This window comes from Cryptomeria japonica, chromosome 6 (genome assembly GCF_030272615.1).
Source record: "Cryptomeria japonica chromosome 6, Sugi_1.0, whole genome shotgun sequence".
NCBI classification, from domain to species: Eukaryota; Viridiplantae; Streptophyta; class Pinopsida; order Cupressales; family Cupressaceae; genus Cryptomeria; species Cryptomeria japonica.
The window spans coordinates 304,312,512-304,384,600 of NC_081410.1; the positions used below are offsets into that span (position 1 = coordinate 304,312,512).

At 37.2% G+C, this 72,089-nt stretch overlaps 2 protein-coding genes across 3 annotated transcripts; one reads left to right on the forward strand and one right to left on the reverse strand.

Annotated features, from left to right (window-relative positions):
• Positions 1–9,894: 9,894 nt before the first annotated feature.
• LOC131044346 (replication protein A 70 kDa DNA-binding subunit A-like) lies at positions 9,895–10,983 on the reverse strand. Its single transcript, XM_057977664.1, has one exon. It carries the CDS (start codon positions 10,981–10,983, stop codon positions 9,895–9,897), a length of 1,089 nt encoding a protein of 362 aa, XP_057833647.1.
• A 6,898-nt stretch (positions 10,984–17,881) lies between these two features.
• LOC131043732 (uncharacterized) lies at positions 17,882–53,325 on the forward strand. 2 transcript variants are annotated; one of them, XM_057976970.2, is made up of 4 exons: positions 17,882–18,072; positions 28,887–29,015; positions 52,696–52,785; positions 52,997–53,325. In XM_057976970.2, the coding sequence occupies exons 1-4, from the start codon at positions 18,004–18,006 to the stop codon at positions 53,042–53,044; spliced, it is 336 nt and encodes a 111-aa protein (XP_057832953.2). In that variant the 5' UTR covers positions 17,882–18,003; the 3' UTR covers positions 53,045–53,325. The 2 variants fall into 2 exon arrangements, with proteins under 2 accessions (XP_057832953.2, XP_057832949.1); XM_057976966.2 differs by lacking the exons at positions 52,696–52,785; positions 52,997–53,325 and adding an exon at positions 29,109–29,679.
• The last annotated feature ends 18,764 nt before the right edge of the window (positions 53,326–72,089 follow it).

Consider the following 72,089-nt stretch of genomic DNA (forward strand, 5'->3'; position numbering starts at 1 on the left):
TGGCAGTGCAGATCCACTTGGGAACAATGTTGGGAAAGCCATAGCAAACAAGCCTTCAATGTTGTATTCATTAATGGGTTAGCAACTTATTTTAGGCCAAGCTGCAACATTTTGATCATCCTTATCTAGGTGTAATATCTTTTTACTAGCATCTAGTTCAGAGGTTGAACATGGCAACTTTGGGATGAATGATGATGTGGTCTGTAATTCAACTTCATCATCATTATAGAGTGGCTCTTGTGTTGGCAAAGGAGGCTATAGATCAAAGGAATTTGGAAGGGTATGTAAAAATTTAGATATATTGGTAGATGTTTGTGGCAATAAATCGGCAGCTGCAGCATCAATGATAACATCACTGTAGTACTGGTCATGTTGAATTTTGTAATTCAATGCATCCATAACATGGAACTTGTTTACATAACAGTCATATTGTTTCCCTTTGAAATTTGTCCTTCGAATAATCACAATCTCCAAAGTAGTTGCTATTTCTGAAATGTCTTATGGGAAATTAATGGTGTGCCCTATATATTTGTATTGACCACCCCTGGCATGGCTAACTTGCAAAACAAGAGAAATCCTTTCTATAAGCATTTCTTCTACTTGTGAAAGTCATTTTAAAACCATGGGTTGTTTGCCAGGGTCCATATTGTTTGCAATAGAGAATCGGTGAACACCCTTTTCGTTATAGCATCTTGAGCAAATGACATCAGGTCGAGTTAATTTGACATGCATACCAACATACTTTTCTTTGTAGATTGTACATATGTGTAAATGCAACAAGCCGTCTATTCTTGTCCGGAAAGAAGCCAATGCATGTGTAAATGCTGAAGATCTGAAATGTTTTGAGGTTGGTGTCGCTATAGCAATAGAAGTTGTATTTGTCTACTAATCAACTGGCAAAGGTTGCTTGTAGGGTTGTTCATATTATGCGACTGACTGGGTGAGCATAGTTGAATGTGGCTGGAGCATAGCTGAAGGTTGGGTTTTAGATGAGCTTGACGATATGTGAGGTATGGGAATACCTGTAGAGTGGGTTGCACCCAGATTTGGCAATGGCTACAAATAATTGGAATCCATGTTTTGATTATGATGTTTGTATCACCGCTTTATAGAAATTTCTTCTTTATGTTTTGCATAGTAGAGCCTATTTTGTTCTTTCTTTCTAGCTTTTTTCAAATCAGATATTTGTGGAGCAGGCTCTTTGGAGATCTGAGAGAAATACAAGAATGGTGGTGTGTTAGAATGAGAAGCAATAAAGGGGAAAGAACAGGTGGAGGGCTATTGAGTGTGTGACACATATGGTTGGAAACATATGTAGGAATCTGAAATGCAGTGGAGTCTTCAATCAGTATAACCCCAATTCCCTTCCAATGGTTCTCCACCCTCCTCTGTCGATTGAAGATGAAGGGAATTCTATTGTATGGATAGCCTAATGGGAAGGGGCGCAGTGCGGTGAAGAGTGTTTGTGGAAGGGTGTATATGGGTGTGGCTGCACATTGACATGAATAGAAATGGTATACAAGGGTACACGTAAATGGTGTAGTGCATTTATGAAAGGGCAGATATAAATGGGGTTGTTTAGATAAGTGGAAGGACATATGGACATACTTTTTTGTGTATATACATATATATGCAGTGAAAAATAGTATATAGTTACATGTGTGCATATGTAAATACATAGATAGGGGAGCATATATATGTATATGCACATACACACATGCATATATATATATATATATATATATATATATAGGTAAATAGTCACATATATGTAGTTTAGGACATTATATACTTACATATGTGTTAGAGTATTCAGGTATTTACTTGATTAATTAAACATTCTTTGTTTAATTATTTAAGTTCCCTTTATCTCTTTTACACTTAAGCTAACTTTAGGTGCATATAATTAATTGTTTTAATTAATTATTATGTGCAAACCTAGGTTTTCCCTTTTTAGGGTTTCTTGACCTATTAAAGGTTGAGTTCTTTCTTTTCATTGTAAGAATCACATTACATATTTTTGTGAATATTGAGCTCTCTCTTTTTGAGCATATTCTCTGTGTTTTGTATGTTCTTCAGATTTTACTTCATTGCTTCTCCTTGTAACAGGTTATTCGGCTTTTCTCAACTCCTATATGGTATCAAAGCATCAAATCTGCAACTACCTGTTCTTGTTTTGAGATTTTTGGTTTTGGAAGCAGATCTGGGGTTTCAGGAATTTTTTATGTACCTAGGGTTTGAGATTTTTTTCTGAGCACTTTGGGCCTAAACGAACCTCACCATCGTGCTCATAAGGCCCGAAAACCCCTATGGTCATATAAAATTCGACCTATTTTGGTTCCTGAGCCTCTAGGAGCAATTTTTTTCTCAGATCTAGGGCGTACGACCCTGGCACGTAGATCGAGAAAAAAATTTCAAAAAAATAAAAAATTTGCCTTTTTACGACATGCAGGCCGAAATTTGTTTTTTTTAAAAAAAAATCTTTCAAAAAAAGACGAAAAAAAAAAAGAGGTTTTTGTTTCTTTTTAAGAAAAAAATAAATTTTTTGGGCAAAAAGTTTTTTTGGGGAGGGGGTCCCCATGGTACGCAGGGTATCATGGGGCCCCTGCCTTGTTGCAGGCTCTACGCGTGTCAATATGTCCTTGCCACTGGTTGCCATTGAGCCTCGCGCCACCTTCTTCGGACTTCGACCCCCTGCGCCCACGGTTTCCGGCCCCCGCAGATGCTCCTGCCGGTAGCCCTGCCGTCTCCGGTACCTGCTGCCGGCGTCTCCTCCTCGCCGCTCAGCACCCTCTGGTGGCCCTGCTACTCCCGTCTACCACGATACTTCATTAAATGAATATTTGTTGCAACAACAAGGTTAGAGAAATGAAGAATATGTCTGTGTGTTTCAAAGTCCTTGAACAACCAAACATCAAAATTCTTGATAGGGTATCTCCAAAGCCATGTTCCTATCATGACAACAGACCCTATTGGGTACTCAATACCCTCTCCGTCAATGATTGTGGTTGTCAATTTTCTTTTAGGCTCAACACAATGACACAAATAGTAATCTGTTCCTTCTTCATTATTCTCTTCTGCAACAACTGCATACACATGACCTGCATTTTATAAAGTGTTAATTAATACCAAAAATAAAGTATGATGTACAACAAAATGAACCAAAAAGAATACTTGCAAAAAAATTAACTCAAAAAATCACCTAAATCCACTAGGTCGGATACATGGTCAAAATCCACTGATGTCTCCATCTGACTCAATTGTAGTGCTTTGGGAATTTGATATGAATCAATGGGAACCAATGGTCTACAAGACCATTTGTCAACCCACTCTTCTGATTCACATTCTTCCCACAAACAATACATGCATGAAGAGAAAAAATATACCATCTGTCTCATATAAATTACCAGTGAACTTGAATTTGAACTCATAAATGAGTGCATGTCACTCGATCCTGCAACTGTAAAACAATCTAGATAGTTTTCAATGTTAGATTCAATAATCAACCAAAAATATCTATGAACCAATGACGTACTTGGATTACCTGGACCCATCGTAGACTTACACCATCGCACAATTGTTTCTGCATCTACCAACTCAGCACCACCTTCATACTTCAATTCTTCCCTGGCTAGGGCTCTTTTCAAACATGCTCCTGCACCATCGTGCTCTCCCTTACCATGTCCAGCCTCAGTGAAATTCCAAAAATGTTGTACACCACTTGTCACATGCATCCTTGTCAGCCAATAAAACATCCTTGCATTCTTGAATTGTGCAGTGCAATTATCTGACCATATTAAGTGTCTGTTGTATCGTATGTTCCTTTCCCTTAAACTATCATAGAAAACTTTAAATCATCCTTGTACAAACTCTGATGAATGAGTACGATCATCACTTATGTAGAAGTGATACTCTCTTACAACCTTTCTATCCTCCTCTGTGCTATCATCTGCATGCATGAATGCTATGTGTACAAAAATAGAAACTTGTGTAGAGTGATAATACATGGATTGCACTTCATTTTGAGGTTGTAGAGTATAGTTTTCAGCGAAATCAACGATAGAGACAATGGTGCCAAGAGGAAATGTGTCCTTACACAACTTGAATTGCTCATCTAACCATCGAGCTCTATGTGTATGCATTATGTACTCATAAACTAGTTTCTCTTGAAACATTTTCATAAATTGAGCTACACATATATCATTTTTCACTAGCTCACATCTCTTCAAATCTTTTCCATCTTTAACTCCATATGTGACTATCTTGTATTTTCCAAAAGAAACTAGTTTTGTACCAATTTCATGTGTGCTCTCCAAATGTATGCATCTTGGTAAACATTGCAAACCACCACATATAGCACAAGAACCTTCTAAACAAGGCATCTTATAATAAATGCAACCATCATGTCTATTACATAACACACTTGAAATAAATTCTCTTGCTGACTTAGGAGGTGCTTGTATATTACATTCCTGCAAAACATCGTTAGTGTGCAAAGTAGAACAAATATGATGAAAAAAATCATAATGCATGGAAAATTCAATATGCATCCTACAACAACACGTGGTGCGTACATGATTAATATTAATATAAAAAGGTTTTGCCATTTCAAAAAATCTTTGAGAAATTTTTATTTGAGGAAACTTTTGAAGGAATCTTTCATAAAATTTAGTTTGAGTCATATCCAAATAGTGTTTCGCATGTGGCTCATGATTTTTAGACCCAATTCGCCTTCTAACAACATCTCTTTGGTTGGGTGATACTCTTGTGTTGGCATGCCAAAAAATTTCAATTAATGTTTTTAGTGCATCTACAACAACCTTGTCTTTGCGTGGTAGTCTACCCGAGAATGCCCAAAGAGAATTATTGTTAGGTTCCTCTATTTGTTCTCACCTCTTTAATGCTTTACTTAATGTTGTTCTACTAACGTTCAATGACTTACTTGTTTTGCTTATCAAACGATCTTTTTTTATTTTCTTGCTCATTATGGTTGATGTAATGACACGTTGAGTAGCATTAGAATCTTTACTACGTGATTTTGAACCAATAGATTGATATGCATCAAATAGATTTCTGACAATAGTTCTTTCACTGTTACTTTCAGATGATCTTAGGCCTAGAATTTTCATTGTCTCTCTAAAATTCAAATTTTTAATCATTTGAACAATTAATTGACATCTTGTAGTTTGATTTAAGTTTTTAAAATTGTTTTGCCATATTCTTTTAACCATTCTCCTACAAGTTCATTCATTCATTTTATTGGGCATTGACTTCAATATATTCTCATCAATGTCAATTAGATACTTTGGTTTCCTACGAATGATTCTAGGAGGTGTTAACATCGGTACATTATGTACATTCAATTCATCAAGTAGAGAAGGTGTAATATGTTCATCATTTAATTGATTATTCAATGCGGTATCTTCTTCAATTGCATTAGGTTCAAATGATAGATTATCAAATGTTTCTTCTTCAATTGCATTAGGTTCAAACAGTAAATTATCAAATATTTCTTCTTCAATTGCATTAGGTGCATTATATTCGTTTGGTAAATCGAATTGAGATGTTGAGGTTTACATACCTTCTTCTCCCATTGTTCTTATGTCATGCAATTTCTTCATACGTTGCCTTTGTCTTTCCTTTTGAGCCTCTTGTTGTTCCATCGTTCCTCGCTTGTTCTTTCCCATGGTTGAGATCGGTTGACCTAAATAGAATCATTTTACATATATATGTAAAGAAAAGTTCAAAAATAAATAAATAACCATAAGTATGCATCTTATCACTATTTTTTGGAATCAAACTATTAAACAATCACAATTTAATCATTTGAAACCATGCAAAAACAAAAAACTAATAAAAACAACAATTCAATAATTTGAAATCATGTAAAACACAAAAAATTCACTTACTTTTATGTATACAACAGTGATAGAAGTGCAGACACAGTTTCAGTGGGGCCTTCAACAACCTCAAAAACTTCTTTTGAGGCCGTTGAGGCTCTTGGGCAACTAAAACTATGTCTATAAACCGCGTACGCACTGCTAGGCCATAAAATGTTGGCAAGCCCAACTGTATTCTTGGCTTATGAGTAATAAGTACCACGTACGCGCTTATGAGTAAAAAGTATCGTGTATGCACTAATAAGCCTTTAAAAAGTTATGGAATGGGTATGGAGGAAGGGAGAGGGAGAGAGGGAAGGAAGAGGGAGAGAGAGGGAGAGAGGGAGAGAGGGAGAGGAGAGGGGAGAGGGAGAGGAGAGAGGAGAGGGGGAAGGGAGAGGTAGAGGGAGGGAGAGAGGGAGAGAAGAGGGGGGAGGGAAGGGAGAGAGAGAGAGAGAGAGAGAGAGAGAGAGAGAGAAAGAGAGAGGGAGAGGGAGAGGGAGAGAGAGAGAGAGAGAGAGAGAGAGAGAGAGAGGGAGAGAGGGAGAGAGAGAGAGAGGGAGAGAGGGAGAGGAGAGGGAAGAGAGAGAGAGGGAAGGAGGGAGAGGGAGAGAGAGAGAGAGAAGAGGGGGGTGGGAGAGAGAGAGAGGGAGAGGAGAGGGGAGAGGGAGAGAGAGGGAGAGGGGGAGAGAAGAGGGGGGAGGGAAGGGAGAGAGGGAGAGAGAGAGAGAGAGAGAGAGAGAGAGAGGAGGAGGAGGGAGGTGGAGGGAGAGGAAGAGGGGGTGGAAGAGGGGAGAGGGAGGAGGGAGAGGGAGAGGGAGAGAGAGAGATAAAGAGGGAAGGAGACAGAGACAGAGACAGAGACAGAGACAGAGAAGGAGACAGAGACAGAGATAGAGAGAGAGTGAGAGACAAAGAGACAGAGAGACAGAGAGATAGAGAGAGAGAAGAGGGGGGTGGGAGAGGGAGAGAGAGGGAGAGAGGGAGAGATCATGGGGGGAAGGGAGAGGTAGAGGGAGGGAGAGAGGGAGAGAAGAGGGGGGAGGGAAGGGAGAGAGGGAGAGGGAGAGGGAGAGAGAGAGAGAGAGAGAGAGAGAGAGAGAGAGAGAGAGAGAGAGAGAAGAGGGGGGTGGGAGAGGGGAGAGAGAGAGGAGGAGGGAGGTGGAGGGAGAGGAAGAGGGGGGTGGGAGAGCGGAGAGGGAGGAGGGAGAGAGAGAGAGAGAGAGAGAGAGAGAGAGAGAGAGAGAGAGAGAGAGAGAGAGAGAGAGAGAGAGAACATGGGGGGAAGGGAGAGGTAGAGGGAGGGAGGGAGAGAGGGAGAGAAGAGGGGGAGGGAAGGTAGAGAGAGAGAAAGAGAGAGAGAGAGAGGGGGGTGGGAGAGGGAGAGAGAGGGAGGGGAGAGGGGAGAGGGAGAGGAGAGGGGAGAGGGAGAGAGGGAGAGAACATGGGGGGAAGGGAGAGGTAGAGAGAGGGAGAGAATACATGATAAAAATCAAAGAGGAAGTTGCAGATAAGAAATAAATTCACTTACTTCTATAGAAGTGTAGACACAGTTGCAGTGGGGTATGGAGGGAGAGAAGAAGAGAAAGAGGGATGGGGTATGGAAGAAGGGAGAAGGGGAGAGAGTGAGAGTGAGAGAGAGAGAGACCTTGTATGCGTTTGAGAGGGAGAGACAATACACTTATATGTGTATATATATGTTTAATATATTATATGTATATAAACATATTATACACATTATATATTACATATATTATATGAATATACACATATTATACATAGAATATCATATTATACAATAGCACGTACGTGTTGTTTATAGTAAAGATAGCACGTACATGTTGTTTAATGGGAAACATGCGCATACGCGCTTCTTACACTATAAATACCCCGTACGCGCTTTTTAAACCATACGTACCCCGTACGCGCTTTTGACTTTTTAGGCTTGGAAATAGGCCTGGATGACAAAGCTACGGATTGGAAGTTTGATTTCCCTCCATTTCTCTCATTTTTTATGTGTTTTATTTTATCAACTTGGTTTATCGACTTTGTCATCATTAGGTTTACACTTCATAAAGTGGGTATTTCTAAAATTGCCACCATATTTTCACCCATCTTCTGAGCTTTCTAACCATATAATTTTTTTTCAATTTGAACAACAATAACATATTATTATTGAATTTCTTTTACTAGTGTCTCCATAGTTCTCACAGACATAGGTGCACCATTTTTTGAATAACTTTTGATATACGTATCCAAATTTTAAAAACTTTATATATTATTGTAGTGCACTTGATTCTTTACAATTTTTAAAAAAAAAAATTGTATTTTCAATTTGTTTAGTGCAACTTATGCTTCGCGCATGAATAGGTACTGAATTTTCAGGATGTGCTCGATTGGAAAAATCATTAAAAAAAAATACTCAACAAAAAATTACAAAAAAATACACATCTTATAGTGCTCACTCTTAACTATCTTTTTGCCAAAGCATTTGTCAAAATACTAAATCTAACTATGACTTTTTTGATGCGCACGTCAGACACTATGTTATGTTTTTCAGAAAAAAAAAACAAGGTCAGTTTTTCGTGCGTGAAGGATTTGACCCCCTTAATTTTATCCAATTTTGAAAAAGTTTAGTAGTTTGGAAACTAGATTCAGAGTACTACAATATTTGTTCTTTTATTATCTTCATATCTTGAGTGGATGACTTTCAAATTTTGCCTCTAAGTTCAGGTTCACCTGATTTCAGAAAAAAAGTGTCCACTTATACCCCCCTTTTTTACCACCATCCTTGTGCACTTACCCTTGTGTTTAGGCAAACAGATTAATGCAAACGTATAAAGATTAATTCAAAGAAGTTAGCATAGTCATGGTTTGAATTTTAATTTTGTTATGTAAATTTGGAAGAGGTGGTAACAAAACATACATAGAATTGTAGTTTGAACATAAAAGAAAATCCATAGACATGCACATTGCAATTAAAACTGTGGAGATGTGTTTATGTATAGAAATGCTGAAATATAAAGGCATCATATGTTTGTAGTGCATTTTGAGTCAAATTTTAAACAAGGGATATGAATGAACCATAATTGGAAAGAACAATGTTTATTTAGATATGATAGTGGACTACAACACACATGTATATGAAGAGAAGTAAAAGTTAGCTCTTGGAAAATGAGATTAAGTGTTTTTTTTTTCTATCATCTTCAAAGAAAACTGGTAAATGGTTTTTTTTTGCAAGGAGAAAGTGAAGAGGTTGTAGGGTGGGTACTTTAAAATGGTGGGGCTTTATATATATACACACAGATACATCCATAAATATATATGTATACACATATAAAGCATGCATAGAAAAAGAGGTTGTGAATAAAAGCAGACACAGCAATTGGCAACCTTCATTGGTAGAAAAACATATCAGTTAAAGGATTGAGCAAGCCATCTCAAAATGCAAAACAACACAATAGTAATATGTGGTTATATGTAGCAATTCAATGTTTGAAATAACTGCAAGCAAGTGTGGCGAAACAAAATATTGTCAAATTGTTTGTAAATGCAAAAATATGAGCTTCATATAGTGTACGCAGACAAAGAGAAATCCTTTTTTTTTTTTGCCCCAACATTATATAGTCATGTGGTTGCACCCATTTTGGCAATCTCTCCAAGCAGATAGGTGGACTCAGCTTCAAAATCAAGTCTCTGCACTTTGTTGATTGTTACTTTTATTCTGCGCTCAAAGTTGTATGTGTCATTAGACACCAAAACTGTAAAGCTATAGTGCTTGAACATAACTTTATTAAGTATGTTGTGAGGTGTTTTTTCTATTGTTAAGTCATATTGTAGTATGTATAGTTCCTTTACAGACAGAGCCAAGAGTTTTGTGCCAACCTCATCAAATGCATTAGCCCAAACACTACCTCTATGATCTTGTAGTTTCATCTGCAGAAGGTATTTGTAATTACATTTAGGGAATTGTGTTTGACACCTAGGGCAGAGCCACAAATTCTCAGCTAATTTGTTACATTTCTTTTTTACATTCTTTACCGTTGAACAGTGATGGACAAGTTTTATAGTAAAACTGGTATTCCTTTATGAAGCGCAAGATAGCTGTAATAGTAGTCTCAGTGGTTTCCAACACAATACTAAGACGTTGTAGGATGGATGCAATTGACATTCTTTGATACTGGTTATTTTTGGTATGGACAGCCAAAGAGTGTAGATCAAGGTGTTGTTGTACAACGCCTCTTAAACAGAGTGGGTCTGCTTCAGGAATAGAAGGGTTAATTTCAAAAGTTGTAAATGCTGAAATATTAATGACTTTTCCATTGAAATAACCAACCCGTGCATTTTGAACAACAAGGATGACAAATGTTCCAGATGCATGCATATTCTTCAAGTCGTTGCCTAGTTGTTCTGATGGCAGGCCCCAAAGGTTAACATCTATTGTCAAAGTTGACATATCATTTATTTTTACTATTCTCTTGTTTACAGTAGAGCCATCCTTTCTACAAATTACAGAAATCTCTTCGACATTGACAACAACACCAATAACATCAACCAAAGTATTGTTGGTGGTGGTGAGAACTTCATTAATAGGGGTGAAGCAAGTTTTTTTTTCAATCTCAACAGCATCGAGGGTAGATTGCTTCAAAATTGAAGTTTCAGTCAAGATAATCTCAAGGTGGTTGTTAAGCTTATTGTATATTGTGTTTGCATCTTTTACAGTACCTTTGGAAACAACATATAAAGCTCCTTTTTCAACTCGGTGATAGTGCAATTCTGCTATCTCATCAAAGGAAGTGATTCTAATTTCACAACCCTCTTCGTCTATAATATCGAAACTAAAAACTTGGCCATTGCGCTTTGGCGTGTTATATTGATGCATCTTCCTCTTATTTGTTACCCGGCCTTTTATGGTCCAATTGTTTTGGTAAGGGTTCAAGCTTTTAATAGGGCTGATATTTTTAGAGGGAGCATTTTGTGGGGAAGGCAAATCTACACCGAATTTAAGAGCACGTTTAGTGGAGGGTGGGGTTTCTCGGCCCAACATTGGCTCTTCCTGTTCTTTAAAGAGGTATCTAGGTTTTCCAACCAAATGACAATCCATTTTTTTCACATCAAGAGTGAATTTAATGATGGTCCTATAAAAGCGAGGAGGTATGCTCAATTGCAGGAAATATGTTTGTAAACATCATATAAACAAGTTCACATAAATGAGGGAAAACACATTATAGAAGCTACCTTGTGTTCCAAACATATCGACAAGCATAGTTTGTCAACAAAATAACAGAACCTATCTTCAATGTCTCTGCATGCAATAAGTCAGCATACTTGGGTGGCAAAATGGCTAACTGCATATGCGTACCATCTGACAGGACTATTTTGTATCTATCATTGTCATTTGGATCACCACCCATTTTTTCAAACAACAAAAGCTGCAGCAATGGTGAAGGGATATCATCTCTAGCATTCATAGATCGGATTGCATATGGGGTAAGCTTGAGGTGATCGCTAAGTCCCTACAAGGAGAGGACAACAAGATTGAATTTATAGAGGGAAGTTTCATAGCAGCAATGCAGACACGATAAAAGAAAACTATGTTTGGTGATATATATATATATATATATATATATATATATATATATATATATATATATATATATATATATATATATATATATATATATATATATATATATTCAATTTGGTGCCATTCTATATATCTATTCATGCAACAAGATAATAGAATGCCAGTCGTATTACAAGGTGGTGAAGCAGTTTTGAATAAAAGGATGTCTCATTGTATATTTCTATAAGTTAATGTGTTTGTGAGTTTTTTTTTTTGTCAATGGATGGATAGAATATATGCACAGACTATGAAACATGGGAATGGTGACAACTATGTGGATGCAGCGAAACATGTATACAAGAGATGTTTTTGTGTTGCTGAAACACCCAAAAGAATGCTCATATCTTTAAATTTGCGACAACATAAAATGGATTATCTTACCGAAGTATCTGGGGGAGGCTGCTGTGATGGACCAGGAGAGCTAGTAGAAGATGACATACTGCATAATGCTCTTCACAATTGGAGGAAGTGATCTTTTGTGAGAGCAAACAATGCCTATAGGAAAATAAGCAGCATAAAGAAAGGTTGAATAGCATATTCAAATAAAACCTCCAAAGGAAAGTGCAACATAAGAAACAAACATTCATAAATATTGAGATTAATATATATGCAAATTATACATGCACACTTTGACAACCCAACAAATTCAATGATTTGTTTCCTATTTTTCCAAGGCAACAAAATACAAAATTATAGACAGCCAGGAAAAGAGGTAACATACACAAAATTATCAACCAAGCTAGTTTTTTAATGTTAAAGTCTTCCTAGTTGACCAAAAAAGAGGTGAAAAATAGAAATCTATCAGCTAAGTTGCTTCTTAGTTTTTTAACTCCGCCTAGTCAACCCAAACAAGCTTGGCAGTAAATACAAAACTTTTAGTTGAGCCAGGTCTTCAGTTTTAAAGCTTGCCTACAAGTCCCAAGAGAAGGGGTCATAATTGGAAAAAGGGTAAAGATAGCTGGAGGCAAGAGACAAAAAATTATGAGTTAAGTTGATACTTCAATAACCTTTTTGAAAAATGACTCACACCTTTGACGTATTCTAATTGGTGTGAAGCAGTCAAGATTTTATCTTACATTGAAAAATCAATTTGAAACCCACAATACCAAAGGAATACATTCTACTTGTGAAAGATGAACAGAGCAACGAGCAAAGCTGAAGTGCAGGCAGGGCAAATCATATCAATGTTCAAGCATAACCCATCAATGTTCAAGCCAACTCAAGAACAATGTCAAATTTATTTTGCTGGAAATTCACATAGAATGCACTGCGTACAACTCGACACAATTCAACAAATCGGTGAAACCAAATGATGGCTTTCTTGCAGGAGGAGGCCATAGAGAGAAAAATCAAATGACCATGAAAAGCTGGGCTACATTAATTAGAGCATGGGAATTCGCTTTTGCAAGTATTTGAAGGTGTAGCCAAACCTAGCAGGAGTTCGTGAATTGAAGGAATTTTTTGGCAACACATTTTGTCGTGCATCCATTGCATTAAGAACAATGCATTTATCACTCATGAACCTTGTAAGTTGCATTCCCATAAGGTCACCACTAACAAATTATGTTATTCCTCATCTCAAAAAAAAAACATTGGGACAATGACAATTTTCCGGGGATAAATGCCTCCACTAAAGCTGGTAGATATAGGTATATTTACATATATATAAAGCTATATATCTACATGCACAGACATAGAAATCCATATGCATGTGTATGCAGAAACATAAATATGTATGTATATATATTCATATACATATAGATAGATATGTATGTATGTACATGGATATATAGATGCAGAAGCATGTATGTATATATGGCTACATGCATAAGCATAAAGCTATATATTTGCATGCACAGACATAGAAATCCATATGCAGCTGTATGTAGAAACACAAATATGTATGTATATATATACATATACATAGATATGTATGTATGCAGATGGATATATAGATGCACAAAACCGTGATCATTCTTTCCATATTCTGTTAGTCAGAAAAGCAAATAACAAGCACAAGAGTATAAGGCAAGATGGATGTTTAGTTCAAAAAACTGCCTACATGGCGAAAAGGAAGACGTAACAAATACGAAATATTCAACCAACATGCAGCTACTTTGAGCTGATTGCAAGGAATGACAATTTCAATGCATCTTGCTTGAATTTTGATGGGCAAAATTGCCCCCTAAACCTCAAATTTAGTCATTTTTTGCTGCATTTGTTTGACATGAGAAAGGGGAGGAGACTTTGTAATTTTTGACAACAAAAGAGCGCTGTAACAAGGTTCACAGTGGCGAGAGTAAGCAGAACCATATATTTCGTCGAATGCTGTAGATATTTTCACTCTATGAGCAGTCTTGTAGCCAACATATTTTTTTTATTGTGAGCTATCATGGATTTCTCTTTGTTTAATCATTGCATTTCTAAAAAATCCATTAAGTGGGCCATTCTTCAATGATAGTGCATATTCTGAAAACCCTATGAGTCTCCTTTGTAATAACTGCATATTTCTAAAACCTCTAGAACTTGATCTACTTAATTTCAACATAAGTTAAATAAAAGTTGAAAGAATATGAAATTTTTTTTTGTCAAGGGTGTGGCAATGGAGTTGAAGGAGAAACCTATACAAGTGTTAACATGAAAACAACCATTGATTCCTCTTTTTTCTAAACCGCAAATTCTAAAATCTATGAAGTGGATCTGCCCTATTGACTCTATAAAATCCATAAAGTGGGTCATTTTCAATGATAGTGCATATTTTGAAAATCCTATGAGTGAGTCTCCTTTGTAATAACTCCATATTTTGAAAACCTTTATAACTTGATCTATTTAACTTCAACATAAGATACAATAAAAGTTGAAAGAACATCAAAGAAAGAAATCGCCAAGGCAGTGGCAAGCAAGTTGAAGGAGAAACATATAGAAGTGTTAACATGAAAACAACCATAGATTCCTCTTTTTTTCTAAACTACAAATTCTAAAATCTATGAAGTGGGTCTGCCCTATTGACTCTATTAACTACATCTTTCAACTTCCTTACCACTGCCTTGATGATTTTTTACTTTGATATTCTTTCAACTTTTATTGTATCTTATGTTGAAATTAAGTAGATCAAGTTGTAGAGGTTTTTGAAAGATAGGTAATTCCACATTCATAGACAACTCTCCAAAGATAGGTAATTCTACGTTGACACCACATATTTGCAAGAGTTGAGTATAGACTCCATGTTTGCAGATACAATAAAAGTTGAAAGAACATCAAAGAAAGAAATCGTCAAGGTAGTAGCGAGGAAGTTGAAGGAGAAACTTATAGAAGTGTTAACATGAAAACAACCATAGATTCCTCTTTTTTTTCTAAACTGCAAATTCTAAAATCTATGAAGTGGGCTGCCCTATTCACTTTATTAACTGCATCTTTCAACTTCCTTACCACCGCCTTGACGATTTTTTTCTTTGATACTCTTTCAACTTTTATTGTATCTTATGTTGAAATTAAGTAGATCAAGTTGTAGAGGTTTTTGAAAGATAGGTAATTGTACATTGATAGGCAGCTCTCCAAAGATAGGTAATTCTACATTGACACCGCATATTTGCAAGAGTTGAGTATAGACTCCATGTTTGTAGATGATCAAATGTTTTTGAGCAGAATGTAAATTAATGAAAGATGTTTTGTTTTGCTTAAAAAAATCCCATGATTGAGTTCACATGTCAATGTTACTATGTTATGTACACTGTGCTTCCTTATCCTTATAATGTTTCCATGAATGTTTATATGGCCGTCTTAAAAATATATCCAACCAAATGTTACAATTAGTTTAATGCTTAGAAAAAATAGTAAGATCTATCAGCCAATGTTAATGAAGGGTAGTATGAAAAATGATTGTTTTTGTAGATTACATTTATTGAGGCTAATTAATGTTAATTCCATTCTAAAATGGTGTGGACAGTTAAGAAAACAAATACGGTCAAATGTGCATGAATAGGCAAGGGAGAATGTCGATGCATTAAAACTCATTAATGATATTAGTCATCAAACAAGTCACTGTATCTAGTGTACAGACGCCAAATTACATATTATAATATCTGGAAATAACTTTATTTACAATGTGATTTCTGTGAGAGCGGGTCTGTTTGAATTGTTGCAGGTGGGGGTAGGCTTCAATCTACTATCTAGAATCTCTAGCATTAGCAAAGCGGCCATGGGACATACATTCATTCAATGAAAGACCTTTGTCAACCAAGGTCTGAGGAATGGGAAATCCCTTAGTTTTAATGCTCAAGTAGTGATCCATTACCGAGAGCATTCATTGAATATTTCAGAATGTGACCTCTTTGAATGGAAGATAACTCTGAAGAAGACGTCAATAAGAGCTATCTTTGAACCAGTAAATTGACCATAACAACAAAATCTGGTAACCCTTGAAACCGCGAAGCTTTTGTTTAAACTGGCAAAGCCCTAATACTGAAGGGTGAATGTCGATGCATTAAAACTCATTAATGATATTAGTCATCAAACAAGTCGTTGTATCTAGTGCACAAATGCCAAATTACATATTATAATATCTGGAAATAGCTTTATTTACAATGTGATTTCTGCGAGAGCGGGTCTGTTTGAATTGTTGCAGGTGGTGGTAGACTTCAATCTACTATCTAGAATCTCTAGCATTAGCAAAGTGGCTAGGGGACATACATTCATTCAACGAAAGACCTTTGTCAACAAAGGTCTGAGGAATGGGAAATCCCTTAGTTTTAATGCTCAAGTAGTGATCCATTACCGAGAGCATTCATTGAATATTTCAGAATGTACCCTCTTTGAATGGAAGATAACTCTGAAGAAGACGTCAATAAGAGCTATCTTTGAACCAGTAAACTGACCATAACAACAAAATCTGGTAACCCTTGAAACCGCGAAGCTTTTGTTTAAACTGGCAAAGCCCTAATACTGAAGGGTGAATGTCGATGCATTATAACTCATTAATGATATTAGTCATCAAACAAGTCATTGTATCTAGTACACACACGCCAAATTACATATTATAATATCTGGAAATAACTTTATTTACAATGTGATTTCTGCAAGAGCGGGTCTGTTTGAATTGTTGCAGGTGGTGGTAGGCTTCAATCTACCATCTAGAATCTCTAGCATTAGCAAAGCGACCAGGGGACATACATTCATTCAACAAAGGACCTCTGTCAACCAAGGTTTGAGGAATGGGAAATCCCTTAGTTTTAATGCTCAAGTAGTGATCCATTACCGAGAGCATTCATTGAATATTTCAGAATGTACCCTCTTTGAATGGAAGATAACTCTGAAGAAGACGTCAATAAGAGCTATCTTTGAACCCGTAAACTGACCATAACAACAAAATCTAGTAACCCTTGAAACCACAAAGCTTTTGTTTAAATTGGTAAAGCCCTAATAGTGAACGGTGAGAAGCTCATTATTAAAATGAATAATGGTAAACCCAGGGCGAAGATAACGTTAAAAGTTTGTTAATAATCATCCTTTTCAAAATATATATCCAAACTTGTCTCCCAACAAAGAACCTTGTAGTAATGACATCAGTAAAACAATGGAACACACATTTTTCCATAAAACCCTTAGAAAAATGGAAGCAGGGGCTTTCTGAGGGCCCATATACTTTTCAAAATATATATCCAAACTTGTTTCCCAACAAAGGTCCTTGCAGTAATAACAACAGTAAAAAAATGAAAAAGACATTTTTCCTTACAACCCTTAAAAAATTGAAACATGCACTTTTTTTGAAGGTCCTTATCCGCATAATAAACAAAGAGTAAAACTCACAATAGATTGCAAGCATTCATAAAGTCTATGCAAAAAAGCAAATAGCGCATAAACCTTGCCACAAAACAACTAATCTACTCCTTGTCGTGACTGCTTCGCTCCAAACAACACCCACCTCCAAAACAAATTCGACCTCTGCGAATGGCTCCGACGGAAAACAGAGGTATTAATGTCTGCTTTGTTAATACACCAATGTTCAATGCACATGAATTAACTTCGGTCATAAACACTTCGAAGACGTGCTGCATACATCTCACGCAAAACATAATACTCCGCTGACATGAACGGTGGCCAACGCGAATGAATTAACTCCGCCGATAAATACTTGGAAGACGTGAGGTACTTTTCCCGATGGGCTGCTGGAATGCCATCGACCGGAAGCGAGTTTTTCCGATGGGCTGCCAGAACGCTGACAATTTTCCGGACATAAATGCCCCCACTAAAAGCCTATCAGCTTAATTATCATTTAATAATATTAAATTCATTATATAAAATATTCACGCCAATAATCATTAATAATTTATCCAACCTAGATATGATTATAAGCATTGGCTGAAGATAAAATCGCAAAGGCAATTAATCAGTCAAACGCTGATGAAAGGGTGTGAATGAATCAACATATCACCCAGTTCAAACGGTGGCAGCCTTAAATCGTCTACTTCCACAGATATATCATGTGGGGGAGGGATTTGAATGAGGGGGGAGGGATTTGAATACGTGGATAATAACAGCAGCATTCACGTGGACTGGCATCTGAAATCCGTATGTATTCTGAACGTTATTCTTGCTAGGTTCATTAGTAATTTGGCATGAGACTATTATAGATTATACAACTATGAATATTATTTAGAAATATCAAATACAATGACAGTAGATATTAAATTAAGAATGAATTTACAGTCGCTGTGTACCTAACAACAATTACGCGATAAATATATTAACAAATGTATGAATATGTATAGATTTAAAAGAATAAGATTATGGGAATGAATGTACAGTTAATGAACATAAAGAAATCTGAACGAATTCACCATTATCAATGAATCAATCTAAACTTCCAATAAATAAAGCTCAAATACTTACCAATAATTACATATTGAATTTAACCAATAAGTATCAAGTTTATTAACAAAATTCTGAATTCCATCCAATCGTCAGCCGAATCCGTATTTCTCCATATCCTCAAGGGAGATGGATGCTGCTAGGGAGAGGCAGAGTAAATCCAGTCAAGAGGTGCCCTAAGGGTAAAAAACTCCTCCTAAATCTGGGTTGCGTCCTCTGAGGATGAGAGGACTGAGTCGAGTAATCTGGGACCTGAGAGAGAACTGGTGTCAAGTGCCCTAGACGAGCAAGAGCCTCTTCTGGGAAAGAGTTGCTACAAAAATAAGATTGAATTTGGTTTAATAAGGAGCATAACATAGATATTATTTTGATAATGAACAGAGCATAAATAGGGGACATAACAATTAGAATGGGATTTATCCAACCTTCCATGGAGTTCCTATATTGAAAAAGTTAAAAAGTCAAAAAGTCACAAATTTGAATCACTTTATCCCTCTAAGACCCCATGATTTCTTCACTTTAATCTTGTAGTCTGCATCAAATTTCCAAACGATTTAGCTATGCAATATGCACATCCAAGACAGTTGAAGAAATTAAACCAATTCACATTGTAAAGGAAGTCTATGCATCTATTTGTAAAGGGAGAAAACGCTGCCAGGACTTACTTTCAGGTGGCCATAAATGCAATTACGCTCAGCATCAACACACAAAAGCCCACTATTTTCATTATGGTCATTAGGGCTAGAGGACGTCTCACAAGCAAGGAAATTTGTGACTAGCATGAATCATGCAAAGCTTCATATTTGCATTCATGAGAAAGCCTTATGCCATTTAATGAGGACACACACCAACATTGTCAACATTCTCCATACCATAGATTTGATGATACTTACTCTACAAGATCACTCTAGGGTTTATGTTCATTTGATAATAGCACCAACTCTTCATCCAATCATAACAACAATATGTTTCCATAATAAGCTATTATGATTCATCATAGGCCAAGGTTAAAACACTTCGTTGGTGAAACGGCCACCAGGGTTCAAACCCCTGTTGGGCCATTGTGTTCGCAGGCCTTGTGTCTCCGTTGGGTCGTTGTGCTCACGGGTTTGAACAAGTGAAGTGTAGGGATGAGGTCCCCCGATTGTGGCCTCATTGATTCATAGCTCCGGGTCAAAAGCATTTCACGTCATCAACGTTGAAGCACAATGAGATATACCTTCTTCAATGTCAAATAGACAGACAATACAATATATTAACATAAAATTACAATTTTACTCATATTGAATGGGTCAGTCATGGAATCTACCCAAATAGCCATTTTACATGGTCAAAAGATAGATATGGACCACAAGAAGATTGTTGTTTTGTGACAATGATGCAGTTAGGACACTAAGCACAAGTGAAATATGTGCCAAAGGAGGTTGCCGCATCCCATATCAATAAACTCTAGCAAGAAATGATAACTGCACCAAAATTTGCAATTTAGATGAGGAAAACTGCACACTACATGAGAAGAACTTGAAAGTATTCTTATGTATTAAAATGCATTTATGATAGAATGCGAGTTATTTTCTTGTTTAAGATATTTATGCTAGCTCCAATTGAAATGCACACTTATATCCTCTTATGGATATTGTTTTATGGGTATTTTAATTAGAGCATGACATTTTATTGAGCCCCAAGATTGTTTATGGACTTCTTACACCTTGTAAGGAGATCTATCCCTATAAAGTGGCTATCACTTGCCAAAGTTGAGCTATGCATAGTTTCAAACATCAGGTTTCCTCACTGCACCAATTCAGCAACTTGTTATTCTTTTAACATAATTATTTTCTTCCATTTGGTATACACATTGTCTGTGATGATGCAAGATTACCTTCTAGTGTTGAAGGTTTCCAATTGGCCTCCCTTTGAAGTCAGATACTCTCTAATTTCTAGATTTATTTATTTCTTCACTCTCATGAATGATACTTAGAGGTGAATGGTAATCTAATTTACTCTTTTACACGTCTACATAACTTGACAGGTTGTAGTATCTGACGAGTAATTTTTTCAAAAAAAAAAATATCAAAGCACTAGAGGCATTTTAACATGAAGTCTTAAAGATGTAACCATGAATTATAAGCAACTACATTAACCTTCTAGATTATTGTTACTGATCTGCAAAGCCTTAGGGATAGTCTAACGTTGAGTTCACTTTAAATAAAGTATCATTCAAGTTTCGTTTCATTTTTACTTTATCACCTGCACTGCAGTAACAAGGGGTTCCATGTTGCCATTCATACAGTTGGGTACTTCATGGACTCTTTCTACACTCATTTTACATTCTCAATTTGAATGGAATATTTTGTAAAATTTAATACTTTTGTTTTGCCCAAAAAATTGGCTGTGTAGTAGCATCATGCTGATTGCATGTGGCCTTTTCTTATTCCTTTGAGTTTTTTTGCTTGGATTTTGGAGAGGTGGCTTGTTCCCTTTTCCAATTGGATACCTCTAGTCTTTGTTACCGTTTGGACAACAATTCAAGTTTGTATAATTGATTCCTTTTTTTTCCACCTAATGAAAACTCTATACAATTTAGTGTTAGTATTGGCTCCAAAAATGAAATCATTTGGTTTTAGTAGCATTTGAATGCACAAATAGCTAATCAAAGGTCAAAATTTAAGTGCTGTAGAATAAAGCCACTGATCATTAACATTGCCAAAATTACTGATTTTTGATTTCATCTACGAAAAGAACATGAGGAAACAAGATGTGTAATCGATGGACAAAAAATACAATTTGTAAAGAGGCACCCATATGTCCAAATTCCCTGGGTTTTAATGATCTAGAATTTCTACTGCATATGTATTATATCTCTTTTTAACACATGTACAGGAAAGATTGATTTTGACAGACAATATCTCTGAAAATAACATGTCTATATTTGCCCTCAGTCAAGAAAATTATTTTAAAGCAATTAATATATCATAAACGCTTGGAAGTTTGAAGCCAAACTCTTGAAATTGACTTAAAGAACTGGCTGTATATATACTGGAACAAGAGCCCAATGAACGAGACCAAATCAACCCAGGGATTATCTTTTTTTAACAAATTACAAGAACTTTCTTGCAACTATTATCACTTGATCAGGTGAATGCATTAGGGGAAGAAATCACAGAAACCAATATTTTGTCGCCTAGTTATGAAAATTATATTACATTGTGTTGTTCACTTAAATGGGTTTTCTTTCACTCGGTGGACACGATAGAAGAAAAAAGAAAAAAAAAAACAATTTGAATTTTGAAGAAAGAACTCAATTTGGTGGCAGTTTATTTTAAGTTAATAAACGTTAGGAGGAGTTTTTAACAGATTCGTGGGCAACTTAAAGCATAACTTTTAATTCTCACATCTTTAAATATACCATGATTATTAGTGCAAAGTGGCCTTGGTTCATGCTCGGCCATCCGAAGAGCCAGGTTCAGGTTTGACTTTTGATGGTGATGCTTCATCTTTAGATTGTTTCATGATTTGGTATCAAGACTTTGCAAACCTGCTTTGGCATGGTGAGTAATGCAACAGAACAATTGAGGCATCTAGGAAAATTATTAATGGTTACTTGTTAAAGAAACAACACACTCAATAACTTAAATGTTTGATATATTGTGGTTTGGATTCCCTTGGCACGTTGCATTTCAACCATGTATAGTTGTTGCTGGGTTCTATGGCCATGTTTGCTGTTGCACTATAATCATGACTGATTTTTGCTTGCACTCTGTCATCCAATTGTGAGCTAGTAAATAATGGGAGACTCTGGGCTCATAGAGGATCACAGTACACATGGTAGGCAGAGAGTGCGCTTGGAATAAAGAATAGTTTTGATTGTTTGTGGCTCAAGGAGGGTGGGAAGAATTGATCTCGTTAACCAAATTTTATCAGTCTTTGTTTATATTATGTATGTGCAGCCAATTATTTTTGAGATAGCAGTAGAGTGTCAAAGATATTAGATATTTCAGCCACTATGTAAATTCCATGCCATAGATCAGTTTGTGGATAAAGCTCATGCTAGCTTCAAATCATTGAAAGGAGACATGTCCTGTAACAGTGGATCCTTATGGCAGATTTAATTTCTACTGTTCTTCGTTATATGGTGTAATATATCTCGTCTTTATGTTATAGCCTTATAGGTTGTGTATTTAAATGTGAATATGCCTGTAATGGATGTGTTATTTGTTTTGTTTTTAACCAAAATAGGTTGACAACTAAATCTTATGGTCATGTGAAAAATTTAGGGGATTTAAGATGACTAAAAGAGGTTAAAAAAACATTAAAACCTTTGGTTTATAGGAATAAATTATGCCCACGTTGCATAATTTCAAAGCTTATGTTCTTGTTTATTTATCAAGAAAAAGCAAAAAAGGAAAACAGAAAGCACACTTCACTCGTTGCATTAAGACAAGGAGGTTTCATGCTGTCATGTTTGGAGGGAATTATGTGTTCAAAGCTATAGTTCTCACGTGGCATGTTAGGGTTTTGATGGCAAAAGCTTTCAGTTTGTTGTCCAAAGAAGACCACGTTTTCTGCAAATGCATCTTCATGCAGGGGTATGATGGCAGCCAAACTTCATTCAAGCAAAACAAAGGGGTTTCACGCACAGATTTCGTGTAGTCAAGCAGTTGAGAAGCTATCTTCCGAAGTTTGAACATGGAAAGAACATCAAAAGAGGGGTTCAGAGAGCAGTTGAGTAGATTTCAGATCAAGCTTCATTTAAGAGAGGTAGGGTTTTGACCCAAACCAATACCCTCCAATACAAGAAACGGGTTTTACATTGTTTTTATTCTTTTCCTCTCATATTCATGTGTGAAGAAAGTTTCTTTTGTTGATAAATGAAATATAAGAACTGGGTAATGAGAACAACAAGCTCCCGTGAGGGTTTAAATAAGACACATAATGAAAGGACAATCAATTTGACAGAAATACGATGACTAAAGTAACTAGTCTGAAGATGTCCAAAACACAGTCCAAAAAAGCTCAAGAGAGCAGTCTTATGATTGTTAAAAGAAGGATATCCTAGACTTAGCACAAAGCTTAGCACGGAGCAATGACTGATTGAAACAAAGAACTTTTTTTCAGTTTCAGTTAAATACTAGTGCAGCCAAACAATGAAGATACCATCCAATTGATCAAAAAGACAGAGCATTAGTTTTTTTGAGAGTTTTTTGTGATGATAAGTGCTAAATAGAAAGAGATCAATCTTCCTAGGTTATCAAGACCTCATAATAGCATTCTTATCTAATGCACAAGTAAAGATCAAAGGGAAAAGAATATTTGACAGTGGCATTCGTATCCAAAGATGTCATGAAGGAGCTTATAGCAGTCTTAAAGCCAAAATATTAGACATAGAAGAACCATGCATTTGTCATAAAACAATAATGACAAAGGTTACATTCACAGTGCATGGTAAGCAATAAGCATGGTAGCCATAGGCCTCATAGTATAGTCATTATCAAATAGAGGGTTACAGAGACTTCATTCTTGTTGCTCAGCTCTAGAATATCATGCAACTCAGTCTCCAAGATCACATAGAACAAGTAAAGAAAGATAACAGCCATTAGAGCAGCTCCAAGATTGTCATTGGATTTTTTGTAGCCTAGTAGAGCCATCATGATTCAGAGCAAATTAGAGAATGGGAAGACAGAGCCTGAGCTTCTATAGCAGTATAAGAGCCCGAAAAACAATGAATAAAGGAGAATGTATTCATTAGTCAAAGCTCATTACAGAGATATCTTTGGTGGCAAGAAGGTAGTCAATATGTCAAGGATAACATGGAGGCACAGTAGACAAAGAATCACTGTCATCATTGACAGACAAAAGCAACCTTTGAAGAAGTCACAGTGCATTAAGGACTGAGACAAAGGAAGAAGCCATGATATCAAGACTGGCAAAAGAGATTTACAATAAGATCAAGAAGACAGTCAACTACAGCTGTTTCAGTAGCAGCAGAGCTTGAGTTCTTCAAAACAGTGGACTCCAAAGCATTTAGAGTAGTGTTCAATACCAAGATAAGGATTATCACAGAGATAAAACAGTCACATGAGCAGCTCAGCATCGTATGACATTTGCAGAGCTAAGTAGTGATCATGAAGGTCAAGGGCAAATAGAGAACATCAAGTTGAGTAGAGACAGTCTTGTTGATATCTTCAAGGAGCATTATTTGTAAAAGGGCTAAGTCATAGCCATAGACGAGGGCTTTGACAGTCAAGAACAGTGAACATAAAAGTTATGATGAGCAGCCCCTTGAGTCTTATTGATTTCCTAAGAATACCCTATAGCAGCATCAGGGCAAGAAAAATTCAGAAATTTTCATTCATATTTCAAGTCATCAAGAATACAAATATCTCAGACCATTAGCAGACCTTAGACATGAAGATGAATTGACATCAATCTTTATCAAGAACATTGAAGACACAGAGATCCCCGCATATGGATAGATAAAGAGAAAAATCAGTCATATGTTTGGATGTTTAGTAATGATTAATATTAGGGTACTAAAGACTATCATGAAGGCATGTTTGCAGTATTAAGAGTATATAGCATGAATACAGTCCCTAAGAAGTCAGCAACTTCATTGTTGCAGAGACTCAATGAAGAAGAACATCCAATCTCAGAGTTGTAGATAGTAGTGACAGAGATCTTGTCACCTTTGATGGAGAACACCACAAGACATAACACATTGAACAAAGGTCACACAGTACAATAAGCATCAATGAAGGACACAAAGTGTGTGAAGAACAAATAATAGAAAAGGGGTGTCATCGCTATGATTCTAAAAGCTTCAATACATGAACAGTGTTCAAAGGAGTCTACAGATTGAGATAGAGTTTGCAGTCAAATAGTGAATAGGTTCACAGGTAAAGAGAATATCTTGATCATGCCAGTAATAAGATCATATCAAAACAGAGAATCACTAGTCACTGAAGAGCATTGGAAATACGAGGAGGTTAAGTAATTATCAAACACTATAATGAATATACAATGGACAGTAGGCTCATTTCCAAGCAAAAGCAGTAAGATCAATAGTAGCACAATCATCAAAGACTCTTCTTTTCAAACATAGGAATGTTGAGGAGAAATGAGGTTCACTGTCCAAAAGGCAACACAATGGAAGTTTATGAATAAATACAGTCTGCAACAAGACAAAGTCCATACACAGTCCTCATAGCAGCAAAGATACAGCGAACTTACCTAAAGAAACATTGTTGACTATTAGAGAAAGAGCAAGCAATGAATTTTATGAAAGTTTCAGACTTGTCAAGGACATGGTCATGGAAATGATAGTCCTAATTCTCTAATAAAGGACAGTTTTCAATCATTTAAGGGCAAGTTGACAATGATTATAAATCAGACCAAAGGACAGTGCCCATTATGTAAAGCAGCACTCAGCATTATTGTAGCAGAGATCCATGCAAAGGTTAAATACAGTCATCTTCAAAGTTTAAAGACTAAAAGTACTCACAAGAAAGCATATATTAGTAAGAAGTGTTCATTGGCAGTATAAAGGTTATTTGGGACAGTGAGCAGCCAACATAGTAGATTCAAAGATCAGTCACAAGCATACAAAAAGCATGGATACAGTCCTATGGCAGGAAGCTTATTGTTCTTACAACTATAAGGGTGTAAGAAATATTTATAAGGGTGCTAACCCAGTGACTGTTACAGATTTATAAGGATGCCATTATAAGTCTTGGGAGATACAAGCCATGAAACAATAACAGTCCCATGACTGTTACATGAAGGCACCATCCTCATAGGAGCAGCCCCAACATAAGGTTTGGAGAAAGATAGAGACCCTGCCATGAATGATAGTCCAAAGCAATGATGGCCTAATAATGGTAGACTACAATAGAGATGATTTGTTATTGTCCTTATGAAATGTGTGTTTACTCAAGGCTGTTATAGCAACAATGGAGGCCAAAATGGTAGAATTGGCGAAAAAGTCTACAATGAAGAACAGTTCTGATTTGACAGAGGCAAGAGATGTATAGATCAGTCCCGTATATGTAGAGCTTCAAAAGGATGATACAAAACCCTAACCCTTGACATGGAACAAAGGTTTCAAGAGGTTAAGTCTGCATTAACACAGAGCAAAAATGTCATAGTTCGCATTATCTAATGGACAATGGTAATGCAATCAAGAGGAGCGGTCATAAGTTAATCCTCAAAGAACAGTGATCCATGAAAGGAACATTTCAGTCATAGCTAAAGATCAGATCTAAGAAACAGTGAATAGAACATAGTTTGAGGAGACATAGTAAGGATATGTGAGCAGCCCTCAAAGAACAGTGAATAAGGGCAATAATCACAAACACTGGAAAGATAGAAAGATTAGGGACAAGTTTTCATGGTTATGAGCAATCAAAACCTACATAGACGCTTCAAGTTTACAGCTATAGAACAGTGCCAAACCCCATAAAGGTCAGTGGCAACACAAAAGAGCAGTAATGAAAACATCACGATCAGAGCTATGGCAGTCATAAAAGAAAGGGATACAGTCCTTTCATGGTCACAGAGACTTGTCATAGTCATATAAGCAAGTGGGTGCAAATGACTTTACTGTCTTTCATGATCATAAAATCACTATTTTTGATCATTTAAGTCTATACATCCCAAGAGACTTGTATCTCGTAGTTTTGGGGTGCTATGTCATCTTGATCTTGCTCTAATCACTGTCCATTTGAATGTCAAAACTATTCCAAAGGTCTTAAACTCTGTAACTGCTCTAATAATAGATAATGGACTGCCTTTTACGAAATCACACTAATAATCACTATCTTAATCTCATTTAATCATTCTCTTTGTTGATTGTTAGTGAATAAATATTTCAAACTAGAGAATGATTCAAAATATGAATAGAAATAACAAAGGGAACGAAAACTACACGTCTGTTTGTTATCTCTATATAGACTACTATTTATTGCTTGGATAGACTACTATTTATTGCTTGGACTTGGACTTGGTGCTCTTTGTCATGAAAACCGCTGCCCTACATGTTGATCTGTTGTTCTAACACATTAAATGTGCCCTTTTCTCTACATAGACTGTTGTCTACATGGAAAAACTCCGAGTTCTTCATGAATATCGTTGTTTCTTTATGAAAAGCTGCTCTTTTTTGCTTGAATCTCATTGTTTAGTTTGTCAAACTACCACTCTAGCCATGAAACCCGCTACCTTCTCCTCAATATACTTCTTCATTAAGAATTTGCTAAACTTTCTCAAAGCCAAATTGTTGTTTCTTATAGATTCATGGGCAAGCTAGGGTCCAATGCCTAATTCCCTCCTTCAAACTCAAGTTTAAGTTGACTCATGATGAGTTAGAGTCCAATTGGGCATAGAAAATAATCAAAGAATAAATAAACTTAAATCCATATTTTCCCTCCAAGACTTCATATGACCTTGACTCTCTTGATATAACTTAACATGTGGCTCCTTGTTTAAAAAAACTTTAATCTCTTTTGACATAAGGAAAAGACTTATATTCTCTTTTTTTTCAAACTTAGTACCTTGTTAAGCTATTTTTATCCTGAAGGGCGAAAAAATAGGCAACAATAAATACTGTTGTTCTTTCTCTTAGACCTCTGCTCTTCATGCAAAATCAGTTGTTTATTGCTCTTGAAACTTGATGTTCTTCCATTGGATTTGTTATTCTTGCAATGTATGTTGTTCTTAAATGTTTAGATGTTGCTCCTTGATGTGATGATGATCTTTTCTTCATATAATCAACTACTCTCCATGCAATATCTGCTGCTCATTAAATCAAAACCCTTGCTCTTTGCATGATTGTTGTTTCTTTCCTTGAACATGCTACTCTTAATGAACATCTTACTATTTTATACTAAAGAACACGTTTTTATCATTATACAACTCTTTATCTAATGCATTTTCTATTCTTGTTGATTTATGCTATTTTTTCGTGAACAAAGCCACTGTTACCTTTTGGTATTTGCTGTTCTCTTTTGAAATCTTCTACTGTTCTTTCATTGAACTACTATTCACTCTTTAAGATATGTTCTTACCAATAAAAATGTTGTTTCTTTTAGTCTTTTTGCTGTTTCTACATGAAAATGGGCTTTCTCTTCCATGAAATTGAATCTTTCCTTAACTAATAGCTTTTTCTAGTTCATGAAACTTGCTGTTATTATTCATTTCAAATCTGCACTTTTCTAACAACATGTTTGTTGTTCATATTCAAAGTATTCATTGTTCTCTCTTTTAGATCTGAAGGTTACATTAATGAAATTGTTGTTTTTTCCACAAATTTTTTGTTCATTGGTTTGAAATCTATTGTTTCCTTCTATAATACTTGTTGTTCTTACCCTTTTCTTTGATGTTTCTATGCATAATGATCTTGTTGTTTGCTATTACTTTCTTGAAGAGACCTGTTAACACTTTCTTGTTAATTTTGTTGACTATTTTTTAAATGAATTACTCTCATCTGGATATATTTTTTGGCTTAATGGTTAAACTACATGCAGAGCAATTTTATCAAAGAAGCACAAAAACAAAAACCCTTTGATGCCAATAGAGTTGCCGATATTGATAATGATCATGATGAATTGGTCGACAAGAATGTGCAACACAATCATAGTTGTGTTGAAGTTGAGGTAATATAATAGTTGTTGTGGATACAAAATTATAGCTTTTGCATTCCTTACTTGACTTATATTAACTTTACATGATGACTAAATCACATGTAGAGCAATTATATGAAAGAAAAAATGAAAAAAAAGACCTTGTTAATAGAGCTCTCTGCAAAGCTACACAACTTTAGGACAATGTTGACATTGATTATGCCAAATTTGAGGAGTATGTGCATGATATTCATAGGAGTAGCAGTGCTGAACTTGAGGTGAGTGTTATGAAACTTTACTTTTCCTTAATTTTGAAACCCTTCATGTATTAATGAGTGTTATATCCCAAACAGTGAACAAGCTTATAGAATAGTGAATAGACAACGTACTAAAATATTGAATGTAACCCGTAGAACAATCAGCAATGTGTTTTGATGTTGTTATTCCACCATCTGTTGTTGTTACTGTAATGGCCTCCTCTAAACTACAGTAACTAGTCAGAGTTAGTTTGCATAGGTCATTTTAATAGCTTCATAGCCTCATGGACTGTTGTTACAAGTATCTTCTTTAAGTCTCTTCAATCTCTTCTTTTCTCTTTTTTATATAGATGTTACCATCTGTTGTCCAAGTATTTTGTCTTGATCTATTTGTATATAAAGCTGCTCCATACTTAGTCACAATTTGCTATTGGCTGTCACTATGCCCTCTACTTGTTGTCATGAATGTTAAGGACAACCATTCCACATGGTTGAAAACTTATTTGTTGCATCTCATAATAGTTTATGTATGGACACTTTCTATTGGGGTTACTACTGTTGTTAACTTCATTAAAAAATTGAAAGTGTTTTTTTATGATGACATGATGCAGTGGAACCTTATCACTATCAAGTCTTAGCTTTCTATTTCACTATCCATTATGTTAGGCATACTGTTTCATTTCACTATTGACAATCTAATATTGCATGAAGTTTCTGCAACATTTCTCGATAGCTTTCGTGTAAATGCTTCAACATCTTTCTATAGCACTCATGGAGTTGTTGCAATGTCTTTTGTTTAACTATAGAATCATTGCAATTATTTTTGAAATTTTTCTTTTGCAATTATTTTAAAACATACATGCAAGTGCTATTTAAGTAATGGTTGTTTTATTATGCAAAAAAAAGTAATCATTACCTATGTAATATAACGTGTTATATTTTTTCTTCTTTTTAAACTCAAAAAAGGGAATAAAGTTAGGGTGTTGGATCTATTTGATAGTATTGTTGTGGGCATTGGGTGGATTCACTCCCTATCTATTGTATATGGAGTCAACTTGAAAGGAACATGAGATGCAAATGTAACATTTTAAAGGTCACAAGTAACATACCCCTTGCTTATGAAGACAAAATAGATGGAGTTGTCTGTCTAAAAGAGAAAGAGGGAACCTTCATATGATGACCACTAAAATATTTGCAAAAAGTGACATAGTTGATCATGTTTATCATATACTAGTTGTTAGACATCTTGGTTTACTGCTTTATGTAGTATTTTGAATGTGTTGTTTAGGGTCTTAATTATCATAGTGTATTTGAAAGAGTTGGAAACTCTTAGACAACTTTGACATCTTATAACTTGATATATATATATGCATTATATTTTTTTTAATTTCAGATTACCTTTATTATCATGATGTTGAATCAATATTTTAATTTTAACATGTAGCTTGTTTGTATGTGTAATATTTTTATTTGTTTTTATGTTTTAGTTCAAGTTTAATATTATGTTATTTTTGCATTATAAAATTTATGATATTTAATAAATTATTCATATTATGACTATATTTAATACTAATAAATGAAAACCAGTAAATAAAAATGACTAAATATACTACCAATGGATTAAAATCAGTGAATAAAAATGATTAAATATACTACCAATTGATGGCAATTGATGATTACAATGACTAAATAAATGACCACTTAACAACAATCAATGATTAAATTAATCACTAAATATATGACTAAATAAATGACCACCATGATTAAATAAATGACTAGTTAACAACAATCAATGGTTAAATTAATGACTAAATGTATGACTAAATTAATGATTAAATATATGACTAAATAAATCACTACCATGACTAAATAAATGACCAGTAAACAAAAATCAATGACTAAATTAATGACTAAATTAACGACTAAATCAACGACCAAATGAATGACTAAATCAATGACTAAATGGATCAATCAAAACAACCAATAAATGATTAAAATAGTGATGCATCCATAACTGGTAAAACCCTCAAAGAGAATCAATCGGCTTATGCAGCAAGAGTAACACAACGAAAGCAACACGAAAACATAGCAAGATTACAGAAACATATCATATTATTGCCTTAGAACTTCCGGCAACCAACCGGTTATCATTATACAATCATTTTAGAACATCCAGTGGTTAACCGGTTACATGCAGACTTCAAGCCAGATACAATCCAATTGGGACTTTAAGAATCAATTGGATCATTAAATGCGAATCTCAATCCTTATTCTCTATTCTACTTCCTCTGCCCCTATAAATGATTACATAATACCTTATTTATACCCTCCGGAACATATCCGGGTCGGCCTCATAAGATTACATTTACCAATGCAGGAAAATGAAACGTGTAACTACGTCGGCCCTAAGAATTAAAGAAATCTTTTTGGAAAATAACAATCAAGAAGTGCGGTTTAGCAGGAAGGTCGATCACACACCAAAGAACATTAGACAAGACCCAAAATAGATCCATACACCAACTATCGCTCTAGTAATGAAGGAAAGCCAACCAGTAAGCACAAGAACTGTCCCGGAACCCAGAAATAGTCAGTCGGGAATGATAACAGACCAGAAAAGAATCCAAATGGACTGAAAATTTGGAATTAAGCACATGAACTAGCCTAGAAACCGAAAATAGGACATGCAAAGAAAAACAAGCAACTATCGGTACCAATTGGTAAGAACAAAGAAAACTAACACTGAACTAAACAAGAACTAAACTGAAAGGAAATATTTTTGGTTGATGCAAGATTGCTTAGAGACCGGGAAAACTCTTGCATCAGACACCCCAGGTAGGAAAAGGTGTTCCATGAGAGGCAACTCATGAACATCTAAAAGGATTCGGGATAAAGACCCCATGCTCATTTCTGATCCAAACATCTTCCTTATCTGCGAACCTCTTCTTTAGCTCCTTTGGTGCCTCAACCAGCTTCTCTAACCTCTCACTTTCTTTGTTTCTCTTCCTTTTGCTTCAGATCTGCACATTGTCTCTGTTTACATCTCTCTTTCTTTTGCAACTCTTATTTGTTTCTACCACAAGACTTCATCCGGTTTGTCACCATAACTCCCTGTCATCTGGTTCTATTTGTCCATCAGGTTTATTTATCAAATTTTTCTGCAAACTCATGTCACCTTCCGATATCACCTCTGCAACCGGTTTCTCAGTACTGCAACCTTTCTCAAGACTCAGATTCTTTACCTCCTTCTCTTTCTCCTTCAAAGAAGTTAATGTGAAAATTTTCCCATCTTTCTCATTAGTGACAAGGTTTCTTTTACAATCATAAATAACTCCTCTATCAAATTGCCAAGGTCTTCCCAACAAGACATGACAAACACTCATAGATACAACATCACACAAAACCTCATCCCTAAAAGACCCAATATTGAAATTCACCAAACACTATTCCTTTATCTCTATCTTTTTATCATCTTGTAACCAAATTAACTTGTAAGGACAAGGATGCTCAAGCCTTTTCAATCCAAGCTTCACTACCATCTCTTCAGATATCAAATTATTAGTACTTCCACTATCCACAATAACCCTGCAACACTTACCACCTGATTTGCACACGGTCCAAAAAAGACTCTTTCTCTGAGTAGATCCGGTATCCTCACTGCTCTGCTCCATCATGACTCTTTTGAACATAAGGGATTCTCCTTGCTCCGGTATACAATCAGGTCCAGTAACTTCACTTTCTGGTTCCTCATTTGCCACACAACTTCTTGCCATTCCCTGCTTACATTTATAAAATCTATGTCCGATTTCTCCACACTTGAAACATTTGCCAAGAAATTCTCTACCGGTACTGCCAGTGCCTTTCCTCTGTGTTTTCTATTCCGGTTCTTTACTTTACTTAGGTTTTGATTCCTCCTCAACATTCTGCTTCTCTGTACTCATTTGTCCCTTGAATCTCTCCTTCCCTCTATTCGGTTGTCTTCTTCTCATCTTCTCCTCGGCCTTCAAAGCATATTGGTAAGCTTCCTCAATTGTGGAAACCCTCAACATACTCATCTCATCCTGAATGTTAAATGCAAGTCCATTTATGTACCTCACCACCTTTTCTCTGTTCATCTCTCTATGTCCAAATCTAATCATCACCTTGTAGAATTCCTCAGTGTACTCTTTCATAGACATGTTTCTCTGTTTTAGGTTCTGCAACTTCTTAAACAATTCCAACTCATAGCCTCCCGATATGAACTTGGCCTTCAATCTTGCAACCATCTGTTTCCACCAAGTGATCTTCATTTCACCATTCTCCACTCTGTCTTTTTGCAATTCCTTCCACCATAAGGCAACATGCCCTTTCAGCTTAGTATGTGCCAACCAAACTCTCTACGGGTCCTTGACATCCTCAAATTCAAAGTAATCCTCCAATTCTTTGATCCAATCAATCAAATCCTCTAGGTTCAGTGTTTTGGAAAGGTTTGAAACTTCCACTTTATGAAATTTACTTGCTTGCGCCACTACTCTTAGGAATCTTTCCTCTCTTCCATCTTCTGGTCCTTCAACCTCTTCTGCTTCAAGCTCTTCACCAATTTCTTCATATTCATCCTCAGATTCAGGATTTCTATGCAAACTAGCCAAAGCGTTTTAGATTTCATTCCTCACTTCATTCTTGAAGTCCTCCATCATCTACTCTACCCTCTGGGGGTTTGTCCTTCTAGGTGGCATCTCCTCTTCTGCTTCGATGAACTGCCTCAACTCGGCGATCTGACTATCGGTTTCAATTGCCTCCCCTCGGCTATCTATTGAACACACGCGCAACCTGCTTCCAATCGGCGATTTGTCCACCCAAAGGAATGCTTCAATGTTCACAAACAAATCTTCCACTAACCAGTTCATAACTAGCTCTGATACCACTTGATGCAGCCATAACCAGTAAAGCCCTCAAAGAGAATCAACCGACTTATGCAGCAAGAGTAACACAACGAAAGCAACACAAAAACATAGCAAGATTATAGAAACAGATCATATTATTGCCTTAGAACTTTCAACAACCAACCAGTTAGCATCATATAATCATCTTAGAACATCCGATGGTTAACCGGTTACATGCAGGCTTCAAGCCAGATACAATCCAACTGAGACTCTAAGAATCAACCGGATCACTAAATGCAAATCTCAATCCTTATTCTTAATTCTACTTCCTCTAACCCTACAAATGATTACATAATGCCATATTTATACCCTCCGGAACATATCTGGGTCGGCCTCATAAGATTACATTTACCAATGCAGGAAAATGAAACATGTAACTAGGTTGGCCCTAAGAATTAAAGAAATCTTTCCAGGAAATAATAATCAAGAAGTGCGGTTCAGTAGGAAGGTCAGCCACACGCCAAAAAACATCGGACAAGATCCAAAATAGATCCATACGCCAAGAATCGCTCTGGTAATGAAGGAAAGCCAACCGGTAAGCTCAAGAACTATCCCGGAACACATAAATAGTCAACCGGGAACAAAAACTGATTGGAAAAGAATCCAAATGGACTAAAAATCTGGAATTAAGCACATGAACCAGCCTAAAAACTGAAAATAGGATCTGCAAAGAAAATCAAGCAATACTGGTACCAACTGGTAAGAACACATAAAAATGCACACCGAACTAAACAAGAACTAAACTGAAAGGAAATATTTTTGGTTGATGCAAGATTGCTCAGAGACCAGGGATGCTCTTGCATCAAATAGTTTAGTCATAAATTTGGTCGCATTATAAATGACCGACAATAAACTACTAATGGTCATGTGACCAATATTAGTCATTTTAATGCAATTTTTAGTTGATTTTTTAGTCATATATTGTTGTTTTTGTACTAGTGGTTGTTAATTGGTTGTTATGGATAATTGCTAAATTGAATATTAAAAATATTTAATTTGTTGAGACACATGATGATGTGGCCATTTGATGTGGCACGTTAGGATAAATGGTTAAATGAGGTGGAAGGGTGGTTAGAAGTTAGGAGCCATGAGATTTAATTTGAATTAAAAATTCAAATTAAGTGGGAGGGGAAATAATTAAATAAAAAAAATTAATTGAATTTAATTGTTTAATTAAGAAATGAAGAAAATGATTAAAGATACTAAGAATTAAGAAAAGTGAACTATATAAATAAATTATTCAATTTATTTATAAGTAGAAGAATTAAATATTGTTAATTAAATAACTTGTATTTAATTAGTTCTACCCAGACCAAATTTAAGTGCATACATTTTGCCCCTCTTTGAAGCAATGTGTGGCGACATGTTGACTCAAAGAAAAATATCGCTTGATACCATTGATAAATTTTTTGATTTGCCCCAAACACTGATTTTCGAGTGATGATGCATGTATGCCCCCCAGGAGATGAATCAGATAGAGTTTTGAATTTTTAAATAATTTTTCAAATTTTTTGATTTTTTTTTTGGTGAATTTTTTGAATTTTTATGATTTTTCTACTGATTCACCTCTCAATAAATTGAATAATTGATGCTTCTAATTAAATTGATTAGGCAAGTGGAAAAATTACCTCCTACTTAATTAACCTCTCTTTACCCCTTTCAAAAAGTAAACAACAAAAAAGAATGGTTATTTTGAATTCATTTGTACATTTGATTTGGAGAAGAGATATCTTGGAGAAAATGGTGATTCCATACCATACTCACTTATTCGAGAAGGTTAGACATCATAATCGACCCACCAAATATGGACCTCTAGTAAGTGCCTCAAAAAACTCGCCTTTGTTTAATTTTTTGAATTTTTATTCGCATGTTTTTCACGTTTTTACACGCAACTTTTACACTTTAGCACATGCGAATTGTTTATTAGCACATAGGATCACCATTTTAGTGCGCCTAATATACAACACAGGTTTATCACATCAGCCAGTTTTGCTAGCACTTAGGTAGGTTTTTCTAGCACAATGAATGAAATAGTGCATATGGTAGATAGACTCGCGCATCCATAACATTTTTCAATGCATTGGTCAATTTAGCACATTGGTAGGTTAGAGTAGCGCACAAACAAAATGTTTTAGTGCATAGAATCAATTTAGTAATGCATAGATCAATTTTTCTAGTGCAATGATAATTTTGGCGCATAGAACCACTATTCTAGCGCATCTGCCCTAGAATGATGAATTTTTTTATTTTTCTCCTTGATTTCGATATGTTTGATCACGACAACTTTTTCATGTTGATGCTTATTAGAATATATGATAATTGACCTCATGATGAATAAGAATCAATGATAGTTGCTCACCAAGATTGATTGAAATCTCATTTGAGCTGATTAGATTGATAGATAACTTGATTGATCAAAATCTTATTTGTGATATGTTATGATTGTGTAGGAGAATTTGAGAGTTCTTCAATCTTAAGAATGTTACTCGAAGACATGGCACTTGATTCCCTGCCTAGTGAAGCTGTACATAGATATCATTGTTAGATGTGGTCTTTCTTCTTTACTTGAGATGCCCTAGTACATGAGTACCAGGGGTTTACTGACGATGTTGGTTGAGTGGTGGCATAGTGATCACAACACATTTCATTTAGCAACTAGTGAGATGATGGTCACTCCTGAGGATATCTATCGGATCCTGGGGATTCTAGTGGTCGACGAGTTGGTGATGTATGATCAAACCGAGAAGGGTGGCACTGAGGCACTCAGGAGGATTTTTGATGATGATCAGATTAGTGGATATGAGGTACCATGGAAAGAAATGGTAGATTTATATGAGCCACTTCCACCCATATTAGTCGAATTTGTTGGAGGATTTTTATTTCCTGACTCTAGGTCTAAGGGACTGTTGATTGGCTAGGGTCGAGTATTGGAGAGCATGATTATAGAAAGAGTCTGATACGCCTAGGGCTCATGCATACTTTCTCATATGTATCATGATTTGCATCAGGTAGTATACCAAGGAGCCACTAGTATATCAGCTGGGGTCACATTGCTACAGATCTGGGCATGGGAGCATATAGCCATCACTCATCCACTAAGAGATAGGGAGTGGCTAGTCAGTAGGCCCTATGTCTACGGATACACAGGTGGTATTGTCTAGTAAAAGCTAGTAAAATTGGAGTACTGGCGGTGGGTTCTTGATGATTTGGATACAATGACGTGGAGGTCTTACTTAGATTGTGATCCATGGTTGGAGGATGACATCGAGATGCCATATGTATTCACATCCAAATATTTGATAGGACGAACATTGTTCATTATTGAGAGATTCATATATTCCTGAGTGTTCCAACAGTTTGGTCATGTACAAATAATTCCACATAGAGCAACGTTATATGCTAGACGACAACATGATGTACCAGAGTGGGGTTGACCCACCTTATCTTATGAGGCTTCCTGTGCGAAGTATTTTGGTTTAGCCGAACAAACCTGGGATTACGCACCTAGTATTGTTGATGGGGGTATGACTACTGAGTATTCACAATATTTTGTTACACATGTAGTACCCAGATTATCTTGTCTTGAGGAGCTAGTGCCCACTTTTGATGATGAGGAGGACAAGCCACAGTTGGGTGTATGCATGAAGTTGTGGTACTAAAAAGGTTTCACACTTCAAAATAAATTAAAAAACTCATAAGGAGTGCACCCTTTAGGCTTGGTGTGTCAAGCCTTAGGCTTGGCACACCAAACCTATAGGGCGTGCACCTTAACTATTGTTTTAACCAAAAACCTACTGCCCACATTTTGGGTGTTATTTTTCCTCTGAAGCCCATGTTTTGGCGATTTGTTGTGCCTTTGTGTTGTACTCGCCCTTTGTAGAAGCGAGATATTGGGCCCTATGTTGTCCATTTCTCATCAAAATGTCGCCACGACATCAAAGAGCTTGAAGAGGTATGTATTTTTGTTTTCTTATTGTCAAATTTTTATTAATTTGAAGATTAAACTAGGTTTCTTGATTTAAATTTATTTTAATTATTAGGAATTGAGATTGCACAAGAAAATGTTGAAAACAATCAATCACCTCTTCACGAAGACCATATTGAATAACAAGCACATCAATAATCTCCTACAATCCCCAGACATCCTATGAGTACACAAGAAAAACCTATTAGGTCAAATAGAAAATAGCCAGAAAGAGCTTGAAGATTTAATCACAAGGCTAAAAGATCCCACTAGAAAAAACTCTTATAGGACAAACCTTGTCAGTTATTTGTGATCTATTGTATCTCACATACAATCAGTGAGTGGGAAAATCAATTATTGGTCCAATAAAAAGGAAGAACAAAATAAATTTTCTATCGACAAATTATCATATGCCGCAGTGGAGAAAAATAAAAATTTGACTTGTGTGCCCTTTTTACAGACCCCTGAATGAATCAACCTTTACACCCTGGATGAAGGAGGTTCCCTATCCATTGGTGTCACCATGAAGGGATTAAGAACAATTTTTGGGATAGGTGGTGGATTGAAGTAGTCACTGGTGAGGAGGGACCTCAAGGAGATTAGTCCAAATCGATTAGCAAGAGTAAACACAATGAAAACACACATACATGATGGATGCAATGTAGAACAAATAGTTTTATTGCATGAAATTTGATTACATCCAACGATAACAACAAGGTTACACCATACCGACACACAGGCCTGGTAGAAAAGGTCACACCAAGACCTTGAATCAAAAGATCTATCTTCTAGGCAAAATCTATCCCTTATTGATCCTAATTGATCTTTAATTCATTCTGATTGATTGCATTCTAAAGAATGATTACAAATATATAGATATCGATCCAAAGGATCCGGTCGATCGAAAAGGGATCAAAACCCGAAGAACAAGACCTAACGTACAAAAATGAACAAGGTCGGCCTCCGCCAAGAGATTCCTCTAGAAAATCCAAAGGATAAAATGTAGAAGGTCGGCCACATGCCAATAAACATCAAGATCAACATCCAAGGCTCCACAAGCTTCAAAATGGGTTTCGGTAGATCACCAGAATAGGTCTCAGGCAACTGGTAACAAGAAACTGTCATGGAGACTGGTAGCGATATCTTGTCGAAAAGTGATCCAAAAGAGATGTGGTTTGAAAGAAAGAAAGATGATCAAGTCTTCAAGTAGAATCCAACTCCATAGGATCCAGTGAGCCAAAAAATGGGACACACAGAAAGGAAAATTGAAACTACAAACAAAAAACAAAACATAAAAGAAAATGTTTTTGGTTGATGCAAGATTGTTGTGAACCGTGGATGCTCCTACATCAAACATTCGAGGTTAATGAAAAAGTGAGCCTCTCACTTTGTTGGGGTCAGAGGGAAACCAAGGCGGTCTACCTCTTCTTGAGAAATCCAATATGAATCTTCGACTGGTCTTCTCTTCCACTTCACAAGATATTCTTTGTACTGACTGTTCTGGGCACTACACCCAATCCTACTATCCAAAATCTCTTCAATCTGATCTGGTTCCTTCTGGGGTAATTGTTTCTCAAGGTCTGCAACACTGTCCTCATTAAATTGTAGTTCATGGTACTCATGAAGATCTGCAATGTTGAATATAGGTGAAATACTTAGACTATCAGGTAGCCCTACTTCATATGCATTTCCATAACTGAACTTCCTCAAAATCTTACAGGGTCCAAACTTCTTCATCTGCAACTTATTATAAGTTCCAACTAAGAATCTCTCTTTTCTCAAGTATACCATCACTTCATTGCCAACTTCAAATTCCTTATGTCTCCTCTTCTCATCTTCCTTCTCCTTATATTTTCTATTCATGTCCTCCAAATGCTGTTTAACTTGAATATGCAATGTTGCCATGTGCTCTGCAAAATCTTCTGCTTCTGAACTCTTCTGATCTTCACTGCTAATTCTGCTATTCCTCTAGCGTGTACTCCCATAACAATCTCAAAAGGTGTTTTTTCAATACTTCTATTCAGTGAATTGTTATAGGCAAACTCTGCTTGTTCAAGGATCAAATCCCAACTTTTGGTTTTATCTCCCACTAAACATCTCAACAAGTTTCCCAAACTCCGATTAACTACTTCTGTCTATCCATCAATCTATGGATGAAAAGTAGAACTGAACTTCAAATCTGTCTTCATCTTCTTCCAAAGTGTTCTCCAAAAATAGCCAACAAACTTAGTATCTCTGTCTGAAACTATTCTCTTACATAATCCATGCAATCTCACCACTTCCTTGAATAATAGGTCAGCTACATGCAATGCATCTGATGTCTTCTTACAAGGTATGAAATGATCCCTTTGAAAATATATCCACTACCATAAAAATAGAATCATTCCCTCTCAGTGTCTTAGGAAATCCAAGTACAAAATCCATGCTTATATCCTCCCAAGGTCTTACCGATAACTATCAAAGGTTTATACAATCCCACATTCTGACTACTACCTTTTGCAACTTGAAAAACTCCACAACTCTACACATATCTCTTAACATCCTTATGAATTTGGGGCCAAAAGTACTGCTCACTCACCAATGCAACTGTTTTATCAATGCTAAAATGTCCAGCTAAACCTCCACTATGCTTCTCTTTTATTAGGTTCTCTCTCATGTAACTCTTAGGTATGCATAACTGAACTCCCTTGAATAACATCCCATCCTGAATGAAATAATTGAACCATTTGCTTCTATCAACCATAACCGGTTCTCTATATGCTTTCCAAGGTTCTGCAAAATCTGGGTCTTCATCATACAAGGTCTTCAAATCTTCAAAACCTAATACTATCACTCTCATCTTTGCCAGCAAATTCCTTCTCCTACTCAATGCATCAACTTTGTTAGATTTCCCACTTCTATGCTTCAACACAAAGGCGTAACTCTACAAGAATTCTACCCATCTCATATGTCTCTGATTCAACTTACTCTAACTAATCAATACTGCAAAGCTTGATGATCTATATACAACACAAACTCCTTAGGCAACAAGTAATGTCTCCATTTCTTCAAGGCTTCAATTATGACATAAAATTCTTGATCATACACTGAATATCTCTTCTGGGCATCATTCAATTTCTCACTAAAATATACTTTTGCTCCTATTGCTATTTCACTTGCATCACAATCCACTTGAAATACCTTATTGAAATCCGGTAAAGCCAACACAGGATGCTCAGTCACTTTCTGCTTCAACAATTCAAATTTTTTTCTTTGCTCCATCCACTTGAATTCTATTGGTGTAATTATTTATTCTTATAGGATATAATTACACTTTACTTAAATTAACTTAGGATAATGCATCTCATCGTAGTTTGGATATAAGACACTTAGGTAAGTGTGCACATAGGGATGTAGGTTTGTAGGAGAAATTCCACCTTTTGTAGTCTTCTCTTGTTGTGACACTCCACATTCGATGGGTCATCCACCTCTTGTGGAATATTATATTATTTCTCCTACCTACCCCTACTTTTTATTACCTACCCTTGTTTCTCATTGAGCCACATGTCATGATTGTGTGCTCACATATCTATTTAGCCTTGCCTATATATGCAGGCCTATATTCATTGTATTGGTTAATCCAATTGATCATTTGTATATTGATGAGAATACAGTTTGTTCTTGTCATACTATTGTCTCTCTTTTATGCTTTTCATTGTGCCCTTGATCTTGGCAAAATCTCACATGGTATTAGAGCCATTGGGGCTTCATTGATTGGTTTTGGGAGACATTTTGGGAGGCTTCTAATTTTGGATATGAGGTATTGCGCATTTTGAAGGCATCTTAGAGCGTTTTCGACCTCACCATTGCATCCGGGAGGCTGTTTTCATAAAAAATGAGTATAAACTCGACCTATTTTGGCGAAGTCGAATTTTGGGTGTTCGAGGAATTTTTTACCCAATTCGGGTAGTACGGTACGAATTTAAAAAATATATATTTTTTTATTTTGCAAAAAAAAAAAAAAATTGTTTGATAAAAAAAATAAAATTTCGCAGCTTTTTTTTCAAAAAAAAAAAAAGGTTGCAAAGTTTTTAAAAAAAAAAAAGATTTTTTTTTTTTGAGTTTCGGGGGGGTCCCATGACCACCCCCCCATACCCTGCTCAGCTTGTAGGGCGTAGTGCACTTGCTGACCACTGTTGACCGTAGTGCCGACACTCCCGCTGTCCATTGCTGCTCTTAGCCAACACTATCGCCGTCCATTGCTGTTCCTAGCCGACACTGCTGTCGTCCACCCCTGCTTCTAGCTGACCGCTCCTCCCATCGGCCGCTTCATCGTCATTGGCTGCAACTAGAAGCTTCGACCTGGCTTGTAGCTCACTGACCGCTCACTGCCCATCGCTCACTGCAGCAGCCCGCAACCACCTACCGATCGACCCTCGCATCAGCTCTGGCACCCCGACCATCGACTCTGGCCGCCGCTTCGGCCACTGTGCTGACTCTGACACCCTACAGCCCACCGATCAATCACTGGGCTCCACCGGCTCCGACCACTTATCACTGGTCCGGCCACTAGTAGCCGCTGACATCCTCCTTGCCGCTGCGACACCTCACCTCCCTTGGCGAACCCACGTCCGCCACATGGTAGGAGACCACTGGCCCATGGGAAAACACTCTGACACGTCCTTCTCTCAGTTAGTGCCACGTCAGCATTTCCGTACGGTTAGCCAAGGGGTGCAATGACCATTTTGAGGGTCATATGACCGTCAAATTTAACATAGTGAATTGCTGACCTCAACCTGCGTCATCACTTTTTTGAAAAATTTAGACCCCTCTCCATTGAGCAGTTTGGTTTTTTGGGTCAACTTTGAAGGCTCATAACTTGCTCAATTTTGCTCCTTTTTGGGTGCAATTTTTTTTTTGATTTGGGCTAATTTTTCACTCTCTGTAGTGATGTGGTTATTTTTTTATTTTAGTGCATAGGTTTTTCAGAATTTTCAAATTCTCTCTATTGTACCTGTCCAATCCTCAATTTTGCAACTTCAAAGGCTTCATTTGGGCTCATACGACCTCCTTTTCAGGTGCCATTTTTTTTAAAGTGCATATTTTTTTGTCTAGTTTCATAATTTATGATCAATTTTCACAAATTTTTAGTGGATATTGTACTTTCATATATTGGTCTTTTTTGGCCTACTTGGTATTTGTAATTTGCTTGGATCTTAGTTTAGATCTCTTGCATTTTCAGTTTAAGTATCCTTTGACCTCTTTGAGGCAGTTGTAAATTTGAAATCAGAAGTTCACTTTGTCATTTTTTGCAAGTGGCCCATTGTACACACACTAAGTATAAAGTGCCAAATCATCATTTGGGGGAGAGGGGTTCTTTGATTGAGTGAATTTGGGGGGGTGTCTTGTGTGATTGTGCCTCTCTTTCCTTGTGCTCTTTCATTTTTGTTTCTATGAGTCCTCATGAATTTCAACCTTTAACTCCTCACAATTATGCATCTTGGAAAATTAAAGCATGGAGCAAACTAATGGAAAAAGGACTCACGCATTACATAGATGGAACAATAGCAACACCACCTGATCCTAATGATCAGTTAGAATGGCTCACTAAGAATTGCATGGCTCTTGGAACTTTGCGTAAGTATGTATCAAATGATCTCATTTTTCACATTGAGAAGTGTTCTACAATCAAAGAGGCTTGGGATATCTTTCAGAAATTGTATGGTCAAGTTGATGAAATCAGAAGCTACAAGATTGACAATGATCTCACCAACTTGGATCCCAAGAGTTTTGATACAATCCAAGATTATGTCACCAAAGAAAATGAGCTAAGAGAAAAGCTTAAGGATTGTGGAATTGACAAAAAGGATGCTCAGTTGATATTCAACTTGTTGGACAAGCTTTCACCTGGATATGCAACATTTATTTCTAGCTTCCAAACTCATCGTTTGACAGTGGGGAGTTCCTACACTATGCCTTCATTTGATGCTTTTGTAGAAATGTTGATGTTGGAACAATCTAAGTTGTTGAACATGGGGATTTTCAAGTCTTCAAAGTCCAAGGCTTTGGTGGCTAATCAAGGGAGTCAAGGCAAAGATTCCAACAAATAAGAAGAAGCAATCTAAGTCAAAGCCACAATAGGAAAAAGGACAATCATCCTCTCCATCACAAGGCAATTTTTCATCCTCTTCCAAGAAGGGGACTCCACCTAAGAAGGATAAACCAACTTGTGCTTATTGCAAGAAGTATGGTCATGATGAGCATCGATGCCACACCAAGAAAGTTGATGAGTTGACAAATCTTCTTAAGAAGAATAACATCAATTTGCCATCCACCTACAACAAGAAGGAATCATCTCCTTCTACTTCCTCATAGTCTAAGGGAAAAGGGAAAGCATTTATGGCTAAAATAGGTTCTTCACAGCAGTGCATACTTGACTCAAGTGCCTCTTATCACATGGGTTCTACAAAGGAGCAATTTTCTTCATTGGAGGCATCAAAGGTACCTCACATTTACATAGGAGATGATACACAAGTTGAGGTTGAAGGGAAAGGTTCGGTTGACATGGATGATGGAACATTTGAGAATTTTCTTTATGTTCCTAACTTGTCTACCAATCTCCTCTCTATCTACCAAATCACTCACTATGGGAATGGGAAAAAAGTTGAGTTTACACCTGTCAGTTTTTGTAAAGGAATTTGATAATGATGCCTTGGTAGCAGTGGGACAAGTCAATGACAACTCAAGGATTTATTCATTCTCCCAGTTTGTGCCAAGTTTTTCTTCTAGGGCCTTGCTTACTCATTGAAATTTAGAAAGTAAGCTATGGCATGAGCGGTTTGGTCACCTCAACTACCACTATCTTCAGCAGCTCAACACTAAAGACATGGTCATAGGTCTTCCTTGAATCGGTTTTTCAGAGGGTGTATGTTCAGGATGTTCCATGTGCAAGCATACCGAGGAGAAGTTTGATAAGGGGAAAGCTTGGAGAGCTTTGGAAGTTCTTCAACTTGTTCATAGCAATGTAGTAGGTCCATTTCCATCACCTTCATTTAGTAGGGCCCGCTATGTCCTCACCTTCATTGATGACTACTCCTGCTTCACTTGGGACTATTTTCTTATTCATAAGAGTGAAGTGTTTGACAAATTTCTAGACTTCAAGGCTCATGTGGAGAACAATTAGGAAAAGTGGTCAAGATTCTTCGCACAGATACTGGAAGAGAATATATGAACAAAAGACTTGAGGATTTTTGTACATTTGAGGGGATGGATCTTCAACATTCAGTTTCCTACACTCTACAACAGAATGGAGTTGCAAAACGTAAGAATAGAACTCTCAAAGAAATGGCTAGTTGTATGATACATGCACGTTCTCTTGATCCCGCCTTTTGGGCAGAGGCTATCAGTTGTGCCACACACATCCAAAATCGGGTTCCTAACAAAGCTTTGATAGGTATTACTCCTTTTGAGGCTTGGGCTAGTAGGAAATCAATTGCGAGACATTTCAGAGTCTTTGGGTGTCCAGCATGGGCTCACATTCCTTTGCAGAAATGCAAGGCATTGGAACCTCAGAGTAGGTCTTGTATTTTTGTTGGATATCCTGAGGGTGTTAAGGCATATCAATTGATGGATCCTGAGACACATGAGGTGTTTATTGAGAGGAGTGTTCATTTTGAGGAAAGCTCTCCTATCTTAACCTCTCTTCCTCCTCTACCTTCCTCCATTATGGATAGTGATGAGAGTGATTTAGATGGTGAGACTCCTTCAACTCTGACTCGCAGGGTTACACCTCCGCAGGGTCCACTTGCAGTTGAGGAGCCTCATCCTCCACCTCCACCTAGACCTCGTTGGGCTCGACAAACACTTGAGTCAGTAGTTTCTCTTGTTGGGGATCCTTCAGATACACGGAGAACTCGATCACAACATTAGGAACTTCCACATGCATACATTGCTATCGCTTCCGATCCACTGACATTTCAGGAAGCATCAGGGGTTCACGAGTGGGACCAAGCTATGGAGGACGAGTATTGTTCCTTGATGAGGAACAACACATGGGAGTTAGTCCCTCTCCCTTAGGAAAGAAAGATGGTTCGATGTAAGTGGATCTATCAGACCAAGTTTGCAGCAGATGGTAGTGTGGATAAGTATAAGGCTTGAGTTTTTGTGAAATGTTTCTCTCAGGTTCTAGGTGTTGACTATACTAAGACCTTGGCACATGTAGCCAAGATGAACTCCATTTGCTTGACACTTGCTATTGCCGTAGCTCATGGTTGGGTTGTACATCAGATGGATGTGAAGAGTGCTTTTCTTCATGGGGATCTTGATGAGGAGATATATATGGAGCAGCCACAGGGTTTCATCCAAGATTTTTCATTGGTTTGTAGATTGAGGAAATCTCTCTATGGTCTTAAGTAGGCCCCTAGGGCTTGGTACACCAAGATAGATTCCTTCCTTCTCTCAGCAGGATTCACTAGGTGTCATTCTGATCTGAATGTCTACATTTTGTGACATGATGACCCACACTTGATACTTATGCTCTATGTTGATGATTTACTCATTACTGGGAGCACCACATCCATCATTAGCAGTGTCAAATCTGCTTTTCATGACAGATTTGCTATGATTGACTTGGGTCTTTTGCACTACTTTCTCGGGATAGAGATTTCATAGTCACGTTCTGAGATTACACTTTCATAGCCCAAGTATGCTCTTGATCTAATTGCACACTTTCATATGCCCGATTGTAAGCCTGCATCGACTCCCTTTATTTTAGGAGTCAAGCTTGAGGCTAAGTGCTCAACTCCACCAGTTGATGCCACATTGTATTGTCAACTTGTGGGTAGTCCCTTTATTTCATTTGCGATTGGCATGGTTTCCCACTTCATGTAGGAACCACATGAGCTTCATTGGAAAGCCTCCAAACACATCCTCCACTACATCCAGGGTACACATCATTATGGGATCCACTATGCAACAGGCACAGGACTTTGCTTGGTTGGTTACACTGACTCCGATTGGACTGGCAATCTTGATGATCGTAAGTCTACTTCTGGTTACAGTTTCCACCTTGGTTCAGGCCCCATTTGTTGGCAGAACAAGAAGCAACATGCTATTGCTCTCTCTTCAATTGAGGTTGAGTATCGAGGGGCTGTTAACATAATGAGTGAGACTATTTGGCTTCAACATATTCTCATAGAGTTTGAGTTCTCCACTCCACGACCAACAGTTCTACATTGCGACAATCAAAGTGCTATTGCAATCTCAAAGAACCCGGTTCAACATCAGCGGACCAAACACATCAACATTCATATGCACTACATCCGAGAGCTAATTTAGGAGTAGGTCATTGATTTGCAGCATTGTCCTATAATGGAGCAAGTTCTAGACATATTCACCAAACCCTTCACCGAGAGTAAGTTCCAATAGTTGTGAGATCTCTTGGGGGTGCGGGATGTCTCATTAGGGGGGTCAGCTAACTTTTCCTTCCTCTCTTATGGGGGGACTTTTTCCTCTTTGAGGTTTTGTCCTTCTTCTTTGAGAGTCTTTGTACTTTTATCTCTCTTTTGGGGGGGAGTTTTTCCCGCTGGGTTTTTTCCCTTTCTCCATTTTGTGAGAGATTGCATTGCATAGGTTTTCTTGCATTTGCATATTGTACATGGGTAACTATCATGGCCTAGTAGCTGGGACACATCTTGTATTATTAACTTGAGTCTTCATTCCCCTAAGTTGTACTTAAGGGGGGGTGTTGGTGTAATAATTTATTCTTATAGGATATAATTACGCTTTACTTAAGTTAACTTAGGATAATGCATCTAATCATACTTTGGATATGAGACACTTAGGGAAGTGTGCACATAGGGATGTATCTTGTTGGAGAAATTCCACCTTTTGTGGTCTTATCTTGCTGTTACACTCCACATTCGATGGGTCATCCACCTCTTGTGGAATATTATATTATTTCTACTACCTACCCCTACTTTTTATTACCTACCCTTGTTTCTCATTGAGCCACATGTCATGATTGTGTGCTCACATATCCATTTGGCCTTGCCTATATATGCAGGCCTATATTCATTGTATTGGTTAATCCAGTTGATCATTTGTATATTGATGAGAATACAGTTTGTTCTTGTCATACTATTGTCTCTCTTTTATGCTTTTCATTGTGCCCTTGATCTTGGCAAAATCTCACAAATTCCTTCAGATCTCCTCTCATGGTCTCAATCATAGGGTTACAAATTGAACTGAGATTTCTGATAAATTTTTGGTAAAAACTAGCCAATCCATGAAATGATCTTACCTCTCCAATTCTTTTCAGTGTAGGCCACTCAACAATGGATTCCACTTTCTCAGGGTCCATCTTCAAACCATTCTCAGATATCACAAAGCCCAAATAGACTAACTCATCCTTCATGAAAGTACACTTCTTGATATTGATCAACAACTTCTCTTCTCTCAACCTTTGCGAAACTTGTCTTAACTACAACAAATGCTCTTCTTTTGTTCTACTAAAAATGAGAATGTCGTCCAAATACACAATAACAAACTTACCCAATAATTTCTTCAATAGCTCATTCATCAGCCTCATGAAAGTACTCGGTGCATTAGTCAATCCAAAAGGCATCACCAACCATTCATATAGTCCTTCATTTGTCTTAAATGTTATCTTCCACTCATCACCTTCTCTGATCCCAATTTGATGATATCCACTCTTCAAATCTATCTTTGTAAGCTATTTTTCTCCACTCAAACAATCCATTATGTCATCCATCCTAGGCAAAGGAAACCGATATTTCACCACGATCTTGTTTATTGCTCTCGAATCAGCACACATCCTCCATTATCCATTATTCTTAGGTGCTAATACTGCTGGTACTGCACAAGGGCTCAGACTCTCCTTGATCAAACCTTTCTCCAATAGCTCCTACACTTGTCTATTCAGTTCTTAATTCTCTACCGATGTCAACCAATGTGCAACTTTGTTAGGCAAACTAGCTCCAGGAACCAAGTCCATGCAATGACTAATACTTCTAACATGCGACAATCGATCAGGTACATTATCTAAAATGATGTCCTCATATTTTGTCAGTAAATCTCTTATCTTTTCCAGGTGATCCCCTTTCAGTTTTGGTCTCTCAGTCTTCTTAGGAATTAAGGAAAAACACACATTCTCATGTCTTTGTCCATCCATGAATTTCCTTCCATCTACTAAATAGATTTTGGTATTTGTACAGACTTCACTCTTCAAAGGTTCCTCAAAAGGTAACAAATTTTGTTTCATCCCATTGGCCACAATAGTGTATGTATTCTTCCTCCCATCATGTATTGCTTGTCTATCAAACTGCCAAGGTCTTCCCAACAGAAGATGAAAAATATCCATAGGCATAATATCACACAAAACTTCATCATGATAATTCCCAATTTTCAATTTTACTAAACACTGTTCACTTACTAACAACTTATGTTCATCTTGAATCCATGCTATTTGATAAGGCTTAGGGTGTTTCAATCTCTCCAATTTCAACTTATTCACCATCTCTTCTGAATCAAGATTATTTGAACTACCACTATCAATAACAACTTTACAACACTTACCAGATATCTTACATCTGGTCTTGAACAGGTTTTTCCTCTGCAAGGGTTTTTCATCTCCTCCGGTATGACACAAGGCTCTCCTCATCATCAGCAGTTCTCCATCTTCCAGTTTATTGTCTGATTCAGTGGGGTTTTCTTCCACCACTGTTGCTCTTCCAGTAGCCTCTGTCTTCTTATATTCAAATACATGGTGTCCTTCTCCTCCATACTTAAAGAAAGTTCCTCTAAATGTCCTCTTGTCTTGTCTTCCAAAGTTCTCATTTCAGTAACAATCCAGTTCTCTCCTCTTGTAGAAATTTCTATCATCCTTCCGGTATGAATTACCTTCTTTTCTCACTTCCTTGTCCTTGTTCTGATATGTATTGGTTCCTCTTCCTCTAGTATATCCTCTTCCTCCTTGAAATATTCCTCTGGTAAACCTTCCACCTCTACCTCTCTGTTTATGTCTTTTGTTCAATTTATCTTCAGCCTTTATTGCACACTGGTAAGCCTCTTCAACACTCTCCAATTTGATCATTCTGAGTTCATCTTGTATAGACATCTACAATCCATTCAAATATCTTGTAATATGTTCAACTTCATCCTCAACATGTGCGGATCTAATGTTCAACTTGTAAAAGGCTTCGGTGTACTCCTTCATAGTAGATTATTTCTGTCTTAGATTCTGCAACTTCCAGAGAAAATCCACTTGATAATTCGTTGGGATAAACTTTGATTTTAACTTAGAAATTATCCTATCCCATATCTTAATCTTATCTTTACCTCTTCTCTATCTATCAACTTGCAAATACTCCCACCAAAGAGATGCATGACCTTTCAACTGGGTACAAACATATTTCACCTTCCTCTCTTCTACAGTGTTTTCAAAATCAAAATACTTCTCCATCTCCGAGATCCAATACATCAACTCATCTGAGTCTAACTTCCCATCATATTCCGGTGGGGTAAAATGAGGTTTAGTGTTCGCCCTACTCAAAACCCTTAAAAAACTTTCTTCATCAAGATCAACTACCAGTAGGTTCACTTGTTCTGTCGAGGCTTCTTCTCCTTCATCTTCACTTACATCTTCAATATGTCAACCTCTTCTCTAGGTTGTCTCCATGATTTCTAACTGGGCTGCTATCCCTCACAACATCTCCATCACATCAGGGTTTGCATTCCCACACGCTCCACCATTCCTATTTTCTCTTCGTGCAATTGATTCACGTTAGTCCTCTGTAATTGTAGGTTGGATCCGCAATCCGCCACCTTACAAAAAAATTTAGGACACACAACCTCCGGAATGAAATTTCACTTTGATACCACTTGAAGCAATCATCGGTGAGGAGGGACCTCAAGGAGATCGGTCCAAACTTGCTAGCAAGAGTAAGCACAATGAAAACACATAGGCATGGTGGAGGCAATGTAGAACATATAGTTTTATTGCTTGAAATTTGATTACATCTAGTGGTAACAACATACCGGTAGACAGGCCTCGTAGAATAGGTCACACTGGGACCTTGAATTGAAAGATCTATCTTCTAGGCATAGCTTATCTCTGATTGATCCTAATTGATCTTCAATTCATTCTGATTGATTCCATTCTAAAGCATGATTACAAATATATACATTGATCCAAAGGATCCGGTTGGCCCAAAAGGGATCAAAACCCAAAGAACAAGACCTAACATGCAAAAATGAACAAGGTCGGCCTTCGCCAAGAGATTCCTTCAGAAAATTTAAAGGATGAAACATAGAAGGTTGGCCACACACCAAGAAACATCGAGATCAATGTCCAAGGCTCCACAAGCTTCAGAATGGGTTCTTGTAGATCACCAGAATAGGTCTCAAGCAACCGGTAACAAAGGAACAATTGGTAACAAGAAACTGTCATGAAAACTGGTAGCAATATCTTGCCGGAAAGTGATCCAAAAGAGATGTGGTTTGAAAGTAGGAAAGATGATCAAGTTTTCAAGTAGAAGCCAACTCCACAGGATCTAGTGAGCCAAAATCCAGGACACATATAAAGGAAAACTGAAACTGCAAACAAAAAACAAAACAAAAAAGAACATGTTTTTGGTTGATGCAAGATTGTTGTGAATCAGGGATGCTCGTACATCATGGATGGTATTTGATCAGACCCCATGCAATTAGCACGAGGTAACCCAATACTTTTTGAGGAAACTATAGTGTGAGTTTTTCCTTAATGAGATCCCAAACTATTTTGATTTTCTAGATTTCCAAGGTAGAGGTGGAGGCTCCTCTCATGATAGAGTGGGTATAGAGTGTGATCTAAATCTCCCACCAAGACCCTTGGCTAGACCTATGGTGGAGCATGTCATTATGCCTTCCATTGTGAAGGAGAGTGTTGAGGTTAAAACTCTAGGCTCCATTTGCTCACTCAAATCCTTATACAGTATGTTAGGCCTCTAGTAGAGGGTGATGCGGGTGATTCTTCTAGGCATCGAGTTCCAGCTCATTTTTTTTGATCTTGTGGTTCTGTTTGCACTTATGATCCTAATAGTAGTGAGAATGCACGTGCATGAGCACAATTTTCTATAGAGAACATTGTCATGATAGAATCCTCGCTAGATGAAACATTTGGCATTGATACCTAGGTGAATTTCATTACAAGTTCATTTCATTCTTTTTATTAAATTTTATATGGAAATTTTAGAATATCTAAATTAGTAAATGATTATGATAATAAATCAGGGTCAAAGTGTTGACAATACTAGCAACATTCCTGCAACACCCTTTTTCATGACTTCGTCTACTCCACAGGTATATGAGTGAAGAAATATAATTATTATATGTGAATAGTCGAAACTTATGTGAATGGATTCCTAATTACTCATTTTAGATGTTAAATAGTTTGATGTTGGAGCTTCAACATTAACACCTCGTAGTGTAGCTCATCAAAAATCTTTCACCCAGGTAAGAAATTTATTCTTTAATGTTGTTATTAAATAATATAGATAGTTTTGGTGATTGATCAATATACTTTGTTTAATTTTCAGATGTTGACATCAAAGACTCCTCCTGTTGTTCACATGACAATGGAGTGTGGTGTTGCTGCTGCAATAACAAGTTTAGTTTCTTTGGCAAAAGTATGTGACATATTAGTAAATTTAGCATTACATTTGTTATCTTAATAATATATTATTGAAAATTTTAATGATACTTGTATTTAGTTTAATTTATATTGTGATGCCTACATTAAAAAATATGATTATTTGTATGCGGTAAGTGACTATTTGATTATATGTCATTCTAAAATTTAATTTCTGTATATGTTAGTCATTCTTTTCATTGTATCAGGTGGAGTTACAAAAAAGTCTAGAGAGGAGGTTGAGTGGGTGCAGTTGAAAGACACCTGCATCATATACATCTCCATCCCCCCGACAAGCAAAGATATCTCGTGATCTATTTACTTCCCCTAGAGGGAAATGACTAGAATAGGGTCCTATTTTGTATGCCTATATGGAAATTTTGAACATATGTTTTGTATTACGAATACATGACATTCTATGTCCATATGGCTTTTGGCAAGCTTATTTGACTTTATTGGATATCATATTGTATGCCTATATGGAAATTTTGAACATATGTTTTGTTTTAGGAATATGTGACGTTCTATATCCATATGGCTTTTGGCAAGCCTATTTGACTTTATTAGATATATTTGATACTTTTATTGGTATATAATGTTGTATGGATTTATAGCTTTTTGGTTAATGCAAATCATTTATCATGCTTATCCATAATTGTAGTACAAATGATTAAAAGAATAATTGCACAAAGTTGATTGTTAATTAAGCTTCGAACCTAAATATGCGTCTTTAATTGAAGACACAAGCTTATAGGGATCAACACAAATTCAATTGTTATAGTTTAAATAAGACTAGAGGCATTCTCCAACATTCACATTAATACAAACCACAATTTAATAGTAAATTTTAAATATCATACAAGGTTTGACGATTTTCATATTCAAATAACCCTAGTCATGGGAGTGAATTTTTTTTTAATAATATATAAGGAAAACATGGAAATAACCAAAATTAGACAATGTAAGACACCATTGTACCAATACCCATTCTAAAAAAATTGCATAGCCCATACACTTCTATTCATCTAATTAATGCATACCCTAATAGAGCTACTTTAAATGACTCCCAATAATTAATAATACTCAATAGTATTTAGGTATATTAATATAATGCATACCCTAATAGAGTGTCGTAACATGAACCCATAGGATTAGATGACTCATTCGTATGTCTCGCGGGCGCTGAGAAACACATCGCCGAAGTTTGACAACTTTTTGCACTTTGAGCGCTTAAGTGCAATGGTTAGTAGGGTGTGGCCCAAATTGATCAGACGAGTTGGAGAGAAAAATGAAATATTACCTAGCCTAAACTTGGCCACATAGACACGTACGAGCTAACGGTTCAGTGCCATGATTAGTGGATTGAAAGTTAGGGTGTTGTGCAACTTTTCAGTGAACTCATCTAATACTTTTTGTTACAACCAAGAAAGTGTCACCACATGAAAATAGATTTGGGTCTTCCGAAATCAAGAGAGATTTTGTAGTCTCATAAAACAACCCCATAAGATCAGATGGCTTATTCGTATGTCTCACAGGCATCGAGAAACACAACGCCGAAGTTTGACAACTTTTCGCGCTTTGGGTACTTAAGTGCGATTTCCAGTAGGGTGTGGCCCAGATTGATCAGACGAGTTGGAGAAGAAAATGAATGCCTTCCTAGTGTATAATTGGCCACACGAACATGTACGATATGTTGGTTCGGTGCCATGATGAGCAGATTGAAAGTTAGGGCATTGTGCAACTTTTCATTGAAATCATATGACACTTTTTGTCACAACTGAGAAAGTGTCACCACGGGAAAATGGATCTGGGTCTTCTGAAATTGAGATATTTTTTGTAGATTTTCATAACACGACCTTGTAGGATCAGATGACTCATTCGTATGTCTCATGGGTGTCGACAAACATGTCGCCAAAGTTTGACAACTTTTCGTGCTTTGAGCACTTAAGTGTGATGGCCAGTAGAGTGTGGCCTGGATTGATCGGACGAGTTGGAGAGTAAAATGAAAGCTTTCCTAGTGTAAACCTGGCCACACAAACACATACAAGTTGACAGTTTGATGCCATGAAGAGTGGATTGAAAGTTAGGGCATTATACAACTTTTCATTGAACTCATCTGACACTTTTTGTTGTAACTGAGAAAGTGTCGTCACGGGCAAATGGATTTGAGTCTTTCAAAATTGAGAGAGGTTTTTGTAGAGTGTCGTAACATGACCTCGTAGGCTCAGATGGATCATTCGTATGTCTCATGGGTGCCGAGATGCATCGTCAAAGTTTGACAACTTTTTGCACTTTGAGCAGTTAAGTGGGATGACCGGTAGGGTGTGGCCCGGATTGATCAGAGGAGTTGGAGAGAAAAATGAAAGATTTCCTAATGTATACCAAGCCACACAGACACATATGAGCTGACGGTTTAGTGCCATGATGAGCGGATTGAAATTTATGGCATTGTGCAACTTTTCATTGAACTCATCTGACACTTTTTGTTGCAACCGAGAAAGTGTCACCACGGGAAAATGGATCTGGGTCCTCTGAAATTGAGAGAGGTTTTTGTAGAGTCTCGTAACATGACCCTGTAGGATCAGACAAATCATTCGTATGTTTCACGGGCGTCAAGAAACAAGTCGCCTAAGTTTGACAACTTTTTGCACATAAGTACGATAGCCGGTAGGGTGTGGCATGGATTGATTAGACAAGTTGGAGAGAAAACAAAAGATTTCCTAGCATAAACCCGACCAAATGGACAGGTACAAGCTGACAGTTTGGTGCCATGATGAGTGGATTAAAAGTTAGGGCATTGTGCAACTTTCATTGAACTCATCTTACGCTTTTTTTGTAATTGAGAAAGTGTCACCACGGGCAAATGGATCCAGGTCTTCCAAAATTGAGAGAGTTTTTTGTAGAGTGTCATAACACGACCTTGTAGAATCAGACTGCTCGTTCATATGTCTCATGGGTGCTGAGAAATACATCGCTGAAGTTTGACAATTTTTCATGCCTTGAGCACTTAAGTGTGATGACCGGTAGGGTGTGGCTTAGATTGATCAGATGAGTTGGAGAGAAAAAAAAAAGATTGCTCAGCATAACCAACCACATGGACATGTATGAGCTGACAGTTCGGTGCCATGATGAGTGGATTGAAAGTTAAGGAGTTATGCTACTTTTCATTGAACTCATCTAACGCTTTTTGTCGCGACTGAGAAAGTGTTGCCATAGGCAAATGGACCCAGGTCTTCTCAAATAGAGAGATAATTTTGCAGAGTATCATAACACGACCCCATAGGATCAGACAAATCATTTGTATGTCTCACGAGCACCGATAAATGCGTCGCCGAAGTTTGATAATTGTTTGCACTTTGAGCTCTTAAATGCGATGGCGAGTAGGGTGTGGCCCAGATTGATTAGATGAGTTGGAGAGAAAAATGAAATATTTCTTAGCATAAACCTAGCCACATGGACATGTACGAGCTGACAGTTCGGTGCCATGACGAGTGGATTGAAAGTTAGGGAGTTGTGCAACTTCTCATTAAACTCATTTAACGCTTTTTGTCGTGACTGAGAAAGTGTTGCCACAGGCAAATGGATATGGGTCTTCTCAAATAGAGAGAGGTTTTTACAGAGTGTCGTAACACGACCCCATAGGATCAGATGACTCATTTGTATGTCTCCAGGGCATCGACATATGTGTCGCTGAAGTTTGACAACTTTTTGCACTTTGAGCACTTAAGTGCGATGGCGAGTAGGGCGTGGCTTGGATTGATTAGACGATTTGGAGAGAAAAATGAAATCTCACCTAGCATAAACCTAACCACATGGACATGTACGAGCTGACGGTTTGGTGCCATGACAAGCGGATTGAAAGTTAGGGTGTTGTGCAACTTTTCATTGAACTCATCTGACACTTTTTGTTACAACCGAGAAAGTGTCACCACGAGAAAATGGATTCAGGTCTTCCAAAATTGAGATAGGTTTTTTTAGTCATAACATGACCCCCTAGGATCAAACAACTCGTTTGTATGTCTCATGGGCACCGAGAAATGCATTACCGAAGTTTGACAACTTTGAGCACTTAAATGCTATCTACGCCAACTATAATAATAATAACTCTAATTGAAATCTCAATCCGAAGTTTGGACATTCATCTGGTAAAGGTACTATTTTCATGGCTAGTGTTCATTTAGTTATCAACCCAGGGATGTAAAACTTGAAATGGGTCTGCACTATATATGCACTAAGCTCCTTCAATGGCTATTCTATATTGCCACAGTAACTATCATTATGCAAAGAGGAAAAAAAAGAATGGAAATCATAGAAGGCTACATGAAAACTTATAAAAACTATGCTGGAATGATCTAATGTAAACAACAGAAATAACTCTATTCTGGCTTGGCTGTAGGAACAGTCAGTGGATCTATTTCCAGTGGTTGCAGGAACAATCTAGGCATGAACTTCTACTGCAACTAAAGGAGAAATAATTTCAATGAACATAAACACAGGATCACTCACCAAGTGGCCCCCCTTGGATGAGTGATATCAAGCTTCCAGGAAAATACTTTTAACAGATCAGAACAACATATTTTTTCTTCATTTCTTTCTAAAAATGATTACATGTTCTAAAAGAAAAATTCCATAGTACTTGCCAAATATTCTCTTCTCTATTCCTTTCTATCTATCTAATCTCTAAGAAAAAGGAAGAGCTTATTATAAAGTAAAGGTCAACTACAATGGACAACTCAAATCAGGCCCAAAAGAAAAGGCGGATGATTGATAGATGAAGAAGATAACTAGAACTTGGCTGCAGGAACCATGGATCTAAACCGAACCACAGTCTTTGCACATTGTAGTGATATTTTGTAAACTCAATGCCCACTAGAGTTAAACTCCCATAGTGATATATGGCTTCTTCGGTTATGCCATATCTTGTGCTCATTCGGCTCCTCTTCAGTTTGATCTCCAACTATCTCATACGTGATTCTTCATTCCTTAGGTGCGAAAGGAGAAGATCCATCGCGACATCATTTATTATCTGCACTAAACAAGAACAACATACAAGGGCATGCATACATATTCTACTTAATTAATACATTCATTAACTCACATATAACATTATCCCAAATAATCCGCATAACAATAGGAACAAACTACTTGGCTGCAGGAATAGATTTGCATGGTTGCAGGAATAGACCAACAAAATTCAAACATGATTTCATAATTTCAGGTTTACACATGGAATACATATAGTCAATTCACAATACTTTACTACCACAATGCAACCCAAAAGATGTCAAAAATCTAAGAGTTTTGATGGTAAAAACATGACAAAGTATCAACTTATCATGCCCCCCAACTTTAAGGGTTTGCTGATCCTACAGCAAAAGGAAAATTTCTGATTCTTGCTGTAACCCTTAGATCACCAATAGTGCTTTGACCTATCCCCCCTGAAGCCAAGTTCCAATAAAATCCTTTCATTTTTTCTAGCCTGGCCCATCTAGTTGTTTCTTCTGTGAATACATCATAATTCTACCCTGTTGGCTAGCATGCCAAGAGTGGCCACATAAGGATCAGAGGTTGAAAGATCAACAGTAGCCAATTGTTGGCTTTCTCCCTACCTAACTATATGTATCTGGAGGCTCTTTGCATGGCTGCATGAAAATTTTGTAGTGAGTAAGGTTCTCCCTATTTTAAATGTTCTGGTAGATTATTCCAGCACTAAGTTAACTCTTCCATTGCAGCTATCCTGCTAGTTTGAACCAAATGCTCGTATGCTTGATAAACTTCTTCTCTCATTGGAAGCACTATTTTACTAACATCATCTCTTATTAGTAACTTTTTCCAATCATAATAAAGAATCCTTTGTTCTTGTGATTCTCTTCTTAATGGCAATGGACAGTCAAGCTCTAATTTTTCATACTCCTTGGCTTGTGGCCCTATGATAATTTCATTTTGGATCCATGACATAAAAGCTCTGATGTGGATATCCCCAATATACAATAAAGGATTCCACTCCCTGTCTGAAGGTACAACATAGTTATGTAAATATAATTCATATAGCAATTTTTTCACAGTAGGTGGAGAGGTTTGATAAGCAGAAAAGAATTCTTCAGGTGTTTCTAAGGAAGGATTAAAGTTCCTAACAATGCGGTTTAATTTGTAGTTTAGATACCGCTCTTTCAACTGTATTGCACAAATTCTTGGAGGTGCCCTACACTGCATCAACTCAGGAACTATACCATAAATTATTTCTACCTTAGCTTCTAATTCTTCAATTCTGTTATCTCTCTTTTCAATCTCTTTTTGATGTTTATCAATAATCCCTTGCAACCTATCCTTCTGTATTTCCCATTATCTATAAAATGTTAAAGCAATAGATAAAATACTTAGGGATGAAGGAGGTCTTATAGGTACTACCTTAGATCGCGGAATTTCTTCAATAAAATCTTCATTCTGAGCTAGCATACCTCCCATATTTTCCTTAGGCTGCTGTAGAACATCTTCAACATTTTCTTGAAATTGCAATGCCATAGAAGCAAGATTTTCCAGTTTATCCTCAACAACATTTTCCTGAGTTTCATCCTCCACAAGGCTTCCTTCTTTCGAAGTTTCTACTGCTATAACCTCTGCTGGATTCCCCACAGGTTGAGTCTTTTGTGTCCTCCTTCGTGTTCTTCTAACATACACTTTTGGAATGGCTGCAGGAGCTTTTATCTTTGTCCTACGCCTCTTGGCTGCAGGAGGAATCTGAGTTACCTATGGACGGGTATAAATTCTTCCTCTGTTTCACCCTTTTCTAACTCTTTTCCCTTTCTTTGCAAAATTGGCAAATCTCTTTGAAGAGAAGTAGAGGGTTGTTCTTCAATTGGTTCTGATTCAATATTTTCTTCCATAACAACTGCGGCTCCTTCAACAACAAATAAACCCTCATTTTCAATAGGCAGATTATCTGCAACATTTTCTTCTTCAACCAGTGGATTATCTACAACATGGGCATCATTAACCCTAAATTGTTGTATATCCTCAAATACACCCCATTCCATTTGTGAAACATCTCTTAGGGATCATTGTACAAGTAGATTAACTAGTCCATGATGGTTAATGGAGTGATTTCCATTCTTGCACGTCTCCTTAGCACTTGTAGAAATGAGATGGTATAAGAAATTAGGTACATTAACTCGCTGGCCATGCTGCAGATGGCTAAGTAATTTAAAATGAGGTGAATGTAGGTTTGAATACCGCCCTTCACATGTAATATACTTCATGATATATAAAGCTACTTGAGGCCAATGTGCTGGTAGAGAAACCCTTCTAGTTCCTTGTCTATCCACCATTAGGGGTCCGTCAGTGGGAGTTGTGAACTCTGCTCTGACACTCCTTGCATCTTTTGATTCCAAAAAGAGTTCTCCTTCCTACAACAACCCTATTACTTCTGCTATTTTCTATTCTGTAGCAGTTACCCTCAAACCTTTAACCGTAGCTTCCCTTTCATCAAAGGAATGCATGAATTCTGCAGCAATTTCTTCGTTGTAATCCCTGATTTTCAAGAAGTAATCCAACCAGCCGTGGTTTCGGAAATAATGCTCACAAACACCATCTTGCAGCAACCCTTCATGGATCGTTGGCTCATGGCGAATTAGATCACTGCCCTTCTTTTACTCTGATATTTTTCTCTCAGCAGTTGAACCAGAATATTTGACAGTATTGCTAAAAATGAAATCTCTTTACATATCTTAATTTTGGCAGCAGACTTTATTATTCACTTGCGTGAAATAATAACATAATCAACAATTATGGGAAGCATAATAATTTCGGGTACCAAAAAGGACTGATAATTAATCATATTGGAAAACGAACCATAAAGTACCCCCCACAACTTAACCTAGCATGTGTCCACACAAGCTGACAAGATTTCAGGTAGTGGAGCGGATTTAAACAGGATATAATCATAATGAACTAATAAATACATAATTAAAATAAAATACAATATACACGTACCTGCAATTGCACGAAAATGAAGGCGAAATGAAATGAAATGATAGGTAAGAGCATGGGATGGAATGACGTGGATGGGATTTTATTCACGGAGAAGAATATTCCCATATAAAATGGAAATATTTTATTATGAACTGGCAAATATGTTCACTGCGGAGGCTGCAGGAACATTACCTTTATTAGCATGCTTAATTGCAACAGGAAGCTCATGAGTTGCTGCAGAATCCATATCAGTTGTTGTAGGAACCTTTTTCAGTGGCTGCAGGAACCTTTATGTCACTTTGTGGAACAAACCGCTGCAAGAACTCTTCTTTAGTAGCTTGCTTATGATATAGTCTTAGTCGGCGCCCATTTACTAAGAGTTTAAATCGAACAGGATCAATTATAGACAAATGGACAGCTCCATTCTGGAAAACTTCTTCTATCTCATAAGGACCTAACCATCTGGTTTGAAGCTTTCCCATAACATCTTTATATCTGGAATCATAAAGTAGTGCCCAGTCACCAACTTTGAATTTCTTTTCCCTAATATATTTATCATGCCATTTTGCTCTTTGATTTTGAATCAGTTCTGTCTGGTGAACAACTATCTCTCTCCATTCATCTAGAGCATTTAATTGCTAAATGCATTCTTTCTGTGCTTCAGACAATGTCATATTTAATTGCAAAGTTGTTCTCAAAGTTTTATGCTCAAAGTCAATAGGCATCATTGCTGTTTTGCCATAAACCATCTCAAAAGGTGTGAAACCAATTGGTGTTTTCCAAGTTGTTCTATATGCCCAAATTTCTTTTGAAAGCCGATGAGACCAATCTTTCTTATGAACAGACACTGTTTTTGTAAGAATAGACTCAAGCTCTCTATTTGTAACTTCTACCTATCCATTAGACTGTGGATGATATGGAGTAGATTTCTTGTGTCTTATATTGTATTCATTGACCAAAGCCTTTATCAATATTGAAGTAAATTGAGGTCCTTGGTTAGAGACAATTTCCCTTGGTACCCCATATCTTGTAAATATCTCTTCATAGAGAAACTCAGCTACCTTATTATCTCTTGCATGTGTCATGCCTCTAGCTTCTACCCATTTTGTTACATAGTCTGTACATACCAAGATATAAGCTTTGCCATTTGAAGGGGGATCAATTGGGCCAACAAAATCTAATCCCCACTTATCAAATGGTGCAACTGATATTTGAGGATATAGTGGCATCTCATCAGATTTTGTAGGATTACCCATGCACTGACATCTGTCACATTTTCTTGTGTACTGAGCTGCATCCTTGTGTAATGTGGGCCAATAATATCATGTATTAAGTATTTTCAGTGTTGTTCTTTTGGCAGAAAAATGACCTCCACATGGTTCATTATGACATGCATGCAGGATGTCATATGTTTCATCTTCTCTGACACATCTTTGCATGACTTGGTCAGGTCTAGTATAGAATAGACAATCAACAATCCATGAAAAGTTAAATTTTTTTTCAACTAGCAACCTTTTTTCCCTAGGAGAGAAATAAATTGGCATCTTAGCTGTTGCTAGATAGTTGGCAATATCAACATACCAAGGGGTGTGAGCCTGTATGAGAAACAAATCTTCATCTGGAAATGTGTCATCTATTATTGTAGAATCTTCCTGCAATTGAAGATGTGAAAGATAATCTGCAACCACATTAGACTTCACTGGCTTATCAACAACCATGATATCAAATTCTTGCATCAACAATAACCAGCAAGCTAATCTATAAGTGATTGATGGCTTATTCATGAGATATCTTATTGCAATATGATCTGTATGCACAAATATGGGATACCCTGTGATATAGTGTCTAAATTTGTTAAGTGCATATATGATAGATAGCATTTCCTTTTCAATAATTGTATAATTCAATTCAGGTCCCTGCAAATTCTTGCTAATATAATATATTGCATTTTCCAATTTGTCAATTCTTTGGCCTAACACTGCTCCTATTGCATAATTAGATGCATCTGTATGGATTTGGAATGGTACAGACCAATTTGGCCCCTTAAGAACTGGTGCTTGAGTCAAAGCATGCTTAAGCTTTAAGAAAGCTTCATTGCATGGTGGGGTCCATCTAAATTCTGCATCTTTGGTAAGCATTGAATATAAGGGACTTGCAATTTTACTGAAATCTTTGATAAACCTTCTGTAGTATCCAGCATGACCAAGAAAAATTCTCACATCTTTTTGTTTTACAGGGTCATTAATATGCTGAGTGACCTCAATCTTTGCTGGATCCACCTTTATGCCTTGTATAGATATATGATGGCCAAGGACTATTCCTTCTTCCATCATAATAAAACACTTCTCACTGTTCAAAGACAAATTGTAGTCTTCACATCGCTGCAAAACTTTCTTCAAATTACCCAATGCTCGATCAAATTCAGAACCATAAGTTGTGAAGTCATCCATGTAAATTTCCATAACATCTTGAGAAATATTAGAAAAAATACTAATCACTGCTCTTTGAAAAGTGGCTGGAGCATTACACAACCCAAAAGGAAGAACAAAATATGCATACATGCCCCATGGGCAAGTAAATGTTGTATTCTCTTGATCCTCTGGGGCTACCTGTATTTGATTGTAACCACTAAATCCATCAAGGAATGAAAAATATCTCTTACCAACAAGAGAATCTAATATCTGATCCACAAATGGCAATGGGAAATGATCTTTTCTTGTTGCCAAATTTAGAGCTCTATAATCAACACATACTCTCCATTTGCCTCCTTTTTTAGGCACTATCACTAGAGGTGATACCCATTGACTATCAGAGATAGGATAGATAAACCCAACTTTCAACAATTTCTGTAATTCTTCTTTAACTATCGCCTTCAAGGCAAGATTGACTCTTCTTTGAGGTTGTCTAAGTGGGAAACAATCATCCTTTATGTAAATACGGTGAGTACAAACTGCTGGATCAATCCCACTCATATCCTTGTAATCCCATGCAAAAGCATTTTTATGGAGTTTGAGCAATTCTACAAGGCCCTCCTTTTGAGTATCTGATAGATCTCTATTGATATTCAAATATTTATTCAATTCCACCTCTATCTTAATAGTAAGATCAATTTGGTTTATATCAGAAAAATGAGAAAAAGATAATTCCTATGGCAACAGAGTATGCAAAATATCAGTGGCTATAGGAAAGTCCAGACCTGCAATATTCGGAACCAATTCTTGCAATTTTTTGCTCTTCTATAAATTTATTTATCAGCATTTTATAAATAATTGATTCCTCATCATATAACTGCATGAGTGGTCCTCAATTAATCATTATAAGGTGATTAATAGAGTCAATTTCATCAGATTCCTCTCCCAAGATAGGCCAAATAGCTTATTGTTGCTCAAGCTGTGGTTGTGCTGGAGAATACAAGGCTAATGTTTTTGTAGAGCTCCCATCTGAAATAGTCATGTCTCATGATCTACACCCTATATATACATCAGCTGTGGCAAGCCAGGGTCTACCCAAAATGACTAGATATCCTCCCAATGTTGCTTTTGGAGATAGAATCATAAAGTCTGTAGGATATTCCCAGGAATCTAGAATAACTATGACATCCTCTATGATACCGTTAGGTCTCATTGTAGAGCCATCAACAAGTTGTAGAACTGTGGGTGTAGTCCTTAAACTATTGATCTCTAGATGTTTCATTACTTCCCTTGTCATTACATTAATGGCTGCTCCTAAATCAATCAAAACATTCCTTATTTGACTGCCATTAATGACTATACTCACAATAGGACTACCTGGATCAGAATACTTTGGAATTGCAATTTTACCTAACATGATATCAGCCAATTGACCCATAACATGAACTGTTTGTGGATCCTTTTTTTTCTTGCCAGGTTTCTTTAGGCATGCCTCTCTTAATGCCTTACTATATATAGGCACATCCTTTATTGCTTGCAACAATGGAATTTTAACACAAATGTGTTTCAGTTGATCAATAATATCAAAGCTTTGCTGTTGTTCAAAGGAACTTCTTTGTCTTTCAATCTATGGGGAAATGGGGGCAATAGTTGACTCTAGGGTATTGTATCTGTTGAATTAGAAATTTCTTGCTCCTCTTGTACCTCAGTGATAACTAGATGAGAGGGATTAGGTAAGGTTGTTCTAGATCGGAGATGTATGTCATTTAGTGATAAATAATAGGCTGGGTACTGATTAACATCAGTTGAATAAGCTTGTTGTTGTTGCTAAGATTTGATATTTGGATTTGGCAACGATTGAGTAGGCAACTGTGTTGGTTTAGGCGATGCAACTGTAGCTGCAAGAGGAGGCATTAAAGCAGGAGGTTGTGGCTGCTGAACAGGAGGCTGATATCCAGAAGATTGGGTTGGCCATGATTGGTTCCCCCTCCATTGAGAGGTAGGTTGCCAATTCCCTTGAAACTGGTTCCTTTGACCCTGAAATGGATACCAGTTCCCCTGTGGCTACTGCCATTGTGGAACTTGATTAACAAATTGCTGCCCTTGGCATTGTGACCCATACCAATGTGGATAGTTACCAAAATTTTGAGAATACTGTGGTTGCCAATGCTTGTTTGGTGCATAAGAATTACCACTATAACCAGAAAAAGAAAGTGGATCGGGTGGCATACCTTGTCTTTGAAAATTTGGTCTTCTTTGAGCAACATAGAAGATTTGCTTGTCCTCACCTTGAACTAGTTTGAAGTTAGGTACTTCCACGTTTGCAACCATCTTACATCTGCAATCTTTCTTTCGCTATTTACAATGAGGACAAAATTATGCAAGGAATGCATCAGCTTGCTCATGCTTCTTCTTAGCTGCCAATGTATCCAACTGGGTAGCCATATTGTTTATTATGTCCTCCTTGAAGTCTTTTAACAGATGACTAAGTTCCAATCTAGAAACTCCAGTTCCAGATGCTGATAATGGTGCCCCTGGCTTAAATCTCCTATTCTTCTTAGATGTAGATCTGGAATACTTTTTGTAAATTTTCCCTATTTCAGCCCAAGTAGATTGTGTAATGTCACCTCCTCCCATGAGATCTAAGGAATTGGTGCATTCATCACTGATACCCCTCAAAAATATCAATTTGAGGGAATCTTCATTCAGAGTACTATGCTTGGACTTCTTGACACTAAACAAAAACCTTTCCAGATAATCCTCAAGACTCTCATCTTTAGTTTGTGTCATTCTAAAGATATCATCTCCATGATGATCAATGCCTCTACAATAATCTTTGTATTTTGCAAGAAACAACCGTTTCATCTCATCCCATGTATTGATTGTGCTACTACCCAAGCTCATAAACCATCTCAAAGATGACTCCTTCAAAGTGGTAGGAAAATTTTTGAGTCTATGGGTATCTATAGTATAGTGAATACTCCTACAGAGAACATCAAACTCAAACAGAAATGTATCCGGATCCTCTATCACCAACCCATAGAATTTAGGGAGTGAAGATGCTAGAATGTTCTTGAGGTTAGCATTATCATGTTGATCAGAGATGAGAAACTCAAACGTTGGACTTGGTGGTGGTGGTAGATTATTCCCGCCAGGAGGAGGGTTCCCTTGCATTGGACTTGTGGGGGTTGTTACTATAGGAAATTCTTCTTCTTGTGGACCAAAAAGAAACTGAAGACTACCTTCTGGAAATTCAAATTCAGGGTGATTCAAATTTTGTGGGTCTCGATAAAGTTCAGCAAAAGGATTTATATCTGGGAAACTATCTTTTGCATGATTAGAATGAGTGGGCAGAAATCTACCTTTGGGGTCTCTTCTTCTGCTATACATGCAGATTCATAAAATTTTCAACCAATTAAAAAAACTATAATAACTATAAAAGGTTCTCAGTTTGACACCATCCCCAGTAGCAGTGCCAAAAATGTCTACTCCAACTATAATAATAATAACTCTAATTGAAATCTCAATCTGAAGTTTGGACATTCATCTGGTAAAGTTACTATTTTCATGGCTAGTGTTCATTTAGTTATCAACCCAGGGACGTAAAACTTGAAATGGGTCTGCACTATATATGCACTAAGCTCCTTCAATGGCTATTCTGCATTGCTGCAGTAACTATCATTATGTAGAGAGGAAAAAAAAGAATGGAAATTGTAGAAGGCTACATGAAAACTTATAAAAACTATGCTGGAATGATCTAATGTAAACAACAGAAATAACTCAGTTCTGGCTTGGCTGCAGGAACAGTCAGTGGATCTATTTCCAGTGGCTGCAGGAACAATCCAGGCATGAACTTCGACTACAACTAAAGGAGAAATAATTTCAATGAACATAAACATAGGATCACTCACCAAGTGGGTCCCCTTAGATGAGTGATATCAAGCTTCCAAGAAAATACTTTTAACAGATCAGAACAACATATTTTTTCTTCATTTCTTTCTGAAAATGATTACATATTCTAAAAGAAAAACTCCAGAATACTTGCCAAAAATTCTCTTCTCTATTCCTTTCTATTTGTCTAACCTCTAAGAAAAAGGAAGAGCTTATTATAAATCAAAGGTCAACTATAATGGACAACTCAAATCACGCCCAGAAGAAGAGGCGGATGATTGACAGATGAAGAAGATAACTAGAACTTGGCTACAGGAACCGTGGATCCAAACCAAACCACAGTCTTTGCATGTTGTAGTGATATTTTGTGAACTCAATGCCCACTAGAGTTAAACTCCCATAGTGATATATGGCTGCTTTGGTTATGCCATATCTTGCGCTCATTCGGCTCCTCTTCAATTTGATCTCTAGCTATCTCATACGTGATTCTTCATTCCTTAGGTGCGAAAGGAGAAGATCCATCGTGGCATCATTTATTATCTGCACTAAACAAGAACAACATACAAGGGCATGCATACATATTCTACTTAATTAATACATTCATTAACTCACATATACCATTATCCCAAATAATCCGCATAACAATAGGAACAAATTACTTGGCTGTAGGAATAGACTGACAAAATTCAAACATGATTTCATAAGTTCAGGTTTACACATGGAATACATATAGTCAATTCATAATACTTTACTACCATAATGCAACCCAAAAGATGTCAAAAACCTAAGAGTTTTGATAGTAAAAACATGACAAAGTATCAACTTATCAAATGTGATGACCGGTAGGGTGTGGCCTAGATTGATCGGAAAACTTGGAGAGAAAAATGAAAGCTTGCCTAGCATAAACCTGGCCACATAGACACGTACGAGTTGAAGGTTCACTGCCATGATGAGCGGATTGAAAGTTAGGGTGTTGTACAATGTTTCATTGAACTCATTTGAGGCTTTTTGTCACTACTGAGAAAGTATCACCATGCGAAAATGGATCTAGGTCTTCCAAAATCAAGAGAGGTTTTTGTAGAGTGTCATAACACAACCCAATAGGATCAAACGACTTATTCGTATGTCTCATGGGCACCAAGAAACACATCACTGAAGTATGACAATTTTTTGCGCTTTGAGCACTTAAGTGTGATGGCCGGTAGGGTGTGGCCAAGATTGATCGGATGATTTGGAGAGCAAGAAAAAAGCTTGCCTAGCATAAAACTAGCCACACAGACATGTACGAGCTGACAGTGCAGTGCCATGATGAGCAGATTGAAAGTTAGGGCATTGTGCAACTTTTCATTGAACTCATCTGACGCTTTTTGTTGCAATCGAGAAAGTGTCACCACGGGAAAATGGATCCGAGTCTACCACTAAGAGAGGTTATTTTAGAGTTTCATAACATGACCCTGTAGGATTAGACGACTCATTCCTATGTCTCACAGGCATTGAGAAATGCATTACCAAAGTTTGACAACTTTCGTGCTTTGAGCACTTAAGCAAGTTCACTGCTTGGGTATGGCCCACATCAATCAAGTGAGTTCAAGAGAGGAAAGAAGCCATTCCTAGTGAAAACCTAGCCACCCAGATGCATACGTGCTGACTGTTTGGTACCACCAGAAGCGAATTGAAAGTTAGGATGTTGTGCAACTTTTTATTAAACTCATTTTACACTTTTTCTTGCAACCAAAAAAGTGTTGCAATGAGCAATTGGATCCAAGTATACCAAAACTGAGAGAGGTTTTTGTAGAGTGTTGTGACATGACCCTACAGGATCAGATGAATCATTTGTATGTTTCATAAGTTCTGAGAAATACATTGTTGAATATTGACAACTTTGAGCACTTAAGTGAGTTTGCTGCTAGGGTGTGACCCGCATCGATCGGGTGAGTTTGAGAGAGGAACAAAGGAATTCCTAGTGTAAACCCAACCACTCGGATGTGTACACATTGACAGTTTGGTGCCACAATGAGTGGATTGAAAGTTAGGGCATTGTGTAACTTTTCATTGAACTCATTTTATGCTTTTGATCACAACCGAGAAAGTGTCACCAAAAGCGATTGGATCCAAGTTTACCAAAACTGAGAGAGGTTATTGTAGAGTGTGTAACATGACCTCGTAGGATCAGACGTCTCATTCGTATATCTCATGGGTGCCAAGAAATGCGTTGCTAAATATTGACAACTTTGAGAACCTTAAGCACTTAAGCGAGTTCATTGCTAGGTGTGGCCCGCATCGATTGAGTGAGTTTGAGAGAGGAACAAAGACATTCCTAGGGTAAACCTAGCCACCGAGACATGTATGTGCCAAAAATTCGGTGCCATGATGAGCGGGTTGAAAGTTAGGGCTTTGTGCAACTTTTCATTATACTCATGTGATGCTTTTTCTCACAATCGAGAAAGTGTCAGCGTGAGCAATTGGATCCTAGTCTAGCAAAATCGAGAGAGTTTTTTGTAGAGTGTCATAACACGACCCCATAGGATCAGACAACTCATTCATATGTCTCACAGGTGCCAAGAAATGCATCGCCGAATATTGAAAACTTTGAGCACCTTGAGCACTTAAGCAAGTTCGCTACTAGGGTGTGGCCCGCATTGATAGGGTGAGTTTGAGAGAGTAAAGAAGGCATTCCTAGTGTAAAACTAGCCACTTGGACACATGCACCGACAGTTCGGTGCCATGATGAGTGGATTAAAAGTTAGGGTGTTGTGCAACTTTTCATTATACTCATTTGATGCTTTTTCTCGCAACTGAGAAAGTGTCGCCACAAGCAATTGGATCTGATTCTACCAAAACCAAGAGAGTTTTTTGTAGAGTATCATAACATGACCCTGTAGGATCAAATGACTCATTCATATGTCTCACATGTGCTGAGAAACACATCGTCGAATATTGACAAGTTTGAGCACCTTGATCAATTAAGCGAGTTTGCTGCCAGGGTGTGGCCCACATCGATCTGGCAAGTTCGAGAGAGGAACGAAGGCATTCCTAGCATAAAAATGACCACTTAAACATGTACGCATTGACGGTCTGGTGCCACGACTAGTGGATTGAAAGTTAGGGTGTTGTGTAACTTTTGATTAAACTCATGTGATGCTTTTTGTGGCCACCGACAAAGTGTCGCCATGAGAAATTGGATCCAAGTCTACCTAAAGTGTGAGGTTTTTTTAGAGTGGCATCTTACAACCCCATAGGATCAAATAGCTCATTTGTATGTCTTATGGGCACCGAGAAATGCGATGCCAAATTTTGACAATTTTCACACTTTGAGCACTTTAGGGATATCGCTACTAGGGTGTGACCCGCATTGAATGGGCAAGTTTGAGAGAGGAATAAAGAAATTCCTAGCATAAAACTAGCCACCCAGACATGTACATGTTGACACTTTGGTGCCACGTTGAGCAGATTGAAAGTTGGGGCATTGTGCAACTTTTCATTTGAACTCATGTGACACTTTTTGTCGCAACCGAGAAAGTGTCACCATGTTCAATTGGATCCGAGTCTACCTATACCAAGAGAGGTTTTTTTAGAGTGGCATCTCACAACTCCATAGGATCATACAAATCATTCATACATGTCACCAGCGTCAAGAAACGTGATGCCAAATTTTGATAATTTTTCACACTTTGAGCACTTTAGGGATTTCGCTACTAGGGTGTGGACCGCATCTATTGGGAAAGTTTGAGAGAGGAAAAAAGGCATTCCTAGCGTAAACCCAACCACCCAAACACATACGTGCTGACGGTTCAGTGCCACAACAAGCGGATTGAAAGTTGGGGTGTTGTGCAACTTTTCATTAAACTCTCATGTGATGCTTTTTGTGGCCACCGAGAAAGTGTCACCATGAGCAATTGGATCCAAGTCTACCTAAACTAAGAGAGTTTTTTTAGAGTGGCATCTCATGACTCCATAGGACCAAATGGCTCATTATGCCTTACGAGCACAGAGAAATGCGTCACTGAATTTTGATAATTTTTCACACTTTGAGCACTTTAGGGATTTCGCTGCTTGGGTGTGGCCTGCATTGATCGAGCAAGTTCGAGAGAGGAATGAAGGTATTCCTATCATAAACCCAACCACCCAGATGCATATGCGTTGATAGTTCAGTGCCATGATGAGTGGATTGAAAGTTGGGGCATTGTGCAACTTTTCATTAAACTCATGTGATGCTTTTTGTTGCAACCAAGAAAGTGTCACCATGAACAATTGGATCCGAGTCTACCTAAATTGAGAGAGGTTTTTTTAGAGTGTCATCTCATGACCTTACAGGATTAGATGACTCATTTGTAGGTGTCACTAGCATTGAGAAATGTGATGCCAAATTTTGACAATTTTTCACACTTTGAGCACTTTAAGGATTTCGCTGCTAGGGTGTAGCACACATCGATTGAGTGAGTTAGAGAGAGGAAAGAAGAATTTACTAGTGTAAAACCATCCACCCAGATGTGTATGTGCTAACATTTTGGTGCCACGATGAGTGGATTGAAATTTGGGGCATTGTGCAACTTTTCATTAAACTCGTGATACTTTTTGTCGCAACTGAGAAAGTGTCGCCATGTGCAATTGGATTCTAGTCTACCTAAAATGAGAGAGGTTTTAGAGTTGAATCTTATGACCCCATAGGATTAGATGACTTATTTGTACATGTCATTAACGCTGAGAAACGCGATGCCAAATTTTAATAATTTTTCACACTTTGAGCAATTTAGGTATTTCGCTACTTGGGTGTGGCCTGCATCAATTGGGTGAGTTTGAGAGAGGAAAGAAGGAATTCCTAGTGTCAATCCAGCCACCCAGACACATATGTTATAATAGTTCAGTGCCACAACAAGAAGATTGAAATCTGGGGCGGTGTGCAACTTTTCATTAAACTCATGTGATGCTTTTTGTCGCAATCGAGAAAGTGTTAACACGTGCAATTGGATTCGAGTCTACCTAAATCGAGAGATGTTTTTTTATATTTTCATCTCACAAATATATATTTTCA

Coding starts and splice junctions, on each gene's coding strand:
- LOC131044346 (XM_057977664.1), bottom strand. CDS start 10,983: ATGGATTGTCATTTGGTTGGAAAACCTAGATACCTCTTTAAAGAACAG.
- LOC131043732 (XM_057976966.2), top strand. CDS start 18,004: ATGAGGGGGGAGGGATTTGAATACGTGGATAATAACAGCAGCATTCAC. Junction 18,073..28,886: donor TGGACTGGCATCTGAAATCC/GTATGTATTCTG, acceptor AACTACATGCAG/AGCAATTTTATCAAAGAAGC. Junction 29,016..29,108: donor ATAGTTGTGTTGAAGTTGAG/GTAATATAATAG, acceptor AATCACATGTAG/AGCAATTATATGAAAGAAAA.